Below are 72089 nucleotides of genomic sequence, written 5' to 3'. Positions count from 1 at the left end.
GAGTGTTCAGTTTTCACTAGATTGTCCTTCTGATTCCATTCTGTGTCTCTGTCTTTTCCTTAGTATCTTTTTCTGCTGTTTCTCAGTCCACACTCCTCTCAGGTATGAACCTGGCAAGCTGACTATCTGACTGAAGCCCCACTTAGACTTAGACAGGTTACTAAAGATTGGCACACCACGTTATGGGGATAACACAGATGGGATACAACAATTTTCATGCCCAATTCTATCAGTCACAAAATATATAAATGCATACAAAAAATAACCCCTAAAACACACACAAAGTTTGGGATCCTGCATTAAACAAATGAAAAAGTTCAAACCATTTGACATTTGTTTACCTCCCATCTCAATAAACAGAAGCATGGGAAGAAAACTTTTCACCTCAGATGGATGTTGTGGATGGTAAATCATTGGATTTCAAGCATAATCTTCATCAGTTTTTGCCAAAACTAGTCATTGTGCTTTCTGTGAAATCAAGGCAGTCAGCCCCAAGAATGCCACAGTATGCAGCAGTGTGCAACAGACTCCACAGTAGGACTTATGTACTGAGATATCAAATGGCAACAACACTCCCCTGTTCAAAATTTGTTTGGATTAGTAATAGAGCAATTCAGTCTTCTTCCTTGATTGCAAGTTGATTGACACAGAGATCAAGCCTAAGCCTTGAAACATTCAGTAACCAGAGGCACACTGGCATCCTCCCCAAGAGAATTGAGGCTTTTTTTTCCTTTTTGTAAACTATTTCCAAATGGTGGACCTCAGTTAACCTGCCCAAAAATGCAACCCACATTAGCAGGTGGAAACAGTTTAATATGACATACCTATTCTGTCAAATGTCAGAAAACGATTTGGAATCACGAGTGCCACAAAGGAGAGTAAATGTCACCAATTAAAGAATAAAATATCGGTCAACAGATGTTTGAACATTTTCCAACAGACAGTAGAACTTTACCTGAGGTAAAATCTCAATTCAGTCACATCACTGACCAAATGGGACAAATAGCCAAGCCCAGCCCACTGCCAGAGTGGGATTTGGTGTTTTGTGAATTGTTTATTTAAAATTCAACATTTTAGGATTTCACTTGAACACCTGTTAATATACAGAATATCATGGTATTACCAATATGAGATTATCTGTGAGATAGACCAAGGAGCAAGAATCTTTATTAAAGACCCCAGATGATATGTTCAGGGAAATTGCTCAAGGATATGTAAGTGCAGCATTGGCAAGGTTACCTAAACAGAACACAGAAATTGAACATAATCTTAGCCACTTCCCTTAAGAAGAAAGTTTACATAGTTGGAAAGAAAACACAGAGGTTAGAAGTGGAAAGATCATCTTTTGCATGGCCTTTGCAAACATGGAATGTGTTAAGTGGACTTTATAACCACTATAATATGTGTTTTCCATCACTCAGTTCTTGAAATGTTAAGCTCATTGAATATGATGGAGTTTAAGGGGGAAAAAGACATTAACTTGGGGCCCTGCAGGATGGTTTAGCTTGTAAAGGTACAGGCTACCAAGCCTGACAACCTGAGGTATGTCCCTGGAGCAAGCATAGTGAAGGGGATAACTGATTCCTGAAAGTTGTCCCCTGCCATGTACATGTGGCCATGGTACATCTTAGCATACTACCCATACCATGCATGTGCATATATATGCATGAGCACACATATGCCCTCACCCCCTCCCTCCGAAGCCATCACACACAAGAGGATGTAATAAATGTTAAAATAAATTTAGGTAAGTAAATTTAAACAAAACAGCCCAGATTGTTCTTAAGGCCATACCTTCAAAATCAGACAACCAATAAACAAAATAGTAGATTTAATGCTTTTCACTCTCAATATCTTTCCTGGAATCTTTTGGCATTATGAAATCTAGCAAGGAAAGATGAAACATACAGATCATCACAAGCTTGATTTCTCCATGTCCTATGGTATCTTCAATAATTTAGTCTTACCACCAAGTTCTGGAGTGTAACCAAGAGCATTGGCAATAGTCTGTAATGTTTGTGGGTTTATGGGACCTCATTGACTAACAACTTGAAAAGAGGTAACCCATGCATGGCGTTTGGTCATTGTACTGAAGCCTATGGTTTCTGGGATAGCCAATGCTGTCACGCCCCAACTTCTGACCCCTGTCATTGGGAAATTCTATTTAAACATATTTTATGTATATGTGTATGATATATTTGCATGTATCTGTATATATATATATATATAATATATATATATATATATATATATATGTGTGTGTGTGTGTGTGTGTGTGTGTGTGTGTGTGTGTGTGTGTGTATTTAGGAAGCACCTACAGTGGTAGGTTTCCATATGACTTTATCAAATTTCTTTAGTGTTAGTTATGCTTAATTATATTCCCTTATTTGCCTTGCCCTGCCACCCTGAACCCATTCATACCTTTCTGTCTTTATATTCCCCATATATACTACCTGTGTTGTATTACCACCACTACCACCCCTGGTCATGGCCCTTTAATTTGTTTCCTGGCTTCTATGAGTACTTCCATTTAAACACAAATATCTAAAGATTCAAAGCCATCATCCCTATGTGAAATACAACATGCAGTGTTTGTCTTTCTCTGTCTGGATTTCCTCACCCAGTATGGTTACTTGCCTTGCCATCTATTTATGTACAAGTTTTATAATTTTAGTTTTTAGAGTTGAATAGTATTCCATTGAGCCTATTTTCATTGTCCACTCATTAGCTGATGGTTATGCAAGCTGTTTCCACCTCCTGGCTATTGTGCCTATGGATGATCAATTAATTACTTAGTGGAATATATAGTGCACAGATAATATGCCCAGTGTTGCTATAGATGTATCACAAGCTAGATCTACTTAGAACCTTTTGAGAACTGGCACACTGATTTCCACAGTGGCAGCACCACTTTGTACTCCTACTACCAGTGCAAGGCTTTGCCTAGTGTCCTAGTTTGGTTTCTGTACCTGTGATAAAACATTGGCCAAAATCAACTTTGGAGGCAGAATAAGAAGAGGAAGGAGAAGCAGGAAAAACAGAGAAGGTAACTAAAGGTTTTAGAAATATAAATCCATCATCTTTAAAGTATTTTAAGGTGAGTAAATTCCTCTTGATTCCCTAAGTTCATCAATATCACCAAAAGAAGAAAATGTAAAAATGCCATCAGGGTTTTCGACACACCTCATTCAGAACTTTCTTTTTTTTTCTATGTCCCACTGTCTTAGATAGGTTTTGGGGTTGCTATGACAAAACATCATGACCAAAAGAAACTTGGGGAGGAATGGTGCTTGGCTTAAACATCCAAATTACAGTCCATCATGGATTGAAGGGAGTGAGGGTGCAGGCACAGGGCATGGACCTGGGAGCAAGAAGTGAAGCAGAGATCATGGAGGAGCCCTGGTTACTGCTTTGATTCCCACAGCTTTCCCAGCCTGCTCTCTTATAACACCCAGGGTCAAGCAGCCAATGATGGCACTGACCTCAGTGAGTTGGGCCCCCTGCCTCAGTCATCACTCAAGAAACAATGCCCCACTCTCTTTCCTAGAGGCCAAGTATATGGAGGCATTTTTTTCAATTGAGATTCCTTCTTCCCAAAATAACTGTAGCTCATAGAAAGGTAACACCAACAAAGTAAATAAATAAATAAAAACTAGATAGCATACCTGCCAAGCTTTGTCTCTGATTCAAAGGCAAAATATACAATGAAACAATGAAAGATTGTGAGTATAGATATGCAATGTATCTATATGTACTTTGTTAAAGACATACTGGCTAGATGGAAAATATCAAAGAGGAAACTGGAAACAAATGCTGGAGGGGGTTGGGTGGAAGAAGCACCCTCATTCCTATTGGCAGTATATAAATCTATGCAGAAACTATGGAAATCATTGTGGAGAATTCTCAAAAGGCTAAAGATAATTCTATCATAAAACTCAGCTATACCACTCCTTGGCATATGTCCCAAGAACTTGACATCATAATCCATAAACACTTGTTCTATGAATTTTATTGCTGCTCCATTCATAATGCCTAGGAAATGGGAATAACCTAAATGTCCCACAACTGAAGAATAGATAAAGAATATATATATATATATATATATATATATATATATATATATTCAGTATTAAAGGAAAAGGAAATCATGAACTTTATAGGTAAATAGATGGAATTAGAAAATATATTGAACTAGGTAACCCAAAGAAAGACAAACATTGCCCTTTCTTTCTTATTGGAGGTTCTTAGCTCCAACTCTTCAGATGTGAGTACATAGTCTATAGCAACTACAGAAACCAGGAAAGTAAAATAGGACCATTGTTGGGAGAGGGGTTTGAAGAGCAATAGCAGGTACAATATTGGGGTATACGTAATCTGATTAGGGAAACATGGAAATCAGGGCTTCTTAGTGAATGGGGAGGGAGGTAAATATAGGAGAATGTAGGTGGAGAGTAAGGGAGAATAGTATACAAGTGATCTGTATTTTAGGTGAATTGGGAAGAGTTGAGTTCCTTAGGGAAAGGGGAGTGTTATATACACGAGAAGGTAGGAGGTGGGGTAACAACAATCAAGATGTTTGAAAAATAAAAAAAAAATGAACCGCATTATTGACTATTTACTTTAAAGCCCCTATAATTCATGTAACTCAGTGGCTTGATTGCATCCTCCTTGGGGACTACCTTTTGTGACACCAAAATGCAGCATGCAATCTTCCAAAGGAGGGAGACACTCAACAGTCCTCCCCACATCAATGACTGACATGGAAGAATACGCCTATGGTTTCAGAAGTAGCATATATACCCTGGCAATAACCAACAGCTCTCTAATTGGTACTATTCCAAGTACTGGAAATGTGGCTAAGTTCTCGTGAAGTCATACTGAAGGAAAATTTACAATCAGTAGTTTACTAAACCAGAATAATTCCTAAAACTAATTTATCAGTTGCTCACAGGTAAGTGTAGTCTTCACCCTTCATCAAGGAAACTTCTCTTTGCAACAGATGGGAACCATTACAGAAAACCACAGCCAATCAAACTGCTGAGCTGTGGTGCCCACCTCAAAGGATCAGAGTGCTTGATGTGAGATTGTGTATGCCAGTGATGTCAGAAGCTATTCCCATAGACTCTCACCAACATAGCCACCCTAACATGCTGTACCAGATGTCTCCAGTGAACATGACAAGCTGGACGGGGAAGAGCCCACAAGGCCTCAACCCTAAGCAAAGAATTACAGGCAACTGATCCAAGCCGGTCAAAGGAGAGGTGATGTTCCCCATGGAGAAGTATACCAAGTGATTGTACAGTGTCAAATTAAAACATACACACAGTTACAAATTAAAACATACAAACAGTCCTTAAAACATACACACAGGTAACATTAGATAGACTGAACAGGTTATATTTAGAAGCATACATGTTTATAAACATATATATATATATATATATATATATATATATATATATGTATATATATATGCATGCAGTTAAAAGTTAGTGGAATAAAAGAGGCCATAAATTTGAAGGACAGTAGGGAGGGGGTATATGAGAGGGTTTGAAGGGAGAAAAGGGAAGGGACAATGGAATTAAATTATAATATCAAAAATTTAAAAAGAAGTATAGGCTGTTAGAATCAATTAAAGGTTAAATGGAATTTGAAAGAATATATGATACATAGAGGCTAGAGCGATGGATCAATGGTTAATAGCCCTTGGTGTTTTTTTTTTTTTTTTTTGCAGAGGACCTTCTGGGAAGCAGCCACATGGTGGCTCATACTCATTTGTAATTCCAGTTCCAAGATATTGATGGTCTCTTCTGGTCTCCCCAGGTACCAGGCATGCATTTGGTGCACATATGTACATTCAGCTGAAATATATATATATATGTATATATATATACATATATATATATATATACATATATATATATATATATATACATACATATATATATATATATATATATATATATATATATATATATATATATGAAGCAATGGATACCAAGATACTGAAGTAAATAAATGTGGACTTTATAAAATTAATTCTAAAATTAAATTGACAAAACAATCAATAGGTAGATAGAAATATGGAATATAATGTGTCAGATCCATGCAGAGGCCTAGATCAGTTCCATTTAGGCTTCCTGTTTGTAGGTACAGTCACTGTGGGTTCCTATGAGCCCAGATTAGTTGCATCTGTGGTTTTTCTTGTTCTGTGCTTGACTCCTTCTGGCTCCTACAACCCTTCCTCCATCTCTTTCATAGGGTTCCAAGAACTCAGGCTAATGTGTGACTGTGGATCTCTGCATCTGTTTCCACTAGTTGCTGGACAAAGCCTCTCTGATGACTATTAGGTAGCTTGGTCTTCTTATGAAACACTTATCAGTGGGACCAGGGGATGTCTCTGAATCTTTTGCTGGCTTTTAGGACCCTACTCCTCATCCTTGGATGCCTTACCCAGATTTAATACAAGGTGGGGTGCTTAGTCTTACTACAACTTGAAACAACATGTTTTCTATGTTTTTGTTTTCATTTTTTTAATATCCAAGGCAGACCTGCCAATTTCTGAAGAAAAACAGAGTGGGAGCAGAATGAAGGTGGGAGGCAGAGGGGAGGTTGGGAGAAGCACTAAGAGGAGAAGAGAGAGGGGAAACTGAGGTCAAGATGTCAAATAGATAGAACACTGATAGAGATAGATAGATAGATAGATAGATAGATAGATAGATAGATAGATAGATAGATAGATAGATAAATAGATAGATAGATAGACAGATTTTTAGATAGAATGTAAAATTGAGCTAAGAGTTTCTTGATTTCCATGTTTTATGACAGATTCTTGGAGTGACACAAACAAACATCTGTTTGCACCAACTAGAAGAATTGTGATAAGCTAAAGTCACCATAACTCCAAAACATAACTTGGCAAACTGGTGAGTGAGTTGTGTTATTTACAAGAATAGGAATAAGGGGTCACTTGGGAATATGCATTCCTTAAAGGCAGAGGCATCAATGAATCCCACTTCACCTCACAAAACCGGTAAGCTTGGAGCTCTGCAGGACTCAGAGGCAGCTTGATGGGTCCAAAGGTTATTTTCTCCTCAGCAGTTCTCACAGATTGTATGACCTTGGGCAGAGAACAGTCTGGTGCAACTGTAAGTTGTAATGACATTATGGCAATTCTCAGTTGCTTCCTTCTTGTATCTAATGAGTCTTACTTTAGAATGTCCTGAAATCTACAGAGCAGAGTCCCATGCATGATAGAAGGCTTCAGTTTTGAAGAAATAATTGCACAACACTCTTTTTTCCCTTATTTTTCTTTTATGACTTATATATTTTTATTTTACATTGATTTTTGTTTGCTTGCATGATTTTTAGTGTGAGGATGCCATATCCCTTGGAATTGGAATTATGGACAGTTGTGAGCTGCCATGTGGTTGCAGGGAATTGAACCTAGGTCCTCTACAAGAGCTCTTAACTGCTGAGGCATCTCTACAGTCCCTTACACAACACTCTTTTAAAAAGATATAGAATCCTTTTATATAAAGTCAGTGAATGATCCAATTTACCTACATGGAAACAGATTGAACAATAAAATACAATAAAGTCAGACACAAAGCAATTATTCTGTGTGTATCTCATCAATACAAGGGGAGAGATTACACATAGTAAGAATACTTGTTAACATAAGAAGATCCAGGTTTACTTGACAAAATTGGACTTATTTTGAAATAGTGATATGGTAATACTTTAAGTAGATGAGATGGAACATCTGTAGAGAAAACTTAAAAATACTGATGGACAAAAACAACAAGAACAAAAAATTATAAAATCTAACATTTAAAAGATTATGTTCAGATGCTGGAGAGATGACTCAGCAGTTAAGAGAAGGAGTTAAGGGTCTTGCATTGGACCCAGGTTCAATTCCTAGCACCCACATGGCTGCTCACAATGGTATATAACTCTAGTTCTAGGGGTCCTATGTTCTTTTCTTGCTTCTGTATGGTACAAATAAATGCATGAAGGCAAAACACCATTATACATGAGTTTTAAATTTAAGTTAAAATTATATCTCAAATAATTATTGTTCTCAAGCATATTTAGCACAAGTTTACAAACCAGTTAGGAATAGATAAAAATAGTACCAAATGCAAATTTGTGGAATGAAGTGGAAATATTAAATAGAGGAAAGTTTCTGACTTTTGCTTGTGTTTTTCAAAAGAAGAAATACTATAGTTACATAAATACTATAGAGAACTAAAAATTAAATGGGTCACAAAGAACCACCTGAAAATGAATCTCACAAACAACATCTTGACCAGAGACAACCTGATTCATGGGATCCTAAATGAACATATGTGAAGAACATAGCCATCAAAAGGAATTTAAGCATTGTGAGGACTGAAGACCTTTCCATATGTGGCTGTGAGGGAGCAGAAGATGGGGAACAGGTTAGCACTATAAGAAAGAAGAAGAGGTGATTTGGGGAAATTTTTAATTTCCTATATTCTGGCTGGTAGCACAGGTGTGTTCAGTTGGTGAAATGTGATATTTTAAGATATTCATGATCACCTACATTTCCACATGAATCACCACCATACTACACACACACACACACACACACACACACACACTCTCTCTCTCTCTCTCTCTCTCTCTCTCTTTTAGATAGGGATATTAGTATTCTAATATAATGGCATTCATATGTACTTATGCACATTAATCCTCTCCATGTTATCACTTAAAGAAATAAATTTAATATTTATTTAAATATTTAAATAAAATAAATTATGTTGTAAATTAATGCTATGATCTAGAACAAGTAGAAACATTTCTAAAATTGAGGATTCTTCATTCCCTTATTTAACCATGTTACTATTCAGACATATCCTAGAATAAACATGAGGTTATGTATAGGAAATAGGGACTCCAGTTGAAGCATGGAGACTCTCACTAAAAAGGAATTTAGTATAAAAAGTATCTTTAATACAAGTATGTCTATGCAATATAGTATCTATCCGCATCATTTTAAGTTCAATGCTCAAAATGAAAAGAGTTAGTAGCAATGCAGTGCTATTCTACAGTGTGATGTTTAGTCTATAATACAGATACCATTACCTTGAAATATTATGAAATTCATTACAGACATTTTCATAGCCCAAACCACCAAAGTGTTGTAAAACAGTAACAGGCTAAGATATGACTCAGTTACAAGACATTACGCATGCCCTATGGGCCTATATTTATGATATGCATAGAAAAGGGCTTAGCATCACAGTGATGCATACATAGTCATTGGCACCCAAGAGGCAAAGACAGGGGGAACACAACTACTCCAAGGCCCAAGTGGTCTACAAAATGGGTTCTGGATCATCCAGGTAGTTAATTCACATGATAGATGGGTGAGGGAGGCAAACTGTTTATAACTATCATATAAAGGATACTTGTACATTACACATAAAAAATGAATTGAACATTGCAGTTAATATAAACACAGATAAGCTAAAATAATGACTTAAAGAGGTGTGATTGCTAAAGAAATCCAGACAATGTTGTGTGAATTTGTATTAAAAAATAGTGATTAAGATAGTGCATAGCTTTACCCAAGTATTGATTCTCAAAGAAGAAAGCCGTAAAGGAATTATATCTACAGTAGAGCAAAATCCCTCCCAAAATGTCGCCATTTGTATCTCATTTGCAGTTCAGGGTGAAGAAATCTAAGATATGACCTTGGAAGCTTGTCAGAGAGAGTTCAGTCTAGTAACATATCATGTGTGTTTTCTATGTATTTGCGTGGCTATAAAATGTTAGACAAGGCAGAAGCCTGGATAAAATAAATTATCACCACTAAAAGTAAAATATCTAAGTAAGAAAAGATTTATACAGTGGGTCAGCTGTAGAAAAGCAAGATAAATGCAAATTATTTATTGATAAACCGTCTTGATCCTATGCCAATGTTGTAAATCAACAGTGGAGGAAAGCCTCCAGATTTTAAGCAACAAAGCCAAGGCCTGAGAGAGCCTGCCTTTCCACATTGAGTTATGAGCATGGGTAGGATTTTCTGTTATCCCTACTTTCATAGACAATTTATTGGATGCCCATCACAGAGTGCCAGAGACTGTCTTTGATTTGGATTCTGCAGTTAACCAGGCATGGAGAAACATAGCCTCAGCTTCCTTAAGGTTTTGCTTCCAACTAAATATCATATATATTAATAAAACATTCTCGGGGCTGTGAGACAGACCAGCAGATATAACTATGTGCTGTGCAAGCCTTGCGACCACAGTTCAATCCTCAGATCCTATGTAAAGGTGAAAGGAGAGAACCAACTCCACAAAGTTGTTCTCTGACCTCCATATGAGTGCTATGGCATACTCACCCACAGATGCTATGGATGTGCATACATAGTAATGATAAATATTGTCTTAATCTTAAAAATCATAATCATAATTTTTGAAGTCCTCACCAACCACTAGGTTTCTCTGTTCCCACACTGGGGAAATAAACTGCTGAAATTTAGAATATTATTTATGCTCAAGTTTTAAAAATGGGAGGAAGGAGCTGGATTTCTGAGCAGTTAAGTAGAATGACGTTTTCAGTCCAAACTGCTATGCACTTGGATGCGGTTTAGCACCTTGGAATCTCAGGAAAGGAGCAGTCTCAGAGAAGACTGTGCACCCCATGTAACAAAATGCCTAACAGCTCACTTCTCACTCTATTTGAAGCAAATCCTGACTTGAAGAGCTACTGTGAAACACTGTGTGTGCCACTCACTGCATGTCAAGTGGTCAAGAAATATAGAAAGGCAAAATAAACAAAAAAACATTGTCTTTGCATTGCTTTGGTTATGTAAGTTTTCTTCCTAAGTACTTTTCAATAAAAACTTTATCTTCTCATTAATCTATGTGTTTTACACATAAATACGAATATCAGATAAAAGGAAGCAGTTACTTACTCTATGAAACTTAGTAGTTATAGCAAAACCTCTCTTAAAATGGGGGTAGGTACTGCATTATCCCAGCCTTCAGATTATATTTAAGAGAAATATATCTAGAGCCTTGTGACATAAGATATCTCCTGTTTATTGTTTGTTTACAGGGTCTTGGCAAATTCTCATGGAGCTACTTTAATGTCAGCTTAAAATCATTGAACCAATTACATAATTCAGTGGCACAAACAGGAAGCTATACTTCTATAAATTAGGTTTTCTTAGCATGAACTATATTTTTTTAACATCTTAAGATTTCACTGATTTTATAAAGAGCTCCAAGACCTCCTAGGACCTACAAAACACTACTGCACATAACATCCACAAATTTCTAATCTTAAACTCCCATGAGTAAACACCTGGACAATAGTGAGGTTATTAGATGCCATTAAGTATTCAACAGGCTACATCATATTACTTCAAACCAAGCCTCTCCTTCTTGCTTTCTCCCCAGAATGTTAGTGATTTGGAGTTAGAGGTGACACATGTCCCTTTGAGTGGTAGAGTAAAGAGTTCACTGCTGAGTGAGAGCTCTGTGTTCAGCTCTCACAGTTTTATAATAGGTCCAGAATCCTGGCATTTTTGCCCTTGTAACATACTGGCTTCCCTTGAATGTTACTTCTCCTTGATAATCTTGGCTTTTGGAAAGGGGTGATGGGAGTGACAAATCAAGAGTACACTGGACTCAGTATGTTCACAACTAATAGAACCATTCATATAAGGTTCCTTTCTCTGGAATTCATGCCTTATTTGCTACAGAAAAAGACACTGGATGTTTACTAAGTAAAAGACAAATGTAGTCACTTGCTGGTTTACTTAATGCATATTGAGTGCCTCCTAAGTATGGTGATTCAGGCTCTGTGGGATTTAAAGATGAATGGAAATGAATATATAGGAAATAGTGTCCCCAAACAAGTATACTGTTAATAACAATGTGCTACTGGGATGTAATGGCTCTGGGTCACATGCAATTATGACAGAGACTGAACTTTACCATGCTTTGAGTTCCAATGCTGTAAGCTTCCATCCCAGGAAAAATTCTCTATGGGTAGAGGAGTTTTAGAGCTGTTTGCAGGTGTACCGACTCCAAGAAGAGGTCCAATCCTGGTGCTTCCAGAAGGTGCAGCAGATCCCTCTGCAAATTAAATCACAAGATGCACTCGTTGTCTTCCTACCATAGGAGAGGCAAAGCCTAATTCATTTGAAACTTCAATTAGTATTCGTCTTGATGAGTATCTGACATACTATTACTTAAACTAATTCTCCTGCCAAGTCTTTGGGAAAACTCTGTTCAGTGCCAAACAGTCTGTTGAAATCTTGCTTCCCAAGCCTGTGCATTCCAAACTGGAGAAGAGGAGCAGCTGTTTCCCATGGCTGGAGAGGAGTGGCCTTCTGTGTCTTGGCTGCATTCTTTCTCCTTGATACATGCACCCACTGCCATGCTGTCAAACCTGCCTCATAGTGGTTTTCAGAAATCTCCACCAACTTGTTGAACATGAGCAGCTCCCTATTTCTTCATGGAGAAGTCTTCTCAGTGGAGACGCCCAACAACCTGGTAAAGGAAAGTACTTCTTTTATCTCCAGTTATCTGAAAGAACTTGAACTTTTGAGTCTTGGGAAACTGAGTCCAGTTTCCTTCCATTCAGTAACACTTTAGAGTTAAGACAAATTAGCTGCACACCATTCCTTGGGGCCTGGAGTGGAGGACAAAGACAACCAAAGTATTTCCGAGTGTGGTATGAATCTTTGTAATATCACAATGAATTCCCGGTACGATTTTATAATATGCACAATTAATTGTATGCATCCCCATGATTGTACCTTTTATAATTATAATATTAGTGCCAAAGATATGGCTATATTTTTGTCTTGTCTACTCCCACATTGCCTCTTGATCATTCAGTCAAAACCCAAAACCATTTAGTACCATGGAAGTAGAGAGATATGACTTTAACATGACTTGTCCTGAGTTAATTTCTATGAGTCAGGCAAAAGAAATTCAGACTGATTTTTGAAACTGATATTTACCTAGCTGTTTATTTGTTACTTTACTAATCTGATCTTAACAGACTTCACTATCCCCTATTGAGGATCACAGCTATATACATTTCAACAGTTATTACATCTTAGAATGTTTTTACCCTGGTATAGCACCATGATGCTATCTGTGCCCTAAGTTTATCTGTATATAAACAACAAGTTTGAATTATGATCTCAAGGACTCTGTAATAAATTTTATGTCTGTGCCTTTTCACAAGCATTGCTCTATCATACTGGAGTTACAGAAAATTATCTTATAGGCCAACAGGGCTCAGATATATAGCCTAACATACTGTCAAATATTAGCCATTCAGAAAATGTTATTAAACATACAGCATAGACTTTCTATGCAATTGATAGAAAATAGCCACAAATAATCCCCAGTAAATTCTAACAGGTACATATGTCGTATACACATATTGAGGCGTATACAGCCATTATCATTTTAAGCAATTTACCTTGTGACAAGTTAAACAGCTGATTGCTAAGTAACTTCTGATTACTTTAAAAATTGATTCAGAGTTTAAAATTGTCTTTCTCTTGAAATATTTATGCTATATAGATGCAATGTATATGATTCATTGATTATTCATTTACTTTACAACATTCATGGATTTTTTTAATTTTTAAAAATTTTGCTCTCTTGAGATATAGTCTATTGACTTTTAGGCTTTCAAATATTTCAAAGAATGAACCATACTTACTGTGGTTACTTTTCTATATGATGCTATCCAATGTGAATAACAATATGAATTACAATCTCACCTTGAGAAGCAAAACAAAAGAATCCTAGACTAGTCCAATAACTTACTTCTGAATAAGTTTCTCCAATCTATGCAGAGAGAGCATAATTTAGTCATGTATGTTCCCTTTGTGCCTTTTTTGCCTTCCTAAAACAGATGTAACTTATATGTCAGACCATATGACCTATTAAAGCTTTTCTCATCTAGTATCTAGAAATAGTGGTTAATATGCATGAATGGCTGGAAATGGTATAACTTAATCTATAACTATTATATTCCTAAAGAACGTACACCTGAAAGGAGCTACTCTAAGCTGATTACAGGTAGAAAGGTAGAAAAACCCATCAGGAAAATGCAGCGCTTTATTGAGAAAATGGTTATGCAAATATACAAAGATGTGTACCAAGGTTCCATTTATTATACACATTTCTGGGTAAGTATGACTTGCAATAATTGGCTAGATACAGACGCTGTCTTCCTGTAAGCCAGCAAAGAATGATCCAAAGAGTTCACATATCTCTCTTGGAAATGTCTGCTGTGTTGTATTTACACCACCAGGCTCTTCTCTAATGTTGTTAACAATTCAAGATCACATTTTTCCCCCACATTTATAAACCATCACACATTTTGGTGCCAGGTGTAAGGGAATTCCAATTTAAAGATCCAAGTTTCCTTTTCTGGCCAGGCCAACAAACTAAATAAACCTAATAATTCAGGAAAGAATCTTTTTGGATCTGTTTCTTTTAAGAGTGCAGTATATATGATAATGACTTCATTGTCACCAAATAGAATACAATTAATTTTATTTTTTAGTATGTTATCAGCAAGCAAACCACCAGTATTAGCTCGATACCATCTGGGAGTGACAGTTTCCTTATTACAAAATATGTAAAAATATGGATTCCCTTAAGGAATCTGTTGCATTGCATCTGCTCAGATTTTGTTATATGCTAATGGTTTTAACCCAGCATATGAAGCATGCAAAAAAAAATAACTGAAAATTTTCAGCTAAATTACTCGTTTCACATTTAAAGTGTCTCAAAGATGGGAGAAAGCTACATATGTGCCTTTAGCTACAGGGGACTAAGCAGAAACAAAGGAGGAGGTGGATGCATCTCTCCTCTTACCTGATTTTCGTCATCCTCATTTTTGTCTCCAGAGAGGCTCTGACTGCCCACATAATTAAGGCTACTTGATATGTGAGGGAGGTGTGGAGAATGGAGCTATATACTATGCTAAATCCCAAATGAGTGCCTTGGATAACAAAGAGATTGTGACTGATAAGACAATTATTATCCTTATAGCTCCGTGTTTATAATGTATTAAACAATCACAGTGATTAAAAAGAGCTATTATAATTATGAAGCCATTCTCCCCAGTAGTATTTCTTTTCTTTCAGTCTTTGGCCTTTCTGCATTTTCTCACCTTTCCTTTTCTTGGATGTAGAAAATTCATTCCAATGAATTCTGCCTATTGACTAAAGGGAGTTCTTGGGTAGGAGCCAAAAACATGTAGCCAATTTCAAAGAGCATTGGCCATTAGAGGAAGGCCCCATTTGTAAATGAGATCATACCGACATGCCAAATCAGGTTTATAGACTAATTCTAGGGCAGAAGTTTTATGTTTCCGTGGTGTTTCTCTTGTTTGATTGTGAGGAGTTATTGCTTTAGGCTAGCAGAATTTTCACATATGTGAAATGATTTGGTATGAATTGCCTTCTCATGGATGTAAGTCCCCAGGCTTCTGAATGTGAAGCCCATCCAGCCTTATGCTTTCATTGCATTGTTACAAGATTCATCTATATACATTTAGTCCTCAAATCATTGTCAACAGTTTAGGATATATATATATATATATATATATATATATATATATATATATATATTTCATGACTGGTAGTTAGCTTTTAGAAAAGTAAGAAGAAACAGAGTGAACATAGACTTCTTTAATGCTCTAATTCATCACTTTTCTCCAGTGTTTTGTTAATATAGGTAGTGTTTGCTTCAAGCAGGAGACTTATTTGAAAAAACAAGTTAATTCTACTAGACAGAGTGGTGGTATCATATATGTGTTATTAAATGCAACTTTGACAATTTTGGCTCTGTGGAGTGTGTGTCTTTTGGGAATGGCACTTAGAGAAATATTCAAAGAGCAACTAAATATTTCCAGACTGAAAATATTCTCTTATGGCTTATTGATGATATACTTTAAAAAATATGGGCCAAAACAAACAAATAACAACAAAAAAACCCTCTTGGTAGTTTGAATGTAATTGGCCCTGTAATCTCACAGGGAGTAGCACTATTAAGAGGCATGGCTTTGTTAGAGTGGGTATGGCCTTGTTGAAGGATGTGTGTCTCTTTGAGGGTGGGCTTTGAGATTTCCTATACTCAGAATACTGCCCAGTGAGTTAATAAACTTTCTGTTAAATGCAAGATGTAGGAATCTCAGCTATTCCAGCACTCCCATCTGCCTGCACACTACCATACTCCCCACAATGATGATAACAAAGACTGAACCTCTGAAACTGTAAACAAGCCATCCCAATTAAATGTTTTCTTTATAAGAGATACCTTGGTCATGGTGTTTCTTCACAACAATAGAAATCCAAGCTAGGATGCCCCTCCAAATAAAACAAAACAAAATGTAGATGTATCCTGTTTTCATTGCCCTCTATGGAGTTGTTTTGTTTGATTTAATCATTATTAACTGCAGTTTCAATTCGAGTTTCTTAGAGTTTCAAGTCTTGTCTGAGTGGATACATAGATTAACCTGTATATATCAATGTCTTAACACGCAACTGTCATAAGGGAACATAGAGCTTAATGATGTAATTCATGGAGGAGTCACTGCCTTTATACCACCAACAAGAACTTAGCTCTGATGGTTTTCTGCACTAAAGACATAACTGCTAGCATGGTATGGGGTGGTATTACATTGGGAATTTAGCTGGGATTGAAATGAACACTTAGTAAGTTGACAGATAAACCAATCTCTTTTGGGGGGTGGTATTTTCAAGACAGGGTTTCTTATATAGCCTTTACTGTCCTGGAACTAGCTCTGTACACCAGGCTGGCCTTGAACTCACAGAGATCCACCTGCCTCTGCCTCCCTGAGTGTTCAGATCAAAGGTGTGCTCCACTACTGCCAGTCTAGATAAGGCAATCTTGATATTCCAGAAGTAATTGTGTGTCCATGGCAGGTGTGGGATGAGAAATCACAGAAGTAGACAACAATGACAATAATAAAGGCTTTGTGTGAGTTCTCACACATTTGGAGGTGGCAACCATTTGTTCTAGGTTTTTACACTATGTATGGAATAATGGTCATCTGCAAATACTGCACACATAAAGAAAATCTGGAAACAGAATATTCTAAGTCCCCCTTTAAAAAAAAACACAAGTGACTTGTATTTATTTATTTTACATTTTTATGGGTGTTTGCTTAATATGTTGTTTCTTTTTTCCTATTGAAAATAGTTTTTCATACAGTATATTCTGATTACCATTTCTCCTCCCCTACTGTTCTTACAAATCCACCAAGTCCTATCCAAATCCACCTCCTTTCTGCATCTCCTTAGAAAACAAACAGGAACTGTAGAGTGGCTACTCCTGAAGGAAAATTCTGGACAGAACCTCATGGCCATGATCCAGCACTTCTAGTTGGCAGCCCTAACACCTACTCCATCTAGGGGCTTCTGAACTGTGAGGAGGAGCTGATGCTGCAGAACCAGTTCCAATGGCGCATCATCATCACCAAAGATGAAAATCTTAAGCCTGGCTAGGATCTAAGAAGTCTTGGTGATGATCTATGATCCTGCAGAGGACTGTTGGGGTCACTAGCCCTGCTGGTCTGAGACGCCACTGATTCAGCAGGCTAGGTAGCTGCTCATTATCTGCTATTCACAGATGTCATGTGGAAGTCCATGCTCTGAGCTCCTGGTGACTATAGAAGAACAAGGAAGCATCTTTTGCAGTGATATTGATGAGGGGACTGTAGACTCACAGTTGAAAATGAGAGGTAGAAGGCTTATGTGACAAACCCCTCCCAAGCCCCTACAAAAAAGTAATAACCTAGAGAGGAAGCTATCGAAGGTCACTCTTAAAAAATTATAAGAATGCTAAAGTGTAGCACTCCTCAATAGATGGTGACTAGTGGAGGTGGGAGTAGAGAAGGACTCACTTTTCTTTAAGAGGCTGGCCACCAGGAGTTTGACATGTACTAGTGACTACATGGATAACACAAATTGGACTTGTCTTTTTTGTAGTTTTTGTTGTTGTTGTGATGGTTGTTTTGCTTATGATCTTGATTTATTGGGGGAAAGGCCATAAGGGCAGGGGCTTTCAGACCTGGAAGGACTGGGAAGTAAGGGTGATAAGGGTGCCTTAGATGAAATTCCCAAATCATAATGAAAATATTATGGTTAAGAAAGAAAACAAATAGCCAAGCAGTAGTGGCACATGCCTTTAATCCCAGCACTCGGGAGGCAGAGGCAGGTGGATCTCTGTGAGTTTGAGACCAGCCTGGTCTACAAGATCTAGTTCCACAACAGCCTCCAAAGCCATAGGGAAACTCTGTCTCAAAAAAACAAACCAAAAAAAGAAAGAAAACAAAAAAGAAATCAAACAGGCATCTAAAGAAGAGTAATAAAATCAAATAAAAATCAATAACAGATGCATTTTACTGACAAAATGACCAAGCAAAGAAAGAGCCAAAGAAGAAGCACAAGAAATGCATGTATGTACTGAAACATACATGTTTACAACCATAAGAATCCTAAAATAAATCCTAACTGGAAGCCATAATATATAAACAAAGGACCTGTAAGGTAAAAAAAAATTTCAAAACTAAAAATAAAATTAAAAACCCACCCTGACTTAACATTATGAGACAAAGAACCTAATGTGTTGTCCTACTGCTGGGAACAGTATCTGTCTACAAGAGTGGTTTGTTTTCCCAGTGAGACTCTCTTGGGGAAAACTAATTTTTCATTTCCAAGTGGCTATTAATTGGAGTTAATTTCTGGGTTAGGAATGGAGGCAATGTGTCCAATTCTCCTATCAGCTCTAGGACCCAATCTGGTACAGATGTGTGCAGGCTCTTTGCATACCACCACAGTCTCTGTGAGTTCATATGTGCCCTAGTCCTATTGTGTCTAGGAGACCTGGGTTCCTTCTTGTCCTCCATAGCCTCTGGCTCTTGTACTTTTTCTGCCTTCTTTTCTACAGTGTTTCCTGAGCCCTCATTGAAGGAATTTGATGGAGGGAGGTATCCCTTTTGAGGTTAAATGGTCCAAGGTCTTTCACTCTCTGCATATTGTCTTACTTTTAGTCTCTATCTCTTGAATCATCCTTTAAATGTCAACTTTGATCTATTCAAGATTTGAGCATCTTCAAATGGTGCCAAATACCTTGATTCCAGTTTCTCATTCAATGCTTGCAATTACAGGATTTCCATTTTTCTGACTAGATAATCAAGAATTGAAGAAGTTTCCTGGTTCTGTTGGAATTTAAGTTGAGGCATCTACTTTATTGTATCTGAAGTTCTTTACCAAGCTTGGCACAGAATACTTATCTGAATCTTTGTCTTCCACTTCTGCTTAACAGAACTGAAAGTATTTCCATACCCATTCCAAAGGGCAGAGCTACTAAAGATCTGCTGATCATTTCAAAATTCTCCTTGGAAGAGACTTCCTGGAGTATTCATGCTGTTACAGTTATAAGAGTTACAGTTATAGATGCAAAGCTAAACTGTTATCATTTCAAATACCAATTATTTGGGGTTAATATCCTGCTACAGTAGCATTCTGTTCTAGATGTCTCCTTGGGTTACTGGGAGCTCTGAACTCACCTTTTAGGTCAAAGTGGGAGAAAGGGGCAGCTTTTCAGCATGTAGATCTACAAAACTTCCAGTATGTTCTGTTGGCTTAAGGCTTAAATGTTAATTGACAGTGCAGGAAGGAGAATTACTGTTCACTTTTTTTAAAAGCTAAATATTGGTGATGCAGAAGCTAGGTACCTGTGTGAAAATAGGGCCAAAGGGGAGTTTGTAATGGATCTCAGTGAACTCAGAATTAGAGTATCCTTCCAGTATCTACTTGATGAGGTGTTCAGTAACAGATTTAAATGGTACTTAATGTTTCTCTACTACAAGCTGTCAGTAGATTTTAAACAAAATCGACTTGGAGTATAGCTTTGAACTTGGTGAGCCAGGGGAGCCTAGCAAAACTTTACTGATGAGCTTGCAAAACAGTATAAGTTTGTAAAGATATAATAAAATAAACCCTGCAACACAGCACTAGATGAAGTCCACCTTTAAATAATTCAAGAGATGAAACACTACTTTTCCCTCTACCCCTTGATGGTTTGTCCCTAAAGATGCTGAAGCCATTTGTATTTAAAATGCATTACTGCACTCGTGGTGAAATGTATTCATACAGTATTTCAATTTTGCTTTTTGAAAGAAAAAACACTATATAAAGAAGAATGAACAGAGTGAGTTACCAAGAAAGGTAGCAACTCCATATTGCATTTTCTTTAGTGTGATATCTAATATCCTTTTCAAAGTTCAGAGAAGTTATTGGTGTGGTGTTGAGTAATGGGTAAGAGTGCTCCATATGTTTATTAAAAACTATCTCTACAAATCAATGGCTCTGGAGGAAGGCTGGGGTGCTGGACTTATTTCTCCTCATCTGACTTGATCCTTTGGGTTTGACCATGGTTTGACTCTGTAGTAATTCACTAAGGACATACCTATCAATATTCATCTAATCAAAGTTAAGTCTTAAGTTTCTGGGTGCACATTTGGCCTTGGAGCACAAAAAAGACTTAATTTCCTTAGAAACAGAAACTGTTAAGACATCAGCTCATTATACTGGTCTTGGCCAACATGGTATGCTTTGATCTAGGATGAAGGCAGCTAGGAGAAAGTATTCAATCAGAGTGCAGATGAATTTCTAGTGTTCTTAGTTTCTTGACAGGAACCATGCCTGAGACATACTCTTAGGGGCATCTTAGTTATGTGATTTTAAAAGTGATAATTAAGCCAGATTGGCTTTTGTTGCTTGTAACCATATTTATTCTGATTACTGAAGCCATTGTCTTTCCATCCTTTACCTCAAACTTCAGCACAAAACACAATTTACACTCTCTTATTTGCATAATTCTGACAACATCTATACATCTATTATAGCCTATTCCCATTCATCCTACTGCCTTAAATATTAAATGTTTGACATGTGTGGATCTGGCTATCTCCCAATATAATATTCCATTACAGACAGTCAGTTGTGTTGAACTTGATGTAATTTAGAGTAAACTAGGAAATAATAATCTGGGCTAGCCTGTTCAAGTATTTTGAGAGAGGTTAACTGAAGAGGGAAAACCTACCTGAATTTTGGCAGTGCTATTTCATGGGCAAGGGTCCCAGGATGAATCCAAAGAAAACAGAACTGGGCATCAAAATTCATCTTTCTCTGCTTCCAGAGATGTGAACACAGTACAGTTAACAGTCTTCCATTCTTGCCACCTCAGCTAGAAGCACTCTCACTAACATTTTGTCAGCTAAGCTGTCCCAGGGCTATGTAGAAAGATCAATTGCTATGCCCCAGAATGTCAGCAGGACCTGTGTAACAGACACCTGTGTTGCCCGTTCAGTGAGGATATTTCAAATCCTTCTATGAAACTTCATTATCTTGTCAGCTTAGATATAATCATACCATTTATCTTTTCTTCAATTCATTTAGACATGTGACACAGTTCTGGCGAATGGATATTCAAGACATACAAAGCAAAATGCTTTGTGGGAAGGTTTTGCTTCTTGATAAGAGCAGGTGCTAGTGAAACAACTTTATTCTAGGGTATGTCTTTCCCCCAGATGAAGATCTAAAGGACACTGTAGGCTTCTGAGAGAGGGAGAATTAGTGTTTCCCCAGCATGAGTCTCTTCAGCTGTCAATGGGCCTAATCACTCTAACTTCCCCTAGCACCATCTCCTAGAGAAACTTATTTGTGTCATCCCTGTCTCCTTCCCAAAAAGGGAGAATGGAACTTTGGAAGAATAGTGACAGTGTGTGGTAAACACAGATACTCAACAAGGAGTCCTAGGATAGCTACCCTTGAGACTTACTTGTTGGATTGCTTAAAGAGAAAAATAGTGGCAAGGCCATTTCAGAATAATCTCAAGGATTAGTGGGAATGACTGTGAAACACATTGCAGAGCTCTTGGTATAGGTATTTTATAGTTAGAATTGATTATTATTAACAATGATGTGTCTTAGCAGGTCAAGAATTTAAATTACTAATGACTTAAGGGGGTACTATACTGAACAAGAAAAAGTAAATCATCTCAAAGTCTAACCATTGTAAGGAATAATGATCACCAAATTTTCAAGTTAAAGCCTTCTCTGGTTTGTCAGTGGAAACCAAGAAATTGCAGTCTATATTTCCCTGTATTAATCTAAAAACTGTTCACTTCATCCCCATTTGTCTGTGTGCTCTATATGTTTATGTGTTGTCTAGTTGATTCAATGTCGAGTGCCTATAGAACTCATTAATGAAAAAAATGCAAAACAGTGCAAAAGTTCTTACTGTATTTTCACCCCTAGTTTCTACAAAATTTAACTTAGTAAAATCCACAGTTACATATTATTTGTGTACACCAAAAGCAAAGCAGCTTTTGCTCCCTTAGCCTTGTCCTCCATATTCTAGTTCTCTAGCTATCATTCCCTTAGCTACCTCAACCTCCACTTAGTACTTAGGAATGAGGTGGATCCTACTAGGAGAGACATGGGAAGGTAAATCTAAGGAAGAATATACATTGTTTAGTAATATATTAGCCCAGGGAAGAGAAAATCCAATGTGCAGCAAAACTGGTGAATGCTAACTCACATGAAAGACACATAGTGGAAAGGATGGGGTAGTTCTGAACGAAGGCGGGACTCTGACAGGCATGGGGCTGTAGCTCTTTAAAACTCTTGCTTCATGTCTGAAATAATCATTTTCATTCACATATTAGCTTTCTAGCTCTGGTTTGCAGAAATGATCACACACACCTTCAATTCTACAGGTTGGATATCTTTCACTTGAAATGCTTGAAACTGTTTGGATTTAGAATTTTTCCAGCTATTGAAATATCTGTATACATATATTCACAGGGGGACACAAGTACAGTACGAAATTCATTTTTATTTTGCATGCTCTATACATGTGGCTTGAAGGTAGTTTTATGCAACATTCTAACGATTTTTTAAATTGAAATGAAAAGTTCATGGTGTAGAACTTTCTGCATGTGACATTATTTCAATGCTTAATTAGTGTTAGATTTTGGCTGACTTGGAGTCTGAGATTTGAACTCTCAACATATGTCATAATATAAGAAACTTTGCTTAAGGACCAAGTGTACTACAGAGCATCCTTTTAACTTTGGTTTAAAATAGTTTTGGTGCATATCTAATTTCCTGGTTTATCCCAGATTGAATGTTCTGTGCTCTGATCTAATCTTGTGAGGTTCCTGGACCAGAGCATGCCAATAACCTCCAGAATTTCCTGACCTGCCTGAGATTTCACATTGTGTGCTGTAGTCCAGTCTGATAAGGTCCTTATACCATAAACTGTCTTCATTCTCTCTATTCCTCAGACCTAGGCTTGACCTCACAACTGTATTCCTACAGAGCTTGATGAGCATCCACACACCCAGTCCACCCATGCCATCCTCACACTCCCAGGCTTAGCTCAGCTATCACAGCTTGCATACCAGCCCCAACAGATATGTCTGTCTGTCTCATTTGCATGCTTTCTTTCTTCCCACCTAACTGTAATTAGTCAGCTCTTCCACAAAATCAATACTGAGTAGGGATTGACCATCCACTCCTTATCCATAACCTGAAACAAGAAACACCCAAAGAAACTTCCACTAAAAAGAAGTTGATAGTCTCACTTCAGACACACATCCATCTAAAGAAGATCAAAGCCCGGGTCTCATTAACAAAACATAAACAATAGGAAAATGTGGTGATATTTTGCTTATGATCCAATAATACTTACCTGAAGATCAGATTGTAAAGTTTGCCATGGCCATAGAGGCCAGGCAGTGGTGTCATGCACCTTTAATCCCATCACTCAGGAGACAGAGACAGAGGGAGCTCTGTGAATTCAAGGCCACTCTGGGCTACATGAGAGTGAATCAGTCTAAAAGGGAAACAGAGCTCACACCTTTAATCCCAGCACTAGGGAGGTGGAGACAGGAGTATCTTGTCTGGGCTGAGAGAAGAAAATAAAGCTGGAAGAGATAGGAACTCATTGCATTCAGAGGATTCCTGGAGACAGGATTGCCCATTTTGGTCTGAGGTAGAGGTAAGAGCTAGTAACTGGCTACTTTGTTTTTCTGATCCTCAGCTTGAACCCCAACATCTGTCTGTGGGTTTTTATTATTCATCTGCAGGAAAGACCAAGACAACATGTCTCTCTACACCACAAATCTACTAATTCTATAGAAATGTTCTCTAAAGTGAAAGACATAGATTAACCCCATGGCATATAATTTAAAAGAACAACCATAAACTTCATCAAAGAATTCAATGAGTCTATAGAAGACACAGACAACTCAATTTATTTAAAGAGAATAGCAATAAACACCTGAATGATGGTCAAGGAAACACAAATATGTGGTAACATGATATGATGAAAGCAATTCACAATTTGAAAACTGAATTCAGTGAAGAGCTGACCTGAACAAGTAGTAGCTTATGGACCCCAGACTGATAGCTGGGAAACCAGCACAGAACTGATCCAGAATCTCTGAACATGGGTGTCAGTTGAGGAGGCCTCAGCAATTTATGGGGCCTCTGGTAGTAGATCAGATTTATTCCTAGGATATGAATGGACTGTGGGAGCCTATTGCACATAGAGGGATACTCTCTCAGTCTAGCCACATGGGGTTAGACCTAGGCACTGCTCCAAATGATGACAGACTTTGAAAATACCCCATAGAAGGCCTCACCCTCCCTGGGGAGCTGTAAAGGGATAAGATAAGGGATTAGTAGGGGACAGGGAAGGAAGGGAGTGAGAAGAAAGGGGATTGACATGTAAAACAAGCTTGTTTCTAATTTAAATTTTAAAAAAGGAGAAGAAAAACAAAAACATTTCAAAAGATGAAATGTTACATTTCTCTGAAATGTAACTTTCCCTAAAGTTAATTTTTAAAAATTAATAAAATATTTTTTATTTTGCACAAATAAGAATAGAAAACTCAACAATCCATTTAGAAAATTCAGGTTAGTCCTGGAAATATCATCAAGAAGATAAAGTACCAAGCCTTGAAGATAAGGTAGAGGAGTTTGACTGCACAGAGAATATAAAAACAAAACACAAAAGGAATATATGGTGTCTGTGAGACAGAAGGGAAAGACCACACCTTCAAATTATAGGCATAGAAAAAGGAACATAATCCCAGGTCAGTGGCATAGAGAAGATCCTCAACAGTGTCTCAGAAAAAAAGTCCCAAAATAAGAAAAGACAGAAAATGGAAAGATGTATTCATAGAGATATAAGAAGATATGCAGAATTTCAAACATATAAAATGAAATAAGAACCCCCCCAACATGTTATATATAAATTAATAATTGTACAGAACAAAGAAAATGGCCAGAAAGTTATAAGAAAAAAACACAGGACACATGTAAAGGAAAATCAATAAGAATAACAACTAATTTCTTAGTGGAAACCATAAAAGCCAGAACAGCCTAGAACAATGCATTCCAAGTTCTTAAAGAATATGAATGCCAACCTACACTGCCTTGCCTAACAAGACTAGCTGCCATAGTGGAAGAGGAAATAAAAACTTCCCATGACATATACGAACTAAAAGACTTCTTGTTGACCAAACCAGCCCTACTGAGGATATCGCAATCAATCCTTTAGATTGATGAAACAAATGAGCAAAGGCAAGAAGCAATAGTAAGAAAAAGAATGAAGCTAAAATTACTAAAAAGACTGAGAATACAAACAGTAAAAAAATAAGAAAGAAAAATGTTAGCAATCAATACAAACCTTTCAATAACAACTTTAAATATTAATGGCCTCACTTCCCATTAAAGAGGCATGAGGCATGGGTTAGTCGAGTGGATTAAGAAACAAGTGCATGTCTTTTGGCTACAAGAAACTTATTGTAGCTTCAAGGATAAGAACCACCTTAAAGGGAAAGAATGAAAAGATATTCTAAGCAAATGAGACCTGGAAACAAGCAGGTATCATTATTTTAGTATCTGATGAAATACACTTCAAATTAGAACTATCCAGAAGAGATAAAGAGGGACACTTCATTCTATACAAAAGAACAGATAATTAAGACATTGGGATCCTAAACATATATTCACTAAATGCTGGTACATGTATAAAAAGTTTATAAATGCTTATAAAAAGTTTGTTGCTAGATGTAAAGATACAGATAAACTTTAACTTAGTAATAGGTAATTTTAACACCCCACTTTATACCAGTAGACAGGCTATGTATCCAAAATGACCTAAGTTGAAGTAAATCTTGGACTAGATCATCTTCTATTGCTTCTCTAGTTAGCAAAAAGAGTCTCTCTTATATGCTTGTTCACTGTTACTAGCACTGAAACTCTTTGTGGTGCTTTTCCTTAACTAAAAGGTACAAATGAACTGTAGCCTTATCAAGATTGCTAGTAATGAATAGTTTCTAATAAAGAAAAGATTTCTAGAAACTTCCTTCCTTCCCTCTCTTCCCATGTTCCTTTTCCTTTGTCTTTTGTTTTCTTCCTTCCTTCCTTCCTTCCTTCCTTCCTTCCTTCCTTCCTTCTTCCCTTTCTTCCTTCCTTCCTTCCTTCCTTTCATCTATCTGTTTATTGAGTTATTTATTCATTCATTTATTTGCCTATTGATTGCATTGTTTGAGAAAGGGTCTTCATTATTTTTCCATCAAAATACAGGTAGTAGATTATTCTTGTAATAAATAAATTCAGTGTAAAAGTGAAAATAAATAAACGAACAAAGAAAAGCAAAATTCACTTTGGGTTGGTCATGGAGACAAAATTTACTACATTGAAACTGGACCTAAAATTTTTCTAAAAAATGTGACATAATTTGACAATATTAATAGATAATTTTTGAGTTAGTCTTATATACAAGCAATACTTGCAGTGGTCATCCTTTTTACTGATGTATATAGTCTACTAAAGACAAAGGCTGTGTCCCCTCCCTATGCACAGTGTTCCTTTCCAAACATCTAGAGATGCGATTACAGATATGTGCCTTCATGCTCAGATATAAAGTTCTACTTTCTAATATACTTAGCTATTCAAAAGAATACTTCTGTCAATTAATAAATTAGCAATATAATATTATTTAATAGGGAGAGTATTTTTAATATAAACAAACCTTTGAAAATATATATTTTACTTTCTTAGATTTGTTTTTTTAGAACTGTTTTCCATATTTGATTATTTTCAGCTGTTTCTAAGGTATTCATTAAACACTCTTCTTCAAACAAAATATGATACAAAACACTGTTTTATTTGCTTTTATACCTATTCTTTGGAACATAAGGAAAACAGTAAAATGTAATCATGGTTCAAACTTATTTTATACTTGATAATTTTTAGAGGCAACTTTCAAAGCAATAAATATCTATACAGACTCTCATTTAAAGATATTATTGGTATAATAGAAGATGCAAATCAGCAATGAGGTTAGTTGTCACAAAAATTGCTTGTATACATAAACCATTTAAAAGTGTTGTGCCATACTTTCAAAGTATGTTGTACCTGGTCAGTGTTTCCTGGGTCCAGGTTCAATGTAGTAATGGTTATCAAAGTGATTAGTAGTGGTATTTTAAAATTTGTTATATTCATTTCATTGTCACATATTTTTCCTTCTTACATTGAATTTACTTATTTCTAGGATAATCTACCAACTAGAATTTGATAGAGAAATATAAGATCAGGTGAAAATTGAAGGCATACATCTTCACTCCTAAATCTTGTCAATAAATGTCAAAGATAAAATATTTCATAAACTTTAATGTTACTGTATTAATTGTTCAGGATGAAACAAGTAATTGTTTAGTTCTTTTGACAAGAAACTCATCTATAGCTGCTTGAGAACTGTTTAAAAATTGACAAGGAAATCTTGCATCAATATCTGGCTGCTCATCATTCTGGAAGAACAGGCACTTACTGCCTCTTCTGCCTCGAAGTTCAGTTGATCACCCAGAGTCTTCCCTGGTGAACCTCTCCAGCATCAGTGATCACACTGATGCTCTTCCTCTTTCGGGATTTTAAATAACAGCCCAATCAGGATGCGCTCCTTTTCATCTTCGTCTCCCATAATTTTCTTTAGTAGAGGTCTTGTCAAAAATGCTTGATTTTTTCTTCCCCAATTATAACTCTTCAAAAGAGAGAAAATGAAGCTTGGAGCCCCTGTCCACAGCAGCTGCAGCTTTTGAAGTCCCCTCTGCCCAGCTCTTGATGCTATAACCCTTTTAATAGCAGCATTAGCTGTTTCAGCTCCATTTTCTAACAGTCTTGGTGGAGTGAGGGAAAGCCTTTTATATAGGACTTTGCTACCATGCTACCATGCTTGAAATTTAAAAATATTTTTTGCTTACTGGCTCTAGTAAACACATACAGCATAGGTTTCTTTGCTTAGTAAGCAGTAGTGGCTTTCACTGGGTCTTTGTTCCACATTAATTGGGGGAGAGGAAACCCTATACCACTGATATAAAATCTAATTACTCAGGAATGACTCAGTGTATTGCCCATATGAGACACATGAAGACCTCAGAATATCCAAATCAGTTTTTTGTTTGTTTGTTTTAGTTTTCTGTTTCTAGTCAGGGGTGGCTAAGGAATTGGATAGAAATGTATTAAAATGAGTTTTCACCTAGAAAGGGAAAAGAATATTGGGAATTTACCTTAAATAATAAAATCAAGAAATGAACAATTAAATCCACACTATCCTTTAGTGGAGGATAATTTCAGTATCTGCAAGATAAGATACAAATGTGCAGTCAAAGGCTGAAGGAAAATGTTTTTTCTGTAATACTTGACAACATTTTCACCAGAATAGGGCAGTATGGAGTAATAGGCAAGCTCTGCTTCTTGTTGAAAAACACTTAGTGACCTTGCTGATTGTAGGTTTCATTTGCATTCATGGGCGTCAATGAAAATATTGAAAAATGCATCTATTTAACCAGGTGTGTGACATTACTGATGACATTATTAATGCTGTTGTGTTCCGGGAAACCATTAAAGCTTTTAAAATATTTTCAATAATTTTATGACTTTTATTTGATACTTGTATTATTTGGTAGTGTATCTGAGATAAGCTGCTTTACAGATACAATAGAAAAGAATCATCCTGGGGCTTGAGAGATGGCCCATCAGTTAAGGGCAGTGACTGTTCTTACAGATGACCTGAGATCAGTTCCTGCTACCCACATGGTGACTCACAGTCTTCTGTAACTCCAGTTCCAGGGATCCAATGCTCTCTTCTGACCTCCACAGGCACTGAACACACACATGGTATACAGATACACATGCAGACAAAACATGCATGCACATACAGTAAAATAAATCTGTGCAGCCTTTGCTATCCTGTAATTCATGCTGTAGATCAAGCTGGCTTTGAACTCAGAAATGCACCTGCCTCGGGTCCCCAAGAGCTAGGATTAAAGGTGAGTGCCACTACCATCAGCAAAATAAAATTTTAAATAAAAAAACATACTGTGATATGTAGAATTTTGTATAAAAGTTGGAAGGAAAAGATCAGTGCTGATTTTTGAGACTTACCTAGGATTTAGGACTGTAGAAAATATCTACCTTGTATTTCAGAAAACAGAAGAGGAGAAATGCTCAGTACTGTGATAACCTTGCCTCCTTTCACTGTCAAATACTGCACAGGGTTTTGAGAGCTTATGGCTGTGCCATGAGCCACTGAGATTTGCAGAGCTCTCCAGCTGATGGGGAATATCCAGGCATAATGTACTCAATGCATTGCAGGCATACAACATTATGCCTGGTCCCTACAGAGAGAAAAGGACTTTGGATCAATAGGAACTGGAGTCTCAGGCAGTTGTGAGCTGTCATATGGGTCCTGGGAACAAAGCTTATATCTTATGCAAGACCAGAGAGTGTTCTTAAACACAGAAACACCTCTCCTGCTGAAGAATTTTGCAGAAAAAAATATGAAAATATCCTATGCCTCTGTTAGAAATATTTAAAAAGACATGGCCAAGAGGCTTTAAAAAGTTATTTAAGTTCTTAATTTCACACTCCTGTGCAGTATTTGATAATCAAAAGAGGAGATAACTGGAAGCAACAATCAATTAATAGGACCTCCTGAAACTGAAAAGCTTTTGTAAGGTAAAACACACTGTCAATAAGATAAAACGACAGCCCACAGAATGGGGAAAGATCTTCACCAATCCAACATCTGATAGATGGGTGATCTCCCAAATATATAAAGAATTCAAGAAACTAGACATCAAAATACAAAATAACCCAATTGAAATGTGGAGTACAAAACTAAACAAAAAATTCTCACCAGAAGAATCTTGAATGTCCAAAAACATTTAAGGAAGTGCACAACATCCTTAATCATCAGGGAAATAGAAATCAAAATGATTCTGAGATACCATCCTACACATGTCAGAATGGCTGAGATCAAAAATACTGAGAACAGCTTATGTTGGAGAAGATGTGTAGCCAGGGGAACACTCTTCCACTGCTAGTGGGAGAAGTGCAAACTTGCACAGCCATTTTGGAAATCAGTATGGCAGTTTCTTAGAAAACTGAGAATCAATCTATCTCAAGACACAGTGATACCACTCTTGGGCATATACCCAATGGATGCTCAATCATACCAGACTCAGAAAGACAAACAATGTATGTATTCATTCATAAGCATATATTAGATAGATTGCAAAGGATAACCAGTCTACATTCCACAGCTCCGGAGAAATGAGGTAGCAAGGAGAACCCGAAACGGGATACATGGATCACCCTGGGAAAGGAAATTAGATGAGATCTATGAGGTAAACCAGGGGCATAGTGGGAGGTAAGAGAAAGGGGAAGGATACTGAGGATGTGAGGGAATGGGATGGTTTAGAATTGAGGGATGCAGTGGAAGAGCCACGAAAGGGATATCTTCATAGAGAGCTACTACGGGTTTAGGGAGAAACCTGGTGCTAGGATAACTCCCAAGAATCCATGAGGAGATCCCAACTAAGAGTCCTAGAAGTAGTAGGGAGGGTAACCAAACTGGCCTACCTCTGTAATCATATTGGCGAATATCCCACCTATCATCCAGTAAGGGATGGAACCCCATGCAGAGATCCACAATTACTAACTAAGCTAGTGCCCGGGAATCCAGTGGAAGAGAGGAAGGAGGGAATACATGAGCAAGGCAGGTCAAGACCATAAAGGAGAAATCAACAAACTGCTGAACCAAACTTATAGAAACTTATGAACTCTAGACCTACAAATGTGGAACTCCAGGGGACTAAACTAGGTCTTCCATATGTGGGAGACAGCTGTGAAGCTTGGACTAGCTGAGAGGCACTTGGCAGTAGGACCACAATACAAACCTGGTACATGAGCTAGCTTGTTGGAGTCCACTCCTTATGCTGGGATGCCATTCTCAACCTTAATGCACGAGAGAGTGTCCTGGACTTGCCCCAACCCATTGTGCCAGACTATGTTGACTCCTTATGGGAGCCTTTACTAATAAGTAGGATTGGACTTCAGGTAGGCTGTAGGGGGAAGCTAGGGGGTGGGAAGAGGCAAGGGGGGGGAGGAGGAGGTGTGGGAGGGAGAACTGTGGGTGGAATGTAAACTGAAATTTAAAACAAATAAATGATAAGAAAGAGATGATAAAGCACAATTCTGAGATGTTTTTCTCATCTGCCCTAATCCAGGGAGGGTCAAGTTCAGGTTCACTTAACCATAGGGAAAACCAAGGTTTTCCTTCCAATTGCAGACAGCCATTTGCTCCTAAATGACTCTCCGTGGAAGCTGAAGAGAACCATTGTATTCCTGGAATATAATGTAAATTAAGACATTTATTTGATTTCTGGGTATTTTCTCCATTAAATAAGTAATAACTACAACAAGGAGAAGAGAACTTAATAGACAATATTGAATGTTTTATATAGTGGTGTCCACCAAACTTTGTTCCTGATAATAGTTTCCTGAATAGAGTTTTATTGTAATAAACTATGTTCATTTATTTGTGAATCTTCTATGGCTGCTTTTTCATAACAAGATAACTGAAGGGATTACAACAAAACTGTAAGTACATCAAACATAAATATTCACTATCTGTGGGAAATATCCCCTTCCCTTATATAAGAGAGAATCTATGGAAAAAAGAAAGTGAGTTTAAAAAAAAAAATCAAGTTGGTGTTCACCATGACAACCTTCAAGGACAGAAGACAGTCAGACAATAACTACTATATGTTGTTGGAGATGAAGCGTAACACAAGAATATTGTTCTCAATCCAGTTTATTTCCCACAAAAATTAAAAAAAAATAGTAAAAGTACCAGTTTTGTGTCATTTTGAACCAAATGCTTTAACACAAATGGCATAGGAAAGGAATGGCTTGCAGGGCTCACTGTTTCATAGGCTTTTGTCTGTGACAGTGAGCAAAGGGTGGGGAAGTAGTTCAGTCTTAGGTGCTGGTGTCACCTAGGCCTGAACCACCACAGCAGCTACTGTGTTGGTTTCAACAGTGTTCAGAAGTCTAAGTAAGTACTTAGTACTCAGAATTATCTTAGTTATGAGGCCTTGTAGAAACAAAGCAAAACAAAACACAGTCACATGCTGCCAAGATACAATGGCCAAGATACAAGATACAAAGGAAAGAATAAGGACAAAGCAAGAATAGATATTGAATATTGAAACTAGCGGGGAAATATTGAACTTGGTAGCTCCTTGCCTGATACCAAGAATGGACTGGGTGGCTCTTCTGTGGGCTTGCTTTTTTGTCATCAGAGGGCTTCTGTCTTGTATAGCTTCATCACATACAGTTTTCCTAGGAAGATGTACCATGTTTCTGGCATTTCCAACATCCATTGGTGTCCACTGCAAACTTAAGCGGCACACTCAATAGTTCATACTATACTCTAACAGAAGCTCCCACAGGCACTCTGACCATGTACCTTCCTTGATCCCTTATGCCTTCCTTCCTAATCTTGGTGCCAGGCTTCGTAGCAGCATAGCTCTTGAATTTTTGCATGCCTGAAAAATGAACCACAAATAATGTCAAATTCTTCCTGTAACTTGATAGGTAGCTACCTTAGCCTGCTAAAGTAGCATTGGAGAGCTTGGGCAGCCAAACCCAAGTCAACACTAATCCACGTGGATCTGTGGCAGCAGAGTGGCCTAGCAGTACTCTCTTTTCAAGGGCAAGTCTTTCTAATGAGTTTTTAGTTTTACACTTTGCATTTTGCAGGAGGTAAGTGAGGTCTGGCTAATTTTCAGCTGTCCTAGTGGAAAGTGCTTGGCTCCCATTTAACTCTGTTCATCTCTCTTCAAAAAAGCTTGCTGGCCACAACTTACTTCCTTTTTTTTAACTTTTTTTGTTTGTTTTCATTTTCTGTATTCATTTTAATAATGTCTTTTAATTGTACAAATTGATGAGTTCATTATGGCATTTCATACATTTTATAACATAGTTAGATCCTCTTCAATATTCTCCTTCCATATCTTGATTTATTTCCCACTGTATCCCTTCCTGTTTCTCTAACCCCTGCTTCTATTTTTATTTATTATATCCAAAATTTTCATTAATTATTATTGTTACATATATGGGCATAAAATATAAATGTAAATTGCTAAGCCAATTTATTCTTGCTCATATGTATTATTTTAGAGCTAACCACTTTATTTTGAATAACTAATTAGGGGGTCATCCCTGGGGAAGATTGATTTTTACCTCTTAGAAGTCATTGATTGTCCACTGTTCTTCATCTAGATGTGCACACTTGTGAAATTTTCTCCATCTACACACAACTCTCAACTCATTCCATTTCTATTCATGTTTCACATTAAAAAACAAAATCTTTCTATTTTATTTTTTGATCCTGATTCTCAAATAAACCATGCTAAAAGCAGCTGATGGATTTGAATGTTTTGGTGTCTTGAATTTTCTTCAGGGAATTAATCTGTCTATTGCTTTTAAACTCATCCTTTGTCTTGTTAACTTTTCCTAGGGATATGCAAAATATGTCAGATCACCCCAAATTGGTGCCAGCCACAGGTAAAAGTACAATTTCACCATAGTCCAACTTGCTGAGACCAATTAGTTTATTGGGCTGTCTTACAAAGCAGAGAGCAAGGTTAATTACTGCAATGTGAGCAGCCTCCAAACACCTGTCTCAGCACCAAGTCTCACTCCATCATGGATGGTGACCCCAGGGAAGTTGCATCATGGAGCCCCATTTTATTTAACCTTCCAATTATCATAATCTCCAGCACCTCTATTTTATATCTTGTACTCATAGAGCTTTAAATTTTCATTTTTATTGATTTACTTTGTGTCAAGGAGAGTGGAAGTGTGTACCATGACACTCCACTTGTGTGGAGATCTGAGGATAACTGAAGGAGTCAATAGCCTCTTTCCACTCTGTTTCACGGGGATGGACAAGCAAGCACTTTAATTTTTACAATGATCTCCTTAAGTTTAAATATCTTTTATACACTAGTAGTTCTTGTAGGAAGAAAATAAATGAAGTTAAGTGACTGTATCATTCCATTTAAAAGTCCACTTATTTCATAAACTTCATTAAAATGAAATTCTCAAGCTAAAAGTGCACATGTGCAACTTATGACATTACTTTCATTCATTCATTGCATACATTCATCTACACTGCATCCATTTAATCATTCTATCTTTTTCTGTGTTTAATCCTATATGAATGGTTATAATTAAATGTGTATACATAATTTAAAGAGTAAGTTACAAAGTTCTTCTACCATCAAATAGGGGTATATCTGTGCAGTCCTATTTTAGAAAAAGTTGTTACTGTTTTATTTATTTTTGTATATTTCTTTGCATATGTATGAACACCTGTGAGGATGGTCAGGGTTAGTGTTAGGTGCCTTGTTTAGTTTCTCTTCACCTTATTTTTAAGACAGGGTTTCTCACTGGACCAAGGCCTCACCAAGTGACTGAACTGACAGGACAGCTACCCTTGGATCCTCCTGCTATTACCTCTCAGAGATGGGATTACATCCAAGCACTGACACACCTGGCTCTCTGTGAATACTGGGAGTCCAAACCCATGGCCTCATGCTTACAAAGCACATCCTTTAAATTCTGAGCTATCTCCGACTAATTATATATTTCTTTATTAATTTTGTCAAGATAAGCTAGAATTAATGATTTAAAAATACAAATTATCTCTTTATTTATAAATTCTAAGAACATTTGGGTTATATGCATGTTAACGCATATCTTCTTTTAAAAAATCTATCATATAATCAAAGCAGTATTACATACCTCAGGAAGGAAATACCTCAAAATAAAATAAGGAAGACTTCTCTGGCTTAAAAAAATGTAAAACTGACAAAGGACAATATTTCTTTATATATTTATATTTTTTCTTGTGTGTCATTCTGTATCTAGAATGGAATGACTTTTTTATCGCCCAAGGCATATCTAGGGTACTGTTATGTGAATATGCTTAATATTATTTATCTAAGACAGACATGTTTACTTTGTTCTGACCACTATCCATCTTAATAGACCTTTCTCCTGTCAGGTTACACTCTCTAGACAACATTCATGTTATGACTCCATTCCAAAATTTGTGTGAGTAACATGACAGAGATAAGGAGGGCCATGTTTACAAACATGTAGCAGCCACAATGTTTCTTACATGCCATGTCCCTTTTCTGACAAAATGAGAAAGGTTGGGCTATTGAAAGTCCAGCAAAATAAGTTTCTTGTGTTTTCCCATGAGGCCTAAATGAATCTTGAGTTACATGTTATTTACTTTTTTAAAAATCAAGTAAGTAATGACTAGGCAGTAAGAAATCAGAAAATGTTCAACAGTTGAGTAGACATAAAGAAAAGTAGGATTCCTAATAAAAACCCCATTTGGGTCTTTAAAAAATGGTCATTGCCTTTTTTGATTAACCACCCCCTGAAAAGTTGATTTCTATCAGTTTTTTAATATTGCCATGCTGCCTAGAACAGGTTGTCATAAATCCCAGCAACACGCAAGATGAGGACTAATTAGGCCTGAAGCTAGACCAATGAGTAAGTGCTTTTGCAGACTATGTTGTGTTCACCACAAGAAGGACCATGAACTTGACCATATTCTCTCTTCTTTCCCTACTGACTTGCAGGTCACAGTTCAAATCTGAAGCTGTCTGCAGAGCCAAGGTTGTGTTCTCACATTCTTTCTTTTTACCCTCATGTTTTTTTTATACACTGTTGGATGAGTTGACCAAATAGCTTGATGCTGTTCTACTATTAACTGAGCTGGAGTACAGGTTGAAAACCATCCTAGAACATATTCACTTGGAGGTAAATACTAAGAATAAAATCAGGGAAAAAATACTCAAACCTATTTCATTAGATTTTTCAAGCACTCATCAAGTAGGTATTGAGCAAATTCAAAATTAATGTACGGCCTCTAGGAAGCACCAGAATCGCAGACTCCTTCCACACCATAGTTGTGCATATCAAGGCTCCTGTCCCTGGGCCAAAATGGACTCCTGAATTCACAGACAAAGAAGTAGTCCTACTGAAGAGAACACTGCCCTTCACACTACCTTATCCTTGATTGCAACACTGAAAAATCCTCAAGTGTATCAATGCTTTCATGTGCCAGGGTCTGTTTATTCTGTCTAAGAGTTGCCTCTTGCCCCTTTGTCTTTCATTTATGACTGTCTAGACAGCCAGCAAACAAATTACCACAACGTGCTTTCACTCAAGTGCCTGGTAGAATCAGTGCGAGGAATGATCTACCTTTGGTTTCCCAACTCTCTGTTCAGACAGCATTGTTTCTCTCAATCAACTTTTGCATTGGTTACTCTCTGAAGTTCTCATGTAATGTCAACCCTCAATCTCTGAAAGGATCTGTTCCAGGAAAATCATTTTTAAGCTCACAGAGACGAGAAAAAAAAAAAGCCGGAGACAAACAGAAAAAAAAATTGTGAAGTTTAACACACATCTTCCTTGATAGGTCATTCTGACCCTTCCTTGGTTCTAACAAAAAGTTGCTAGGATGCAATCCTTGGCACAAAACTCATTAGTGATCTCAGTTCCAAACAAACCTATAAGCCATATAGAGTGGGATGCAGACTCTCGATAATAAAATGCTTCATTCAAATACTGTTGACTTTACTGAGTAGCTTCCATGTTCAACAGAAGGACTATCATTAAACAGTAGTAATTTCTGTTTCTCAGCTCAAATAATATAGAAATGGGTTTAACTAAATGGACACAATAGTCTTTCAAACAAGCCTTTCATTTGTAAATATTTTACAGTTCCAATTTCTATGGCAAATGCTCCCTCTATCTTCCTTCTCCTTTCTTATCTTCCACTCTGATGTTTCTATGTTCTTACCATGTTTCTATTTATTTCTGTATTACTTCCAGTTCATTACTCTTTCTTTAACATCATCATGGAAACTTCAATTATCGATCTTTTCAGCAGCTATGATTATTTATAATTATTTAGAAAATAGTCCATTTGCAAATGCCCCATAGACTTCAATAGTTCATGTTACAGTAATAATGCAGGACATGCATAAACAGTGGATTTACCTCTACTCCAGGCAGTACCAATGAGAAGACACCTAGTAGATGGAAATTTCAACATAATTGCTCTCATCATCCACCTCCAAAGTGGGGTTTTAAAGGTCATGTTTTCTGCAAGATATTTTCTGTTAGAAAATTAGGTCTAAGATAAAAATATAATGAATATGGCACAGTCAGATCCTACACATGTTAACCAAGTATCCCTGACAAGCAGATGGAATGTCTGTGGAGACCTGGGGCTGAGATTTTAGGGCTTAACTTAGATTCTACAGTGTGGTGAAATTCATTAACTTTACCTTTGATCCCTGGTTCTTTTCATATATATTTTTAATGGAAACCATTAGAGTTATGTGTAGTGAAAAAATGCTAGTTTGTAGTTTCAAGATTTGGGTGGGAAAAAGATTTGGGTAAGAAACATTAGAGATATTTAAATAAGACTGTGGCATAATTCAACAATCACCTTTTGTTTTCCATGGAGTCTCTGAATGGTGGTGTCACCTGCTACTTGCACTTTAGGAAGAGAGCAATATAGCTAGAGGGTGACTTTCTTTACTTGTTGTTTGCCTTTTAACATGTATCAATTTTTAGGGCGTATAGATCTAAACTGAATGTATTGGGAACATTCAAGGTGACACATACTTCTTCTCAGAACTTTGATTGCAGTTGATGGCTCAAGGCTGCTCTAGTCAATTTTGGCTAGATGCTCAGAGCACCCAGTTTGATGATATTTTGGTATCATCTATTGATCATTTGATATTTAGTCTTCTTCTCTGACTTGCCATATGGTAAGTAAACATATTCATTCAAAGTGAAAATATGGCTCCTGCAGACCACTCTCAAGGCAATAAACAACAATATAGCACATGAATTCATGAAGCACAGAGAATTCAACATTTTTGATCAGCAAACAACTCTATAGTTATAGTTATAGTTATAGTTATAGTTATAGATTTAGTTATAGTTATAGATTTAGACTCATTGATACAGACAAAATTGTAGCATTATGAATTAGGGTCATAGTCAAAGAAAAATATATTTTATCATAAAGCAAATGCAGTAGATGCAAACATGTACTGTAAACTTCTAATAAGCATGCAACAATTCCCTGAGTATGATAACCATGCCTTCATATTCTTGGCAGGCCATATTTTCTGCATGAGGCAGACTTCTGGAGATGTAAAGCAGGCATTCAGAGAATGTGATTTGAATTTGTAATTTTGCATTTCCAGGGGGATTCTTTCTCAGAAGTACTTTTTAAGCCTCAGAATGTTATGGTTGGATTTATAAGTACACACACACACACACACACACACACACACACACACACACACACACACACACACAGAGTTTTCATGTAATATCTATCTATATATCTATATATCTATATATATATATATATATATGATGAAAATAATCTACTCTTGACTAAACATCATTGGTTTTATTTAATGATTGAGATGTGAAAATCTTCACACTTAACCATTTATTTGGGATACTATAGAAAACAAAAGTTCTATATAAAATATACCTGAGGAATAATAGGAGATAAGCATATACTACCAATTAGAGAGTGTTTAGACACTGTCTACAAAAATTTCAGCACCATGTTAATTTTTAAAACATTCAAGAAATGAGATTATAGTAAAAAGAAAAAGTCATTTGCCTTTATCAATTCGAGAACTAGAATAAAATATTTTGAGGTGTTTTATCTATCATATAGACAAATCTATATAGTTAAATCGAATATAATAATCTTGAAAACAAAACCAGTGAGATAAGGTAATTGTTAGTTCTATACATGTTATATCCTAAATCATCTTTATTATTTTACTAGACTGTGGAAAAGCACAGCTTGCTATTATTACAAAGATTTAGAGACATTCAATACATTGCCTAAATATATGACATGTGTGACAGTCAAATGTTTGAACTATGGCTGCATTTAGTCTGAAGCCTCAAGCTACTTCAATTATGACATCCTTTTGTTATTAAGGTCACTTAATAACAAGAAAAAATAATTAAAAATCACATTTTTTGCACCTAGCCAATATTAACCATGTAATTTCTCAAATATGGATTGAGCAATAATTGGTTTTCTTGTTTGCTAAGTTTCTTTTGTCTTATGGAAAATGCATTAAGACTAATGTAAAGTTATAAATATACAAAAAGGCTCTGGTTTTGTTGTTCTTGTTAGCTTAAATGAGATTGTTTTCCATTCAGTGAAAAAAGAGGCCATTATTTGAAGGAGAATAGGTAGAGGTATATGGAAGGGTTTGGAGGGCATAAAGGAAAGGGAAAAATGTTATAATTATTATCTTAAAATTAAAAACGGAAGCACTGTATTTGGGTTTAATATGTTTTTTGTGGGTTAAAATAATCTTTTTCTTGGAACATCCTTCTTCTTCTTCTTCTTCTTCTTCTTCTTCTTCTTCTTCTTCTTCTTCTTCTTCTTCTTCTTCTTCTTCTTTCAACACAGGGTTTCTCTGTATTGTTTTGGAGCCTGTCCTGGAACTCACTTTGTAGACCAGGCTAGCTTTGAAATTTCAGAGATCCACCTGCCTCTGACTCCCAAGTCCTGGGATTAAAGGCATGCACCACCAGCTAACATCATTAAAAACCAATGTTTTATTAATTCTTGTGGGATTTCATACAACTTATTTCGAACATAATTCACTTGCCCTTCATGAACACCTGTGATAACTACCTGTCACTCTTCCATGCCTTCCTATGCAACTTTTCTTTTAGTAACCTACCACACACACACACACACACACACACACACACACTCAGTTACTTCTGTGTTGCCAACTAGCCTTGTCAGGAGAGCCTGTCTTGGAGGGGGTTTACATACCAAGGATAACATCATCAAAAAGGATTGACTTTCCTTTTCCCAGAAGCTATCCAATGCCAAAAGCTCCTCAGCTAGTGATGGGATTCCATTTCTGATGGGGAATGTCTTCTGTATATATGTTTCTCTTATTGGTTGATGACTAGATCACTGAATGTTTAATAGCCAGGCAGGAAAATAGGTGGGGCTATCAGACCAGGAGGAAGATGGGAATAGGAAAGCAGAGAGAGGCAGGCCAATAGACCCCATGTAGCCACCAAAGGAGTAACAGGTCCAGGCATTCTCTGGTAAGCCAAGACCATGTCAAAATATATAGATTAATATTTACAGGTTAATAATTAAAAGAAAAGTACTCAGTAAGAAGCTTAAGCCATTAGCCAAACAGTATATAAATTGATATTGTGTGTTTATTTGGGGCAAAATGGCTATGGGAACAGGCAGGACAGAAACCTCTGTCTTCACATGTCTACCGTTTCTCTCTTCAAGGATTTGTTTGGTTTGTGTATGCTTGTGCAGGTCTTATGCATGCCGTACAATCATGGTGAGTTGAGTTGTGCAACTTGCCTTTGAAAACATGTTTCCTTGGACTTGTCTATCACCTCAGGCTCCAACAATCTTTTTATCCTGTCTTCTGTGAAGGATCCTGAGCCCTTGGAGTAGGACTGTGGTACATTTCTTTAAATTAAACTGTCCATTTCTTTTAAGCTCATCCTTTGTTGTGTTAAGTTTTCCTAGGGATATACAAAATATGTCAGATCACCCCAAATGGATTACCAGCAACAGGTAAAAGTACAATTTTACCATAGTCCAACTTTGTAATAGCAATGAGGCTTTCTTATGGAGCAGAGAGCAGGGATAATACCTACAATGTGAGTGGCCTCCAAACACCTGCATCAGCTCAAAGTCTCACACCATCATGGAGATCCAATTTATTTAACCTTCCACTTATCAAAATCTCCAGTACCTCTATTTTATGTTTCATATAGAGCTGAGCACTCCACGGTCCTTTATTATGTCCAGATGAGAGCCTCTTGTATGTGCCATCTACTGTAAGAAAAAGCTTCTTTATTCAGAGTTGAGAGGTATTCTGATCTATAGGTGTAGTCCTTGTACTGGGATTGTTATTTACTAGCATGAAGTATCAAATTGAAGATTGCCCCTCCATTGTAGTGTCAGCCAATTAATATGCATATATATAGTTCTCCCTTTTAAGTAAACTTGATGATAGTATAAAATATAACCTGAAATAATAGTCACTACACCGCTATAAATTAGATACTTCTAGTCACTTCAAATACAATTCACAAACAACAGAAAGTTCTTAAAATCACCTTAACAATATGTGCATATGTCTCCAAACGTTAGTAATCTTTCCCTCAGAAATTCAGTTGTAGGAAATTAACCTTAAATACAATAATCAGATTTTTAAGAATATTTATAATATTGATACTTATTAGCAGTGAGAAATGTAGACAAAATCATTATTATATCAATGAAAATAATTTTCAAAAATAGCAATAAACCCATATACAGAACATAAAATCCACCATAGACTAATATGCAATGCCTTTGACTCTTTTCAACTTTCTAAAGTTCACAATTTTAAATTTGTGGTGGTTTGAATAAGAATAACTCCCCATTGGTTCATATATTGGAATGCTTAGGGAGTAGCACTACTTGAGATGGATAAAGTGTGACCTTGTTGGTGTAGGAGTGGCTTTGTTGGAGGAAGTATGACACTGGGATGGGGTGGGCTTGGGATTTCAAAAGCCTGATCAAGGCCTAGATTCTTTCTCTTCCTGCTGCATGTAGATCCAGACAAAAAAACTCTAAGCTACCATATCTGCCTGTGTGCCTCCAGGTTCCCTGTCATGAGGATAATTTCTAAACCTCTGAATGTAAGTAAACACCAATTAAATGTTTTCTGCTTTAAGAGCTGCTGTGGTTATGGTGTCTCTTCACATCAACAGAACACTGACTAAGACAGAAATTTGTACCAGGCAGGAGGGTGTTGATGTGGAATGCCTGACCATGCTGCTTGTTTGCAGAATGCAGACTTCTGAACTTTGTGATAAGAAAGCAATTGAATTCTTTATGTGGGGCTCCATGGGCTGTACTAGTAGGAACATAGAAAGAAGTGCTGTGGCAGCCTAGCTCTGGAAATTTCAGAAAGGAAGAATATTATAAAGTGGCCTAAAGACCATTTTTACAATATTTTTGGTGTAGAATGTAGCTGATTTTTGCCCTTGTCAAAATAAAGCTGCTATAAGTTAAACTGAAGAATTTTGGATTAACAGTGTTGCTGGAGGAGATTTCAAGACAACCTAGGATTGACTATGTCACACAGTTATTAGTGGCCACTCTTGTCCAGAACTAGAATCAAAAGGAACAAGCTGAACAATGAAAAAATCAAAATGTACAGTTTGAGGTGAAAAGGAGAACAAGAATGTATAATGGAGCTAAGTCCAATGCTTAAGGAGACCAACAGATTAAATCAAAGCCTAATGTTAAATGGAATAAAGGGAGCATTGACCATAGAACAAGACCCCATCTTATAGAAAGGAATTAAAGAAAAGCTTCAGCAGCTAAGGAAATAATCAACAACAAAACACTGATGCAGATGTAATTGTACAAGGGGGAATAATTTGGCAGGATTAGCCATGTGGTTCTGGCTTTAAAGTCAAGGATACAAGAAAGGAATTTTAGATTATTCCTCCATGACTAAGGAAAGCTGTCAAGGCTAGGTGTGTGTCAGGGGTGTCTCTGCAAGGATGTCTAAAGAGGCTATCATGTGAAGCCATGAAAGTGAAGCCTGGATGGTGTTTGAGACCCTAAGTTTTTTGAGATTCCAGAATTATGGGATACTTCTCAAAGAAAGCTGCTAACAGGGAGTAGAACCAGCCCACATTGGAGATGAGATATGTATTACAATCAACAAAGCTGAAAAGGAATTGGAGATCTGGAGAGAGTTTTGACATGAGTCATGGAGATGCAGAGTTTAGATTTCACTCAGCAGGTTTTCGTTCTTGCATTGTCCAGTATTTCCTCATTATGATCCCTTTCCTCCCGTTTGGAACAGTGTATATTCTCTGCCATTATGTATTGGAATTACGTGATGCATTTTGATTTTGCTTTTACAGGGGCTACAGTTAAGAGATTGCCTTGAATCTCAGAAGAGACTTTGAACTTTAGACTTTCTAAACAGTGTTGAGACTGCTAATGCATTTTTTCATTATAATATGGCTACAGACCTCTGGGGGTGAGGAAGTAGAATGTGTGGTTTGAATTAGAATGTACCACATAGGATTATATATTTGAATGCTTAGTGTACTTCTTGAAAGGGATTAGGAGATACACCTTTGTAGTAGTGGGGGCCTTGTTGGAAAAAGTGTTCCACTGGGGTTATTTAAGGTTTCAGAAGTTCAAGCCAGTACCAGTGTCCCTCTCTTCCTGCTGATTAAGGGTCTGGATGTACACTCTTAGCTACTTCACCAGCACTGTATCTGTTTGTGTGTTGCCATGCTCCCCACCATGAGGATAATGTACTAACTCTCTGAATCAAGTCTGAATTAAATGCTTTCCTTTATAAGTATTTTCATGGTCATGATGTCTCTTCACTGCAATAGAACACTGACTAAGACAATGTTGTATGAATAAAAAATTCATAAAATACAATTTTATTCACAAGACAGAATCAATTCATTTATTGAAAGCTCCAATGAATTGTTTATTTTGATGTCAGACTCTTACTGATTGTTGGGTAACATGAATCAAACGTGGCATATAACTCTAATTATTTCTTTGATGCACCTGTGTATTAACAACCAGTGGCAAGCTGTATACCAGAAGCAGCCCTGGCTTCCAAGTATCTATATAATTTAGTTACATATTGGCATGGGGCATTCAACCTGTTAGCTTAACTGATGTGATTCCCACTTCAGTAAAGCAAAAGAAATTCCTATACAGAATACATTGCAAGATGTTTTTGAGTCAATGACCAAAACAGCAGTATCAGTACAAATAACTAACTGCTTTCCTTGAAAGATGAAATTACAGACAGCAGTATGTCTGTAGGTACCTACAACCTGGCACAGCTCCTAGCTCATTGTATCTGCTAATAGGTACTTGTTGAATTAAGATATTTTTAAAGTTTATTAATGTATATATTATACCCATTACTTTTTTTTACAATTTAGACAGTCAAACAAGTACTTTCACTACTCAAAACCCTTAATATTTTCCATTATACTGTGAGAGACATTCACAGTTTTGTTCTGATTGTTCTATTATTAGAATTGTGACAACATGGAGTAGAAATTAATAAAACACAAAAAGAAAACTTGAAATTTCACATAATATTTGAGTCACAGTTATTAACCAGTTTGCATTTCTCTTCAAGTATCCTATCTGCATAAATTTCTAATCAAATCTAATAATAAATTCTGATTAATTATTGTTGATTCTTCTCCAGCATTTATGAAGTCACTAGCTAGTATGTAGCACACCATATAATCTCAGACAGAAAGGAGTAGCAATCTCAATAATGTGATCAGCCTAGCATATAACTCTCATGAAAGTCATTCAAAGAGGATATGCTATGAAGAACAAATAATGTGGATTGTGGTGGAGATGATATCTTGGCTATAAGACACCAGCCCATTTTTCTGGAAATATTACTTGGGTTTTCTTTGAGAGGCACAGAGGTGAGGTATTTGTTACATAAATAGACTCCCCACTTCCCTTACATCTCGTTTTCTTAGGACTCTCATTCAAGAGTTTCACATGTTTTTGGCCAAGAAGTGACACTAGTCCTAAGCCAGATCTATTCAGACTCATTGCTAGTAAACACATAAATTCAGGTGCATAAACTAGAGATGATTTCTTAGGGCAGTTTCTTTGAAATTTGATCTCTGAGAGAGCCAGGCATTGGTGATGCACACCTTTAATCTCAGCATTTGGGAGGCAGGGGCAGGCGGATCTCTGTGAGTTCGAGACCAGTTTGTTCTACAAGAGCTAGTTCCAGGACAGCCTCCAAAGCCACAGAGAAACCCTGTCTCAAAAAACCAAAAATAAATAAATAAATAAAATAAAAAAATAAAAAAATAATTAAGATCTCTGAGCAAATAATATAATACTTGCAAGACCTTGATGTTTATTGTTGAATTGTTTTTTAGGGAATTGGTCACCTTTTTATTGTTGTTGCTTTCCTTTTCTTTTCTTTCCTTTAAATGTATGTATCTATGAAGGGAATATGTTTAATGTATAGACATATTTGTGAAGGTGTGTGCATGTGTTGCTGAAGTTTCTTTCCTTGCTCCTGTTCTCTCATGTTCTCAGGGGGTTCACCTCATTTAAAATATCAGGTATGTGTTATTTCTTATGAAGTGGGCTTTTTTTTTCACAAATTTTGGATTTTTGATCATAGTTAACTCTTTCCACACTAAGATTTAACATAATTTTTACATGCTCTCTTACAGTATGTATGTTTAATTAGCAATTCATTTTTTAATAAGTGCAGAATTGTCACCTATAGACACTTTTATTCTGTCTTTTGTTTCTTCTTAGGTGAAATTATTCATAAAATATATTTTGCTGTTTTATTTGATTGTTTTATGGCCTTATGCTCTAGTCCTGAGCATGTTTATGTGGTACAGGGTGGTGGTATATGACACAAAACATTAACTCCACAGTCCAGGAAGCATAAAGTGAAAGATTTAGAACTCCACATCAAGAAAATGTTTAGCAACTTTATGTTTACTGACAGCATACAGGAGAACAATAGACTTATCAACACATCACATCTTTTCCACATTTTAACTTAATTATTATCTCTACTAATGTGTATATTCCTTGGTATTAACTACATATAGCAATGTCTAATGTCTCTAAACAGAGAATTATCTAAATATAGAATCTTTCATTTGTAATAAAGTAAGTTTTATTTCTTTCCCAAAAATTTGAATTCTTACCACCCTGAATGTGCCTGATCTAGTCTTTTTGAAAAGGTTTATTTCTTTGAAAATTGTTTTTCTTCATGGGCCCATTATATTTCCTTATGGGGATCAACATATGAATGTCACTCAAATGCAAAACTTTACCTAAAGTTTCTATTGGGTATTTGAATTTATTTCAGTATTGGAGAGACTGACTATTTGAGCAGTACTTATTTTCCAGTTTACAATGATGGAATATCACTCCAATTTTATTGTTTTTAGTTTACTTTGCTTTATATATATTCATTACCGAGCCTTGTGAATTAATATTACTATAAGTAGAATTCATATTTTTAATTTCATTTGTTAGTTGACTATACACAGAAATAGTTGATCTTATCAATATATTTTGTATCCTTATGCATGGTTCAAGTCAATTATTAGAGTTTCTGATTTAATTCACTAGTATGATTATTTAAGTATTGTGTTGTTTAAATATAAGCATTATCATTTGCAAGTAAATGCAGTTTCACTTTCCTCTTAAAAATTAGGACTCCTTTAAATTCATATCCTCTATTTTGTTGTTATTACATGCATATATGATGGAAAAAGTCCTTCTGTGTAAATGTTTGTCTTATTGGTTGATAAATAAAGTACTGTTGGCCAATCGGGAAGCAAGTTAGGCAGGACTAGGTGTCAAGGAGGATTCTGGGAAATGTAGTAAAGAGAAGTCTTGTGACCCAGGCAGGAGGTGACATAGCAGGCCGACTCAGAATATAATAAGAGACAAACAGGAAACTGCTCTCTTCCTTCCCTTTCTTCTCTGTAGCTGCCATGTGAGCCTGACAAGAGAGGAAGCATGTCATCAGCATCCGTAATCACATAAGTCTTTATAAAATATATGCAGGGCGGTGGTGGCAGGTTTTCCCCTTCCTCTGGAAACATTGGGGCATGGGGTCATCCCACTCCTGACACCATTCTGTTATGATAAATCTTTCTGCCAAAAGCTGCCTTGCCCCACCGCCAAGTGTGAGCTTTATGCCAGATGCCTGCTCGAGTTAGGGCCCAAATTAATACACAGAAACTTGTTTTAGGTACAAATGCTGCTTGGCCAATGAGGCAGCAGGTTAGACGGACTAGGAGTCAAAGAGGATTCTGGGAAATGTAGCAGAGAAGTGGTGATCCAGGCAGAAAGTGACATAGTAAGGAGACTCATATTTAAGCAAGGAGAAACAGGAAGTGGTCCCTTTTCCCCTTTGCATCATCCAACAGCGCCATGTGATCCACCAGCAAGGGAGGACAACAATGGAAGGTGTCCATGTGATCCACCAGCAAGGGAGGACACCAATGGAAGGTTTCCGATAAGTCTTATAAAATATATAGATTTATGATAATTAAGACTAAGCTAACAGATGAGAATTCCTAGTAATTGGCCAAGCATCATTTGTACCTAATACAAATTTCTGTGTATTAATTTGGTCCCTAACTCAGGCAGGCAGCTGGCATAAAGCGCACTCATGGAGGTGGGGCTTGGCGGCTTTTGGCAGAACGATTTATCGTAACATAGACTAGTAATTATAGTTGATAATTAAGACTGAGCTTTCAAGTAAGAAATTCTATTCATTGCACAGCAACATTGTAATTAATATAAGACTCTGTGTGTTATTTTGGGCATCCATGTGGCAGTGGGGTTCAGATGACTTGGTAGAAAGATTTATACACACACACACACACACACACACACACACACACACACACACACACACAATTATAATGTTTTCAGTTTTTATATTGTTAATCTTATGTGTTTTCCAGACTGATCAAAGGTATTGAATAACTAAAGGGTATGTTCTAACCCTGGCTTGTGAGCTAGGCTTATAGGATTAGGTATTGGTTCCCTGCAGATACTTTGGAGTAGATCTCTTTTCCATTTAGAGGCCAACTGGTTGGTGTCCCATAGTCAAGTAACTGTTACATAAATGAATATATAATATGTGACTTTGCAATTGGTTTCTTTGTTCTCAATTTAGATAAGCTGAACCTGTCCACATTTTGAACTTTCATCTCCCAGCCCCCGCTCTGTGCCTAAACCTTTGCAGCCATAGAGTTGCCCCACTTTGCTTTTATTTTACTTATATTCTACTATGTCCCCTGTCTTAAGGTAACCATACTCCTCCCATTCCTTTCACTGTACACAGCTAGCATAAAGAGTTCCCATTACATATATCATAGTAAAGAGTTGAAGGCAGAATCTTCATATGACAAAGAACACACACATTTCAGGGCCTGAATTACCTCACTTAATATTTTCCCCAATTCACTCATTTTCTTACAAATTTTATAATTTCATATTTCTTTATAGATGAGTAATATTCCATTGTGTGTACATACTACATCTTAATTTTATATCTATCAGTTGTTGGGCATCTAACCTGCCTCCATTTCTTTGATACAGTGAATGGAACAGCAATGAATATAGGTATGTAAATAATTCTGTTATAGAGAATAGAGAGACATGAGGGTATATGTCTAGGAAAGGTATAACTGATAGATTATGATTATATGGTAAATTATTTTCAGAAACCTCCAGACTCAATTCCAAAGTAGTTTCATGAGTTTCCACTTCTATATATGGTGTATAAGGGTTCCCATTTGCCCACATACATGACAATATCTGCCATTTTGACATTGTTAATTAATAGGTATTTTTACTGAGGACATGAAATATTTTTTTCTGAATAAATATTCATTCAAATTAATATAAAACAAAATACACTTAACAGTGAGTTAAGATCTCACAAATGACAGTGAAGAATATGTCTTCATTCTTATAGGAACAATCCTGGCTTTTAAATTGTGCAAACAAGTAAAACAAAACAAAACAAAAACAAAAATTAGAGATTAGCATGCTGTCTGACTTCATATTGACCCATTAGTTAAAGATGTTTGGAAGTAATAGAAAGTTCAACAACACCAATATTTCATGTCTGTGTGAACGGTGTGTATTTATTGAAAAGAGCTATTACAAAGTCTACATATATAATGATTCTTTAAATTAAACACAGTAGTTTGGTAGACATTTTAAGGCTTTTTTTTCATTTAATCATCAGTCAATTGCAGAATGGCAAACTCCTCCCAGATCAATTCCTCCTCCCCAACAAACCTGTGTGCCCTTATTTTTACTTTTTAGCCCAACAAGTCTAGGTTTGCTGCCCATTTACTCCTGGATGTGTGGTCTTCACTGAAGGATGTTAACACACTATGGTTGTACCATTAAAGAAAACTGATTTTAGCTCTCCCAGAATTTATAAATAGCTGCTCTTTATAGTTAGGGATAGAGCTTTGTGGCCATCTTTCCTCTCCACTAATTGTTGAAGACACTATTCCTTTCTAATGTATATTTTGAGATCTTTGTAGAAAATCAAATATGCATGGATTTATATCTGACCCTATTTTATTCTACGTTAATTTGTTTGCTTATTTTAACGGTACCACAATTGCTTTCCTGTCAAGGCTCTGTAGTATAACTTGAAAACAGGTGTGGTGATATCACCTGCCACATTCTTTTTTTAAGGATTGCTTTAGCTGTTCTTGAACCTTCCTCCTTCCAAATAATTTTTTTCCTCAGTCTACAGAGAATGACTCTGGAAGTTTTATTAGTATTGTGTTGAATCTATAGGTTGATTTTGGTACAATGACCATTTTCACAATATAAATTCTTCCAATCCATGAACAGGGAAGTTCTTTCTGTTTTCTGAGTTCCTCAATTTCATTTTTCATGACCTTAAAGTTTTTATTGTATAAGTCTTGTACTTCCTCAGTAAGGTTTTATTTTGGGAGGCTATTGTGAGTGGGATTGGTTCCCCTATTTCTTTTCCTATATGCTTGTCATTAGTATATAAGAAGGCCAACTCTTTTGGTGTTTATTTAATATATTATTTTGTGTTACATTTTCTCTTTTCTTTCATTGTTCTGTTATTATCTCACATTTAATAAACCCTTATTTATAATTATGCTTTATACCACCCTAAATATAGCCATATATTATAATATACATATATTTGTAAAAAACTAAAGAATGTGTGAACATATATAGACCTTTTTATTGGCCCATGCATTTATCTTTTCTAGCATTTTGCAGTCTCTGTGTGGATATGAGCATCTTTAACATCACTTCCATTTATTAAGAAGGATTTCCTCTTGTGTTATCTTTAAGGAAAGTCTGGCAGTAAAGAAGCATTCTTCTTTACCTATCTGTCAATGTATTCTTTGTGTTCATTTTTAAAGCAGAGTTTTGTTAGAATCATAATCTATGGTCAACCTGTTATTATTTTAGCACTTGAAATATGGTAATCCATTCCCTTTAGCCTTCATCATACATGATGTGAAGTCAGTAGTTAACTATGTCAATGTGGGGATGCATTCATATCTGGGTCCCTTTTCAAGTATGTTTTGACTGTCTGTTGTATATTCTCTGCTATGCAACACTGTTTTGAATTGAGTACTATTGGCCAATCTGGGATGGGTTGATGTTATGTTTATAAACACTCTTTTATCCAAAGCAAAACTCACAGATTCTTCACCAAATACCATTCAGTTGCTCTCTAGATCAATGCATTGATCACTCAACAGTTTTCTATTCTGTTGTTTAGTTCAAATAGACTTGCAATTTCAGTCAATGTAAACTTTTTTCTTCCTTGTATGCTTGTCACTAACCTCACTAATTTAGGTGATCACATTGGGGTAAAGGGAGGTTATGTTATCATTAATGGGAATTGCCATTCTTGCTAACTCTGGCTGAAGCATGAGCCTCTGACAGTCCTGGAAGTGGGTAGAGGGGTTTCCCCGACAGAACTCATCTCAAGATAAATGTTTCACTTTTTCCCAGAAGTTAGGCCATTTACATAAACCAGAGTTATGTTTCTTGTACTTGTTTGCACTGCTGAGTGCAGAGAAGTTTTGCCTTTTTCAAGTTTGTTTCCTCATGATTTAGCATTGCTTTGGAGGAGATTGGATTTGTTGACTTTTCTGTCTGTGATAGCAGAAAGTGTTCCCTGAATGAAAGCAATTATTACTGAATGACAGTTATTCTTGAGACCTAGTATGGCATGAAGACTTCAGCTTACTTGGAAACAATTTGTCTCATTTCTTGCCAGGCTAAGCCTAGACTTTGCTGTCCAACTCTGTACTTATTCCCTGTCTCAACTTGGCATTTAAAGATGTCTTTTACCTTAAATCTAGCTTGACTGTTGGCAACCATTTCCTTTGTCGCCAAGCTCACCTTTTTTATAAGGTACCTAGACAGTGAAGTAGCTATCGCATCAGTCTGTGACTTGTTTGAGGCCCCTGTGGTACTGGTACCTGCCCCACAGGGCATAGTCTTCCACATTATCTCCTTCAGGGAAGAAAGCAGAAATCATAGCTCCTATGTAGACTCATCTAACCAAAACAGTGACCAAGAAAAGCATCACTAAATCTTGTTCCATGAAAGAGAAAGTGAATGATTTTATATTATGAAGTGAATGAAGTGAAATGCTCAAAACTCAAGAAGTTATATGAAAGAAATTTGAGATACCTATGACATTTTATTTGTGTAAAAATTGCTGATATTATTTGGTTTAAGCAATGAAATAGTTTCAACCAAGTAAGGTTCAGTTTAAAATAGAGATAGCAGTAGTCAAAAACTAAGTTTTAGCTTCCTTTGTTTTTGCATAAAATACATGGAAATATTTGTTTTTTTTAATGTTCTGTAGGCAAGCATTTCCTGATTTCCAGAAAGATGGCTCAGATTCCTTCCCCCATGAACATAAGCATGGGGATATTGTAGAAAGCTTTCCTTCTACACCAAAGCACAGGTGAAATTCCTCAGGCAACACAGTGACCTGATTTTATTTTACTATTGGACAGAAAGTAAGAGAAAGATTACTGCAAACCATGGATTTATATAAAAACATTTATTATTATTTTAAGTGCAATGTTATGAAAAAGATGTTAATACTCAGTAAGACTTTTGTTTTTATTCTTCCCCCTCCTTTCTCTCTCCCTCTCGCTCCTCAAATCAATAGAAAATATATTACTACCTAAGAAGTTTCTGGAAATTTTACTTAAGTGCTTCATGTTTTTTTTTAAAACATATCTCAGATAATGGATGCACAGTCCTCCAGTTCCCTTTTTTTCAAATAAATTCATTTCATGTGTCAGTAGCAGATCTAATAACAATACTAAAATCTTTCAGCATATTGACTCACTATTGAATTTCTTAGAATGGTCCTTCTTTTCTTACTTCAAAGAATAATTTTGTTCATTCCCTTGCTTGCCACTAAGTATTCACTAATACCCAGGATGTCTTATGCCATTGTAAAAGGCATTACAAACTTACTCTTATGAAACTGTGCACATGAACATGAAGCACTATTTCATACCATCCTAAATCAGAAAATCGTTTCATTAACTATAACGTATCACTTCAATTCATTTAACAGCCAAAGCACAAACTTTATTCTTATTTGTCTTCTGTATGGAAGATATGTATTTTACTGCTCAGTACCTCATTCTATCAACTTACAGTTTGCATATTTTTCCTGTTTGTTTTACAATATTTCACAACAGTGAAATTAAAGATCTTATTACCCAGCCTAGGTCACATTTAACAAACCACAAGTGGTTATAAAAGACAGTAATATTTAGTTCTTTAAGACTGAAATAACGGCATTAACCCACTGTCTCATCCCTTGCTACTGTCATCTCTTCCTATTAGCACTACCATCCTTATTTTACTCTCCAGCTGTGGTATTTGGATGTTTGTTAAAATTTGAATAGTTAGAATGTTAGACTAAGCAGGTTTTTCTGAGTACAATTTCCTGAACTGTAAAAGAATGTTCAGAGTCATATCTATAAATTATGAATAGAAATTGGGAATCTCCTTCATTATTATTCTGAAAAATTATACTGTATCTTGTAGGAAGCCATAAGGGAGCAGAGGGAGTGCTGGCAGAGGGCCTGAGATTGGTGTTAACATCAAGAGCAGAGGTGATTTTTAATGCTTCAAGATCATTAATGAAATATTATGTATATAATTTGTACTCACAATAACAAACATACTCTCCAAAGAAACATTAAAATAAAAAGCTTCTTTAACTCTTTTGTGCCTTGATTATATCTTAGCTCAATGAAAACATAAAAAGGAAGGTAAGATTGATGTTGGACAGATCAGTAGGTCAATCATGTAGTTTATTATGTATTTATGACTCCAAAAGATCAAAGGATGTTTTTATGCTCATAGCTTGGCACATGTATCTTGCCACACTCAGATATGTTCCAAGTGACTTCAGTAGGAAAGGGAAGAGATCTGGCAGTGTGCCTGTAACGCTACTTGGCAAGACATTGAATGATGGTGAGATTCGAGAACACAGTAACATACTGTGTCCCATGTATATACATACACACTCTATATATGTATGCATACATTCACTGGTATATAAGAAAAGTGTGACTATATACATACTGTATATAAATATGGCAAACTATTACATAACTAGGGTAATTAGATAAATATTGGTGTTTGGATATATCAGTAATATCTGTACATGGAAGCCTTCAATATTATTTTATCCCACAGCAATTTCAAGGAAATTACAAATAAAACACTATAGATTTCAAAATGTACATAAATATGGTCTTTCAGATTAACGAAATAAAATTTTGAATCATTTACAAGTTGAGTCTCATTGCATAGTTTTAAAAGGACAAACAAAATAAGAATGACTCCTACATCACAGATTGGGAAGTTCCAATGTCTCCAGAATGGAAGACTTCCATAACCCTCACCCATCAATTATTTTATGAGCATAAAGTGCATGCTGGAAGGTGATTTAGTCTGAATACTTTTTACTACTAAGAACTTTATTATTAGGGTTGTCCAAGTAATCTAGCACTCATTCACCCCAAAATACTTTCAATTTTTCAATATATTGAAATATTTACTTTCTCCCTTGTAATGTCAAGAGATTTACAATAGCTACTCAGTATATATCCCAAAGTAAAGAACGGAAGAAAGAATGAAGAAGAAAAGAAAGAAAGAAAAAGGAAAGAAAGGACGATATACTTTTTTTTTTTTACCAGATATACTAAATCTGGTACAAAAGAGGCACCAGCACATCCACTAATTTTCATTATGTACTATTATAAATAGCAAAAACACATGATCATTCTAGGTATAAACTGGAGATGAATGGATAAAGAAAATGTGGCATATGTGCATACTGTAATATCCATCCATAAATAATAATGAAATATTGTTATTTACAAAAATTGGATGGACTTTTTGACATTATATTAAGTAAAATAAGGCAGCTAGACAATGCTGCATGTTCTCATTCATGTATGTGAGTTTTATTTATTTAAGTTTTAAAATCACATGCACATATGTGTATGTGGATAAGTATGTACACATGAGTTTAGTTGTCTTTCAAGGCCAGAAGAGGATGTCAGATCCCTTCATGCTGGAGTTACAGGTGTTGTGAACAACTTGAGTTGGGTGCTGGGAACTAAGCCTGGCTACTTTGTAAGAGTAGTCATTGCTTCTTACTGAGCCATCTCTCCCACCCACCATTTTTTATATAAAAAGCTAACCTGAATTCAAAATATCACTCATCAAAAGTTTCAGAAGTGAAAGGAGAAGTTGGGATTGAAAGTCTGCAAATTTGCATGTTGTATATTAATAATTGTATTGCAATATTAATCTCATGCCAAACATGACTAATATGTGTAGTCAGGCATGCCAATATATCAGAGATAAGAAATTTCCAAGTATATTGCCAAACATGCACTATTCATTTTGGTCATTATCAGGAGGTCACAACACAACTCTTGTGAAATATATTTGGGGAATACTTCATGCAAATGTTTTAAATAGTTAGACATTGAGATAGTGAAAATATCCATAAGAATAGATTCAGGAAGTCCTTTAAACACTGCATGGTGCAGAACTAACCCTGGTGAGCCTCTTTACTTGAAGCAGCCATCATTGTAATAATAGTAGCAAAACCTATTTATTTACTGTCAGTTAGTGAGTGCTTGAGTCTTCTTACAAATTTGAATTATTGCTCAATAAATATCTCTCATCAAATCCTTGAACATTCTACAAGTAAGAAAAATGTGACTTGGAGGACTCCAGCAAACTACATGTGAGCACAGGACTGGTAATGGAGGCAGTGACTAAACTAGATGTGGCCAATGTTGAATATTTTAAAAGAAACCCATATACTTTATAATATTAAAATATTTTATTGAATTTTGAATATTCATCAGACTACAGTGATTCTAAAAAGCCCTTCTGTCCATTGTCCCCTCCATATGTATTGCTTTAAAAATTATGACCGCTTTATATGTTGGTGTAATTTCAAAAGATTTAGGGATAGGAACTCACTAAGAAAAGTGTTTGATGTGCTAGTATAGACCAGTGTTCTGATCTCCATCATGCAAATTAAAGAAACATAAAATAAAAGTAAAGTACTGAGATGTGCATCTACATCCTCAGTGTCGGGGTCATGGAGACAAGAAAACCCATGGAGCTCACTCCTACACATTCTACATAAATTGAAAAGCTTCACCTTCAATGAAAGACCTTGTTTCAACATATATGAAGAATGATCAAAGAAAATACCTAATGTTACTCTCTTAGTGTCACAAACACACACTTGCACACACATATATACAAACTCATACACACATGCACATACACATGAAACTTGACTCAAACTGTAACTGGGTTTCATGCACTTATTCCTGTAGAATTTAAAAGGTAGACACAAGGGGAATGTTGTTTCTATTCACTACCTAAACTTGTGTTAACCTGAAAAATTATCACTCATGAATATAAATTTGTGATTAGAGCTGAAACAAAACTGGCATAATGGAACAACTGGTTTCAAATATATGCATGTATCTCCCCATCATATCTCCATAACAAAAATTAATTAAAAGGATGCCATGAATTTGGAAGAGAACAAGGAAATGTGTATGATAGGATTTGAAGAGAAAGAAACAAAGAGAGAAATGATGAAATTGTATTATCATATGAAAAATTAAAATTTAAAAAGTTTAAAAAGGATAAACAATTTATCCCTGTTCTAACCAAACGTAGAAACATCCTGCAGGTTAAGTTTTGAAGTAGCTCTTTCTGGAGACTCTTCTTCCTTCCCTCTCATTTATTTGTATGAATATTCTTGCATTAATGTTAGATTCTGAGACTGAGACATGGTACAGGCATGTACCATGAAAACAGTTCATACTATCTTTGCCATCTACTTTTCATTTAAGCAGATAACTGTTTTAAAGATTCAAATTTATTCTTTTTTATTCCCTTCTGTGTCCTGGAGTTAGGGTGGGAAAATTATCTATACTGTGAAAATCACGTCCCCAAATAAGGAAATAGTTCCTATTTGGTTAGCTGACTTTTCAGGTGGAACAATTCAGTCTAAAGGCAAATCTCAGTCACTGTCACGGCTCCAGAATTCTCAGCATGTTTAGAGGAAACATAGGTGATCTAACAGACCAAGCTTGTTAGAATACCAATGGCAGTCCACAGTGGCTCAGTCTTTACTCTCTACTTTCTGCATGTTAACCTATTTCCAGCTCTTAGAAGCATTTAGATGCCTGTACAGTAGAGGCTTTTGCTGTCCCTGTGTGGGAAGACCATTCTCTGTGATACAGTGGTTCCTGTGGTGGTGCAGATTTGATTCACCTGCAGACATGTAGAGCCCAGTTTTCTATGAACTGAATGTGCTAATGCAGATGGCTAAATGGTGATTCAACAGTGCTTCCCCTGAGCATCCCACTACAAGCTGTGTACCCAGTACCCCCAAGGACATTCACCTACCATAAAGAATGGGTTCTTGATTTTGTGGGCAGTTCCCACTATTTTCTGCTATCATCAATTACAATGCTGCAACTAAAGAATCTCTTCCTTACTCAAAATATAAAACAGACAAGGTACCTCGTGAGTAGTTCACATAGAGTTTTATTTTAAAGCACACTAGAAATAAGTGTGTATTTTTTAAATTAAGAATTTGGGGAAGATTACATTCATGGGTCCTTCATTTACAGCATTTCAATTTCTCTTTCCCCTCCTTCAACTCCTGTGTGCTTCACTCCTTCTCAAATGCATAGCCTCTTCATTTTTATTTATTATCTTTTACATTTATAGACACGCATATTCATAGATGTGTGTGCAGAGAAACATGGATGCATTTAATCAGTCAGTGATTTATTGGAAGCAGAAGAATAGCTCCAGTCTTGCTGCTTAGGAAGCTCTCATGTTTGGTTCCCAGCCAAGCTTCTGCCATCTTGGAATTCTAATGATTTCTGAAGAAGAAACTGCTTCTTCACTTAACCAGACCCCATTCACGATGGAGCTGTTGGGGCTCATGAGTTCTGAGGGTTTTTGTTTGTTTGTTTGTTTTTCAGATGAAATTGCATCTTCAGTGAGGATACACACCTAGATTCTTGCTAATGTTGCTCAGGAAGACAGAGTTAATGTTTTGAATGTAGGTTTATCCTAGTTCCTCCCATAAAATTTCTCTAGCAAATGAGGTAAGTAAGGGAACTCAGTTTGTTTTTCTGTCTCTCTATCACCTATTGGTAAGTGCATTCCATGATTTAATTGAAATAGAATTACAAAATTTATAGTTTCTTCCTTCTCTTCTTCCTTCAAACCCTCAAAACTACCTTTTTTTCAAACCCCTCTGATTTCACCCTTACTCTCATTGATATTCTTTTTTCCTTTGGTTATTATTGTCATTTGCACTGGGAATATAAAAAAAATGTCCTATTTTCTCTGGGAAAGGCTAATTTTCCCTCCTCCATTACTCATTAGTTGCCTGTAGTCCTATGTTTAGGAGGAAGTCCTCAAGAAGTATCCCCTTCCATGTCAACATGCCCGTTGATATTGCCATTGTTCTGGTCTTGCTTAGTCAGTCATCTCTAGGTGACAGTCTCACAGCCATCTTTCTTTTTTTTTTCTCTTACAATCTTTTCACATTTCTTTTGAAATGCTCCTTGAGCCATAAATACAGGAGCTGTGAGATGCAGTGCCTGCTGGGGCTGGGCTCTACAGAATCTGTGGTTTCTGTGATGGTCTCCACTTGCTGTAAACTTAAGGCCTCTTTGGTCAGAGATGGTAGTTGCACTTATCTGTTGGCCTCAAGATAAGATTTAGAACATAATTAGGACCTATTCTTGTCTATAAAAGATGCATTAAAAGTCTTTTCTGAGGTCCATGATCTCACTAGCCCCTGGAAACTAGCAAGGTTTCCAGTACCAAGCAAAATTTCCCTCCCATTTAGCAGAAATGACAGTAAATAATGTTTTCAGCTCTTTGCTGGTTTGGAATCTTTAGTACAAATATCTTCAATATCCTTACATCTTCATGCAAGGTCTCTTGCTTTCTTTTTTATGGTACTGTGTCCTGCTGGACACTCAGCTCTCCACTGTGTTGCTGAGGGCCAAGTCTTTCTTAAATGGTTGAAATCCTCTAATGAGTATGATTTTGACATTCTATCCACTCAGAAATGGCCTTGGTTCAATGGCCACCTCAGAGCAAGATTTCAGTGCTATCTTTTCACCCCTGACAAGTTCTTTGGTTGAGGTCAACACCTTATTATAATGAGAACAGAAAAGCCTTTCTGGGTTATTTAGTTGTTATCTTTGAGAAGAGGACAAAAAATATCTGCAATGTAACCTAAAAATTTTTCTTATAGAATACAGTTAATTGGCAGAGAATCTTCAGGAATTCTTGGAAAAATTGTGGGGCAGTCAAAAGTTTTGCTTGAAGCTTACAATAGAATAAATAAAAGGAAACATTAGTTTTTTTCTTTGTTGTGTGTCTTTCACCACTACATAGTTTGATGGCACCTATGTGAGATAGTTTGCATGCACTAACATTGAATAGAGACCAATTCCTTTCACTTTTAATGATTTCTATGATAGCTGTATGCAATACATATATCTATGTGCCCATCTTGCACAGATGTTACCTCTTGCTTGAATTGTCTCCTGTTGGTCCAGCCAGAGACTCTTCTGGGGCAGTCTCTGCAGGAGAAGACCACAGCTTAACTCACTTACAGCTAGTGGGAGGCAATCGATAAGATAGTAAAGGACCCAGAACAAGTAGAATCCTGCCCTCAAGGCAAACGATATTGTCAATCTGATTTTCATTCTTGGAAATTTGAATTAAATGATGTGAAAAAATTAGGTCCATTGTGGGTCAGCTGTTCTCAGTAAAAGGAGGGCTGGTGGTCACACACAAGACAGAAATATCAGATTGTGTGGTTTGCGGCATGGAAGTCAGAGAAAGAATTCTGAGCCACGGTGCATGTACAGCAGATCAGGTTGTTTCTGTGCTCTCTCTTTCACTATGACTTCCAAAAGAACAAGGGGGAAAGGTCATCGAATATTTGATCCCATCCAATTGTACTTTCTCAGCTGATCTTCAATTTTAAAAGTATTTTACTACTTCTCTAGGACACTAAGTAGCAAAACAGAAGTATAATCTGTGTCCTTATGTCCTTAAGTAAAAAATAAAATGCAGACAACCTTGTGTTTTCCCATTAGGAACATGTAGCATATTATAGCACCATCTAGTTTTTGTGGAATACTACCTCAAAAACATGGGAACCTTATCAGAATTGGGACTCAGAGATCAAAAGGCAAACAGTGTGTTCAAACTAATAGGGGTTCTAAATTTTAAACAAGAATCTCTCTAAGTCTTTATATTACATTATTTCTGCAATGTTCCTTAAGTCCAATAATCAGAGAGCAAGGGTGAGAGAACTTAGCACTAATTGAGTGACTATTACATGCAATGATAGTATCCATGCTATTTCATTCCGTCTCCATTTGCAATGCAGACTAATATTTATATCATTATCTATAAAAGTAAAGACACTAGCAAAAACCAAGAAGCAAGAGCTAAGAGCCAAGATTTGTACTAAGTCAGACTAGCTCTGCTCAGCCATTGCTTTATCCTGAAAAACCCTTCCTGCTGCCATAAGTGTAATGAACTAATGCACAAATGAACAATAATGTATGTTCATTCACATACTAAGCATCTGTACAGTGACACAATGCTATTGCAAACACATTAAGCATTTGGAGGCACTAGCATGAGACAGAATTTCAACATCACTTCAATCTGGAAGCAATGGAAGCACACGTAACCAGGATGCACTGCATCACCCCAGCAGCTGCAGTGCCCAGCAAATTTCCCAAGCTCTTTTGATACAGAGAATACATGCAGCAAAATTTTACATAGGGGATGGGGAGATGACTTGGTGCTTGTTCAACAACCTGACAACCCAACTTCTGCACCTTGGATTCATGTAGAAAGCTTGATAGCGTGCCATGTAAAAAGCCTGATATGGCTGCATGTATCTGTAATTTGAGTATTTCTTAAGCAAGATGCTAATCAAAGACAAAAGAATCACCCAGGGTCTAAAAAGCCAGATATCCTTGAATACCCAGTACATTGAGGCAGCAGAAACAGGAATCTAGCCGCAATACTTGAAAACTGGAGATGGGAGAAGTAACACCTGAAAGCTGTCCTCTGATGATACTCACAAACATGCTGTGACATGTCTGGCCCCCCTCCTGGGATAAGTTATTAATTAGCTAATTAAAAAATCACGTGAAATGTGTTCGGTACTTCCATATGGTTTTATCCTTAGGTTGTCTGTTTGACAAATACACTTGAAATAATATACATAATCAAGTATTTCTTTAACTAAAGGTGTGTGTCTAGTTATTCATAGAAGTTACAATGAGAAAATTCATATATGCTGTGTATGTATTATGTTTTATGCATAATGTGACTTAAGTATTTATTTTGGACTGCATTATTATTATTCAATGCAGAGTGCTTGCCTGGGATGTACAAAGTACTGGGTTTGATTCCCAGTGCCACCACATACCCCCCACATAGAAACAGAGAGAGAAACCTACAATTTCTATTAATGCAGTTCACCAAAGTGTTGGTGTTATCTTTGTTTTAGAAGAGTAATATGTGTTTCATAGGGCTATGGAACTTATGTAAATAAGGACCACTCTATCACCTGCTCAGACCCTCAAACTAATTGTCTTTCTGCTCTCCCTCAACTGTGTTCTGTGCTACCCACTACAAGCCTATTGAGAAACCTTTGCCCCTCTGATGTATGCCACACAAGCAGTGTGGTATAAAGAATAAGTTAAGTAGTCCTGAACTTCAGGGATTACATTAATATGGAAAACCACAGTTTCATTCTATCATACCTAAATAAGTAAACAAATAGGTGTGTGTGTGTGTGTGTGTGTGTGTGTGTGTGTGTGTGTGTGTGTGTGTGTGTGGTATAAAACCACAAATACATTTAGCTGCAGACACATGGCACATAGTAGGGACAGAATAATTACTTGCTGAGTAAACACATGAACAATTCTAAAACTTTTTGATTGAATGTTTCACTTTTTCTTTAATTTGCTCATCAGCATAATATGGGAGACTTTGAGTAGGTCATTAAAGATGGTAACACATTCAAGAAAAATGCAGTTATCCTGGTCCTTGATTGTAGTGGTGGTGCCTTTTGTCCCTCTGCAGGCAATTTGTTGTTAGGCTGATTAACTCATCAGCAATTAATTTACTTATCAATGTTATTAACATGTTTGGTTTCTTAAAGTTACAAAGCCAACCACAACCATTCCTGTTCCTTTGAACTTTAAAATAATTGGGTTAAAGGAGTTAGAAGACAAGTAACAAAGAAAGCTTTGATGTTCACAACACAAGCACACCAGAATGACCTGTGCAGAGATTCTGTCCAAAAGAAGATAAGACTTGCAAGGACTTTGAGCAAAGCATGCGCTACTTCTCTGTAGTAAAGTTAGAAGCATCTAGATAGAGGCAATGTCTAACACATACCCATCCACAATTTATTACAAGTTAGAATTTCCATCCTATATTCAGTGCATGCAGCTGCTGGGTAAAGCCCACATGTGCTGTGATTCCCATGGTTGTGGATGGCACTAAAAGAAAGTAATAGACAAATTATTTTAAAGCCTTTGGGCTCTGTTTTGTGGTGGTTGTTGGTTGGTTGGTTTATTTTCCAGAAATTATAGTTAAAAAAAGAAAATCCAAAACAATACACTTAACTTAAGAATTAACATGCATTTTTCATAAAGAACAAAAAAGGTATAAATTATGTCTGATTGAACAAACACAACTCCACTGTTGAACAGCCAGTCAATGGAGAGGGCAGGGAAAGGCAATGGAGCAAGGTAATGTGTAATCTCCCCAGTCAATGGGCTGTGGGCAGGCCTGGGCGGCCCATTGCTGGAGGTGTCAGGGAGATAAATAGCAGAGTGTCCTCCTCAAAAATATGATTAATACCCTGCTCGGTCCACTGCTGAAGATGTAGTGGGTGCAGCTGGTCTGGACAGCAGTTGCATAGAGGGAAAATCCAGGACGATGGCAACAGAGCAGAGAGGGCAAAGAGGAGGACACATAGCTACTAGAGTGAGACTGCTGAGGCTTGACGCCAGGAGAGGGCTTCAAAATGACCAGAAGTCTTCTTATGTTGCAGCTTAACTAACACTTAGGGGCCTCTCGTACACGAGCACCTGAGCCTCAGAGGCCATGACCTTGAGAGGAAAAGATAAGCAGAAGTTGCATTTTTTTGTGGAATATAGATGCCACCTTGGAAACAGTGAGTGATCTTGAAAAATTATGCTATTTATGGTATGACTACTATGTGACTAGCACAATCCCTTCAAACTTTATTTAATCCTCAGAGATCATTGTGTAGTAATGGGGTTAATTTCTGCTTCTATGGATGAGGACGGTGAGGTCCAAAGAAGGCAAGCAACTGGTTCCAAGTCGCTATGTAATATGTGGCAAAGGGACCTGGGGTATACAGATGTTCATTCTTTTTTTTTTTTTTCAAATACTTCAGATGCCCCAGAGTTGGGGAAAATGCTTAGATATACCCTCGGCTTGGCTTTTTTGTTGTCGTTGTTGTTTCACTCATCATCCCCACCAACCCCACCATACTTTTCAAGAATTTGGTCAGTTTTTTCCCCCAGTTTTCCTTAATCTTACATAAAGCACACCAGCAAACAGCTTTCAAGAATTGTTAACTGTGTATTCTGTTACACATGCAATGGCTACCCAGTGAGAACAAATATATGTGTTTCTCCGCTTAACAGGTAGAAAGTAGGGAAAACTTCTATTTGCAGACAATGTAGCTGTCACATTCTCTTCATTAGGTGAGTCCATCATTCTGAATGGTTAAGATCCTAAAGACAAATACAAATGTGGTTCCAGTATCATATGGGGCTAGGATGCTGCCAGAAAACCGAAGAGTATGCAAGAAATCTCCTTTTACCTAGCATTATTTTCTCTCTGCACATCGTTCTTAAATGAAGTGAACTTACTCAGATATTTAAAAACTTGAGTCTCAAACTGAAGCAAAAGTGAAAAAGAAAATTAATCCCAATTCTCTATAATGAGATTTCTTATAAATTATACTCTACAAAGATGTGTTGAGTCTCCAGACAGTAATTCTAATAAGGAAGAGTTGGGGCACAAATTCGATAGCATGAAGTTCACATTGGCGTCCCATAGATGGTCATCATGATAGCTTGCTTTTAAATAAGTGGAAGGAAATCCTCTCATCATCATCTGAATAAATTCAATGATGTGACCTCAGAAATCACTGTTAGCATGATATATTTCTTGTGTTTAGTAATGTACACTTCTCACAGTCCCTCTATAGCTGATCAGAGGAATTTATTTCTTATGATCTCTGATAGGGCTTTTTCACCTGCTATCCTACTACACAAGCATGAAACCCAGAGCCCTGTGAAAATCTTGTTGTTATTATTAGGTCTGGTATAGAGACTGGAATTCTACATTTACAATAGGATTCTAGAGGAAGGTGATGATATCACTGGCCCATGGATGTCATAGTCATGGTCATTCCATCATGTATCCTTGGTGTTTATGTTAACCACATATATAAGTTGTAGGAGGTAGAGCCAAGACTGGAACTCAAGGATGCTTGGCCATAATAAGCATAAATCCCTTGTATCAGTGTTTCTCTGATGAGCATAAGACTCTAAGCCTTAAAATCATTGAGAATTCTCTTGATGAAGTAGGAAATATAAAATTGGAAATTAAGTTTCTGGACTGACAACTTATGTCTCAAGCAGACTGATATTGCCACAAATTCTCCAAAGTGTCTTTGAGTTAATGCAGCCTTATGAAAATTGAAGCAGCAGTAAAATCTTTGAGGAAATCCTGAGTATAACTGTATAAGTAAAATACATGGCTGTATATAGTATCCACAAGATTGAACCAATCATCCTTGGTCACAGAAGTCTAAATCACAGAGTCTAGGAGATATGAACTTACATAAGAACTCAGTAATCAAGGACAACAGATGTCTTCCCATCTTTCTAATAGAAATATTTACCCCATTTAAAGTTACTTTGACAATACACTCTTGCAGGGTATGCTATATCTTTGTCAAACAAGAAACTCAGCTTTTGTGGACATAACTCTGAGGTCATGTCTCCCTCTCAGCCCTGGCAAATTCTCACTACTGGTCAACAGCCCAAATCTCACATTCTTCCTCAGCAATTATTGCATTGAACAGACAACAGAGGTAGCAGTAGACAAGAAACCCTTCCACAAGTGCTATTTTATCTTTTCATTATGTGTTTTTGTGTCACAGGTGTCCCTCCTTGGACTGGAGATCTACCATTTACTTGTGTGTTTTATTATGCTTCCCAATATGACTCTCCTATTGGCTAGATAAGGCTACAATCTTCAGATATTGCCAATCTTACCTATTCCCATGTGGATATCCACAACTACATATATATGTAGGAAAATATACACATATATGCATATTTGTGAAAATACAATTATATTCCCCTTAACTGAGACAGTTTCAATTTTAACTTAGTTTGAGACATATTATGACACAGTTTGTTTTCTTGAAAACTCATAAAGTTTGAGGATTCCATAGCCAAGGTTCTCAACTACATTAACCTGATATTTGAGTGTTGTATATATTTGCCTCAATGTGTATTGTTTCAGTTTCAATTCCTGTGACTGTGATAAAAATAAAAATAAAACCAAAACACCCCAACAAAAGTAACTTAAGAGGAAAATTTTTATTTGGCTCCAAGTTCCAGGATCCAGTTTGACATCTCAGGGAAATCAATGTAATAAGAACTTGAAGCAGCTATTCAGATCACATCAGTATCAAACAGAAGAAAGCAATATTAATGCATACATGTTTGCATTCAGTTTGCTCTGGCACATTACACAGTCCCAGATAGCACTGCTTAGGAAATAGTCCCATATACTACTAAGAAGGGACTTCATGTTGTGATAGAGGAAGCCATTATGGGGTTAGGGAGAACCATGGTGCAAGGGAAACTTCTAGTAATCCATAAGGATGACCATAGCTAAGATTCCTAGCAATAGTGGAGAGGATACCTGAATTGGCTTTCCCCTGTAATCAGATTAGTGATCACCCTAACTCCCATCATAAAATTGACATCCAGTAACTGATAGAAGAAGATGCAGTGATCCACAGCCGAGCTCTTGGCTTAGCTCCTAGGGTTCAGTTGAATAGAGGGAGGAGAGATCATATGAGCAAGGACAAGGACTTGATGGGTAAAATCAGAAAAACAGCTGACCCAACCTAGTGGTAGCTCATGGACTCTGGATTGATACCTGGGGAACCTGCATGGGGCTGAACTAGGTTCTCTGAATGTAGGTGATGAATATGTGACTTGATCTGTTGGTGGGAGCTGCCACTGGGACCAGAACTTATTCCAGGTGCATGAAACTGGCTTTTTGGAGCCAATGGTGGGATATTTGTCCAGCATGATTCAGCTGGAAGGGACTTGGTTCTGCCTCTACTTGGTATCTGAGAATTTAGTGACTCCCTAAGGGAGGCCTTATCCCCTCTGAGGAGAATATGTGGGGTGGAATGGGGAAGGTGGGGAGACAGGAGAAGGATATGGAGGGGAAACTGAGGTTGGAATGTAAAAATAATAATAAAAAAGAAACTAAAACAAATAAAAGTTAAAAGATTGGTCAATATCCAGGAAAGAAGGAGAAAGAGGAGGAAGAGTAGAAGAAGAAGAAGAAGAAGAAGAAGAAGAAGAAGAAGAAGAAGAAGAAGAAGAAGAAGAAGAAGAAGAAGAAGAAGGAGGAGGAGGAGGAGGAGGAGGAGGAGGAGGAGGGAGGAGGAGGAGAGAGGAGGAGAAGGAGGAGGAGGGAGGAGGGGGAGGAGGAGGAAGAAGAAGAAGAGAAGAAGAAGAAGAAGAAGAAGAAGAAGAAGAAGAAGAAGAAGAAGAAGAAGAAGAAGAAGAAGAAGAAGAAGAAGAAGAAGAAGAAAGAAGGAGAAGGAGAAGGAGAAGGAGAAGGAGAAAGAAGAAGAAGAAGAAGAAGAAGAAGAAGAAGAAGAAGAAGAAGAAGAAGAAGAAGAAGAAGAAGAAGAAGAAGAAGAAGAAGAACTACTCTAGGTTGATAGTGAGTGCTAATCATCATGTGTGCTTATAAAAATCCCCAGGAGATTCATTCTAGAGCATTGCTTAATGTCTGTCTCAAGTCATTCTGTGTATTTCCAGCTTATGGTGACAGGGTGTGGTGAGCAGGCACATGAGCTTGCTTTGGTAACCCACAATCATTTCAAACATTGTTGTCCTTAAAGTGTCTTATTCGTAGGAGTGTAACATAAAGTGTGTCTTTTCTCATTTTCTTTTGATGAATTCTTCCCACAGGAAATATATTTCTATTCAGTTGTTGTTTTTCACCAAGAATGAGAATATTAAGAGGGAAGGGTGTTAACAAAAAGGTAAAATAATTGAATTTCTACACATTTAAGTTGTGTATATGTGCAAAATATACAAATAAATGAAATACACATTCAGCAAGACATGGATAATGAGTTATTATGTTTTATATGAAAAAGGTATTTATTATGGCATAAGGCATAATAAAAGAAATTTATGTAAAATTATAAAATATTTAGCTGAATGTCTCAGTGACCCATCATTAGCTTAGATTTCTACTTTTTTGGTACATGAAATTAGAAATGACACATTGATGTCATACACCTGGTACAGAGAATGGCAGGACTGATGAATGGATCATCGTTGGATATTAAAAGTACAGCTCTATGGACATTATTCTTAATGCTTTGTAGGACAATTTTTGTCTGTGCCTTGTTGTTTTCTGATGAACCAAAATAACCCATAGTAATGATAATAGGGCACCAGTTCTTTAATATAAATATAATTTTAAAGTTTTCTCAAAGTTTTTACACTATCAAAATGAGGTGGGAATGAATGTGTGAGCTTTTACAAGAGAAACGGTTTGGGTTTAATTAAAAAACGAAAGTAGTCTACATGAGTTAGACATGTCTCATCTCTTTGATTCATTATTTCAATAGATTACGCAGAGTGAAATGGGTTCAGTATAGGTTTATTATTATGCTGTAGAGCCTTGGAGTGAAGGCAATATTTACAGGCCTTAAGAAGAAAATTCATTTGATAATGAGACTAAAGAGAAAAAATAAAACAAAATAACCAAAACAGAAAATCTGACATCATGTCTGCACTCTCTCCTCCTAAACGTATAATTTGTTAAGTAAAATACTAAATAAATTCATGGACTTGAGACCCATGCAAAAACTAGATGCTTTCAAAGGCCCTGTTTAATGAGGAATCCTTTAAATGTCACATCTACAGTGCAAATTAACCAATATTGCATAGGAAAATCCCTCACACGAAATCTGGTCAATGGTTTATGACAAAAAAATTAATGCTTTCTGTCAAGAAGAAGGGTTAAGTTTAGTATTAATCATAAATTGACCTTTAATTGCCAAACAAAAGCACTTTGTTATTTCACTACAATCCCGAACTCACCCTGAGCATTAGAAAAAAAAAAGCCATAATTTGCTTAGTATAAATATATTAAAGTATTAAGCCCACTCTGCCACTCAATTAGTAAACATGTCAAGGGGTGGGTGAGTTATTCATGGTTCAGAGGGCCAGCCCCTTTTCACAGGGAACTTTTTTCACTCTAATGAAATGATGGATAATCTGGAAGTGGGTGCTTTAAGAAGATATTAATCATTCTCTGTGCTAATGTTAATCATGCGTTCCATCATCTCCAGATGCCATGGATCACCTTCCTCTGAGACAAAGGGCATATAAGCCTGAGAGTCCTTTTGATCACCTTTCTATGGGGACTGTCACAGGAAGCTGATAGGAATACAGTTCCAGCTTCTAGGGCACCCTTAAGGTAAAAATGGCAGGTGCAGTATAAAACTCTTTCCCTGGAGGGCTGAGCAGCAGAGGTTGTGGTCTTTATGGGTTCCTAATTATTTATGTTCTTCTGATTATTGTTATTTCTATACTGAATGGGACAGACTTAAACTACAGAGTCAGGACATAAGCCCATCAAGTGAAATATGAAAGTTTTACATCTCAGCATTGTAATATTTGTAATTCTACAAAATATTAGCACTGTTGGAGGCACTTGAATTCTTGAAATGTCTCTGATAACTCCTTCAGTTAATAAAACATTATCTCCAGAGAGACTTTCTGTCCCCATTTTTTGGCACATCTCCTGTAATAGATTCATCTTCAGAGTTTTAATTTCATTATCTTGGTCCATGACAAGTAATGGTACGTTTCTCATGACCCTATGCTGAATACATTTTCTTACTGTCCCATAATGCTTTGCTTCAAGTTTTCCCTTGGCATTATCTAGATCATATTCCAGATGCTGCTGTCATTGCTTATATCTCCTTTCTGAACATTGCAACCAACAAAACCTCAGACCTACATAGAGATATGTATGTGCATACATATATAGATACATACATATGTATCATACCCATCATGCACAGGGCCAGTAAAGCAAATCTTTTCTGCAGCTTGAAATGGTGCAAAAATGGGCTCAGAAATCAATTAATTTTATTAATGTTCTACTTCTTGTGCATTTACTCACCATGTACTTCAAAACACACCTCCTCCTCTCAAGGACTCTCCTTGATGATGTTGCCTTTGGTCTATTCACTGGGAAGACAGAGTTCATGCAAAGCATTCTCATTGGACTACTGTCACTGAGCTCTAACAACTGTCATTCACCATCCTCCCCGCATTGCATTCTAAAAATGATGTATTCCTTAATCTTCTTTAAAAATTTACTTGAATTTCCACTAGTTTGTTGTTTGAATTATCCGCCAGAATTGTGTTCAGGTTCAAATGTGTTTTTGCTCCAGGGTTTCTTATATCTCTCTGTTTCCATCTTCTAGTGCTCAACTTAAAAGTATAGATGTACCCAGCCACTCCCAGCTTTTATGTGGATGAAAGGGATCTGAACTCAGATCTTTAAGCCATGCATTAAGAACTTTACCTTCTGATCCATCTCTGAAGCCCAACAGAACTCAACTTATTTGATGAACTTCTCGTGCCTCTTTCTTCCAATTATTAGGTAGGACTTTTGAAAAAGGAATATATGATTTTTATCATGTTTCTCTGGCACTTGATGTCAGTAATATATGTAAATTTCTACTTCAAACCCACCAGTGACTTCCTGATACATATTGAGAGCTTACAATACAAATGACACTATTACAGTTACTCAGGACATGGCAAGGGATGCAGCATTTCCTCACAACAGATAATTACACAATTCCTTTGGACCCCAAATTATAAGTAATACAATTTTGTGCTCATGTTTCAAGAAAAGATTAGCTGAGCATGTCGATGAATGCCTTTAATTCCAATACTTAGAGCTCAAAGTGGATCTCTGTGAGTTTGGAGCCAGGCTAGTCTACATAGTTCCAAGCCATCTAGAGCTAAACAAGGAGACACTATCTCAAATCAAGCATGCAATCCGCTCCATAAGATCACTTTTTGATTATCTGTAATCTTTAAATGGGCTTAGCTATAAATTCAAACTCAATGTTCTTCAATACTTACAATCCCAGTCTTATATGGCAAGATCTGTGGCTTGTTTACCTTATGATAATTTGGAAGCTATATGGATTTGAATCTTTTCCTATCTTGTGGTATAATACCCTTTGGAGGTGCTGGGCAGCCACAGTAAGCTGGAACACTCCTTAACACACTAGATAAGTAGAGGAGTTCATCAAGACTCTACTATTATTATAATTATTATCTATTTTATTTATATGCTATATAATATATTATAATACATTGCACTATTAATATAATAACATCTATTATATTATTAAGTCATAAGATACATTATTTAAATATGTATTTTATACATTATTAAAATAATGAAAATAATAGAAAATTTATAGTATCTACTACTGTACCACTAATATTAGTACTATTCTTATACTACACTATTATAATATAGTAATACTATAATTTTATAATAATAATATATATTATATATAGTATATGTTATATGATTATATTTATTATAACATTGTAGTATTATTCATAGCACTAAAAGTACTATTATAAGTATTCTTATAATAATACTACTTATGGTATTTATAATAATTACAATACTTATAATAATATTAGTATTATGATACAATGGTACTATTATAATAGTACTTAACACAATTATTAAAGTACTTATAAATGTTTAATGATTACTATCATAAGTAATAATATTATATTAGTATTCTATTATAATTTTAATATATGTTATTATATAATACTCTATTACTTTTATAAGTACTACTACTGTACTGTTTCATTCATTAATTAGTTTCTTTTATTAAGTCCCCTTTGAATTATGATATTTTCTATTTAGCTTCTTTTGTACTATGGCATCATAGAGAAGCATCAATACTCAGCATGCTTATGTATTGTATCATAATTATATCTGTCTACAGTAAACTTGACTACGTTGATACTTACATAGCATTTCATAGTCATCTCTGTCACAAGTGACTCAGTTTTGGTTATTCTGAGATTGTTTTTAATACACTTTTTTTTCTTTTCCCTAGTATAGCACCAAACAAAGACTAAGTACTTGGAAAACATATTGTTTGAAGGGAAGAATGAAGTTAATCAATTTTTATTTTATACTTTCTCAGAACATCTCATGCACACCAGCATATGTTTTCTTCCTGTACAATGAGGGTTACCTCCATTTAGAAGTTTGCACATTCATTTATTCATGCATTAGTACTTACCAAATATCAATGATAACTATAGACAGGTTCTAGGTATACAAATTTCATCAGCACATGAGTTGGCTATAGTTAATATCATGAGTAAATACACATATAAACTTGAGAAACCCACAGAAACAGCTGACCTGAACAAGGGGGAGCTCAATTACCTGAGACTGATAGCTGGGAAACCAGCATAGGACTGTTCCAGACCCCTTGAATGAGGATGTCAGTTTGGAGGTTTGGTTAATCTATGGGGCCTCTGGTAGTGCATTAGTATTTATCCATAGTACACAAAGGGAATTTGGGAGACCACTTTGGGACACATGGGGTGGGGTTTAGGCCCTGCTCCAAATGATATGACAGATTATGAAGATCCCACCTGGAAGGCCTCACCCTCCATAGGGAGCGGAAAGGGGATGGGAGAGGGGATTGGTGGGTAGCAGGGGAGGAGGGGATGGAGAGGGAACAGGGATTGACATGTAAAACAAGCTTGTTTCTAATTTAAATTAAAAAAAGAAATGCAGATTCTCGTTGGTA

Source organism: Cricetulus griseus, chromosome 3, assembly GCF_003668045.3.
Source record: "Cricetulus griseus strain 17A/GY chromosome 3, alternate assembly CriGri-PICRH-1.0, whole genome shotgun sequence".
In the NCBI taxonomy this organism is placed as follows: Eukaryota; Metazoa; Chordata; class Mammalia; order Rodentia; family Cricetidae; genus Cricetulus; species Cricetulus griseus.
This window is presented reverse-complemented; position numbering follows the sequence as displayed.